This window comes from Camelus ferus, chromosome 14 (assembly GCF_009834535.1).
Source record: "Camelus ferus isolate YT-003-E chromosome 14, BCGSAC_Cfer_1.0, whole genome shotgun sequence".
NCBI lineage: Eukaryota > Metazoa > Chordata > Mammalia > Artiodactyla > Camelidae > Camelus > Camelus ferus.
Window position 1 is genome coordinate 34,188,580 of NC_045709.1, and position 72,089 is coordinate 34,260,668.

At 36.2% G+C, this 72,089-nt stretch overlaps 1 protein-coding gene and 1 pseudogene across 1 annotated transcript; one reads left to right on the forward strand and one right to left on the reverse strand.

Moving 5' to 3' along the window:
* Positions 1–351: 351 nt before the first annotated feature.
* LOC116668777 lies at positions 352–467 on the forward strand (annotated as a pseudogene).
* Positions 468–3,149: 2,682 nt separating this feature from the next.
* TM9SF2 (transmembrane 9 superfamily member 2) lies at positions 3,150–55,605 on the reverse strand. The gene is made up of 17 exons (XM_006195200.2): positions 55,263–55,605; positions 41,706–41,773; positions 39,862–39,955; positions 35,006–35,133; positions 30,285–30,414; positions 27,494–27,618; positions 26,469–26,580; positions 25,213–25,292; positions 24,318–24,426; positions 20,198–20,330; positions 17,766–17,885; positions 15,541–15,598; positions 13,232–13,391; positions 11,348–11,499; positions 10,145–10,256; positions 6,849–7,020; positions 3,150–3,841 (listed from the first exon to the last, which is right to left on the reverse strand). The coding sequence occupies exons 1-17, from the start codon at positions 55,431–55,433 to the stop codon at positions 3,774–3,776; spliced, it is 1,992 nt and encodes a 663-aa protein (XP_006195262.2). The 5' UTR covers positions 55,434–55,605; the 3' UTR covers positions 3,150–3,773.
* Between the last annotated feature and the right edge of the window lie 16,484 nt (positions 55,606–72,089).

Genomic DNA, 72,089 nt, shown 5'->3' on the forward strand with positions numbered 1-72,089 from the left:
ACATGAGACAGCCCCAGTCAACACACTGCAACACAACTTGTCTGCCTGAAGCATCAGCCAGAAAATCCTAATTCACACTACTGACTCACCCGCCTATGACTTTCTTTGATAATAATGCTAACCCCAAATCACCCAGCTTACATTTAGGAAGAAAATCAAGACTTGAATTCTATGTATACAATGCCATAGATCTTAAGGTTATCAATAAAAACTAGCTTTTAAAAAGGGAGTGCTAATCCTCCAATCTATCACTTTTAGACAAATTTTCAACACTTTTCAGGGAAATTAAAGACGAGTGATTATAGTGCTTTTTATTTACCATGGTCAAGACCATTCATGTGGCCTAGACTGCTTTTTGCTAAAAATATCCAAAGGACATGCTCCACTTTGGCAGCACATATACAGAGAAGATCAGCATGGCTCCCGCCAAGGATGACACACAAATTCACAAGGTGCTCCATATTACAAACAAAAACCCAAAGGAAAGAATAGCACTTTAAGGAGCATGTGTTTTCTTCTTTATAAAATAATTCATTATTAATGAGAATGTCAACTGTATCAGTGGGTCAAAGAATGAAAGGGAAAAAAGATAATCAAATGTAAGAACAAAGACATGAAGCTCAAATGAGCAGGCTGAAGGAATCCAGAATTTCAAAAGGTAGAAGAATGTGCAGAAACAATGATTTCTAGTATTTAGACTGCAGATTACATAGTTAAGGAGATAAAAAATCAGTGGAAGGAAACAAGTTTGATTCTATCAAAGCATAAATATCTGAGAAAGCGTATCTTCTACATATGGGTCTCACTGTAGGTCATTATATATAGGAGAAAAATACAAATACAGAAAATACTTTCTTAATGATCTAAATTTACATATTAATGACATACCAGAATGTCCTGCTAGCCGTAGGAGGTAAGAAATTCATTCTGTTAACAGCAGTTACTTATTCTGTTCATTGAAAACAAAAAGCAGGCCTTTACAAAGCCTTCTAAAATGAATCACTTAAAGAACATCTTCAAGACCTGTAATGCTTTATAATTTTTAAAGTGGTTCATGACTCATGGCATTACATAATTTTAGCTAGGATATGTAAAAATATGAGGTATTGATACCACAAATTTAAGGTACTGGTAATTTTCAAGTTAAACATCAAATAGAACAAAGTAACCAGATGCTCATTTATGACCACATAGCAACTTCACAGAAGCTTCGTACCTCATATAGTATGATGCACACAGAAAGGTCTACATTCACAATTCCCCAGTCACTCCTTCCAACTAAAGCACTGCTTATATAGCACAAAGCTTAAAGTGCAAATGTTAAATAAATAGCATTATTAACCAAGATTACATATTGGCATTGCTTAGATATCACATCAGCCAAGCACAGGGACACTTAGAAAATGACATAACTAGGTAAATTCTGAAGTGACAAGAAAAGGAAAAAGGATTCAGAAGACCAGTGACTGCATTCCGTGTTTGTGGCACCATGGCAACCAAGATGAGTAAGACAGAGCCCCTGTCCCCAAAGGGCTTGTTCATAATCTTAGTCGGGGGAGGGGGCACAGACACCTGATAAATAACTGTGCATTGTGAAGTACGAAGGAAGATCTTTATTAATGAGGGTTCTTAAAAACCTTTCCAAACAGCTGAGCTTCTTTGGTTGTTTGAGCAACTGCGGTTATTTCAGAAGCAGGACTTCTACAAAGCTAGACCAGAAAAAGCCCTTTATCCTCCGTGAGCTGTAATTCACAATAGCTCAGAGAAGCCCAGTCACAGCGCTCAGACCACAGTGCAGCCCAAATGTTCTTTTCCCGGGGTGCACTCAAACTAAGGGAAAACGCCTCAGATCCTAACCACTCACCTCACAGGCTGTAACCAGGATGCTTTTTTCCTGGAGAACTCCCTGAACAAATCACGGCAGGTGACTCTTCGAGAAGTCATGATCAAAGCCTCAGAGAAGAGTCCGGCTCTTCCACTGCCCTTCTTACCTCTGGTCTTGCCATCCGTTTCACTGTCTCCTTCCTCATCCTTCCTCCCTCCTAAAGTCTTTTAATACTTTCAGTTTATTTTTCCAATTGCCTTTCCACAGCTTAAGTGTGAAATATGGTAAAAGTATAAAGAAAAAGAAAAGTTGTATCAAAAGAGTAAGTTAACTGTTTTGGAAACCACTAAGCTAATTGTTCACTGAAGGAAAAGAAAAATTGAAACTTAACTCTGACCAACAAAACTGGCCTAGTATCTAAATCCAGAGTTTTTTTAAACAAAATCTTTTCTTTGTTTAGTCAACCAGCCTATCTCATTGGTACTTTAATAGTATTATATATAAAAAACTAATATACTGCAAGAGACAGATAAATTTGAAAGGAGCTTTTCTATCTTAAACCATCTATGTAAGAAGTTAACTAGAGCTTGTTCACTCTTCAGAACGGATAGGCCAGTTTTTTTTTTTTTTTAATGTATAGCAACATAAAATCATTAAGAGCCCACCAACATCATATGAGTAACAGCTAGTAATTTTATAAGTTCTGCAAGTTTAATGACATTATCTGATTTCCTCTTGTAAGCTGCGAGCACTGAGCCCCTAAAATACAAGACATATATTCTCATACATATAAGCAGACTGTTTCTGAAATCATCCCAAACTTTTCTATTCCACATAAATGGATTTCAATTAGAGGAATGTGAAAGTTATTTCTTAACTCTAAGAAATAAAATTGTGCAATCCAAATTAAGACAGCATAATCATAAAGAGGAAGACTTGCTAGTCTTTGTCAATGTATATAGGTCATAAAAACCGATTTTTTTTTAAAAAAATCAAAAATACTGTATTTTGAAAAACAGGTCAAAAATATGAAATCCTTAGTGGCAGTGCAGTAAGGCTCATATTAACTACTATATTTACATCACTTATCTGGCTAGATATACAAGACTGAAATTTCTGTTACTGCCTAATAGGGAATAATATAGTTTTGTTACAAAGCCCAGGAGATTGGAATTTCATTTAGATCAAAACTCATAAAAGTATTACACTAATAAAAATCAGTAAAACCTGATAAAATAGTATAAATCATTTTAAAACTCCATTGGTAAATAGACTTGTATTTACAGAATCTTTGTGAATATACAACAGGTAATGATGCAAAGAAGACATTTTTACAGTATTTATTAAGATAACAAATTTATAAATTGAAAGACTCAGAGGCACATAGTTTAAAAGGCCAATACCATGGGAATAATGAAGTCAACACAGAAAAGAAGATATGAACAGTTGCAACCTATACAAGATTTTTTTTAAAAGCCACATACCCCCAATACACATCATACGAATCATCCTTCAAAATTACCATGATAAAAAGTTATTTCCTTCAAAGAAAAATAATTCTTTCCACCTACCGAGCCTAGAAAATCCTATTTACAATGAACTGTCCTGTATTTATTTCATCAGTATTGTTTATCATGGCCTCCTCTATTTTGCCATTAGAAGTATTGAAAATTTTATAGCTACTGTATTTACAAATGCACATAGTATTTTAATTTGCTCTTCACTGAGGACAACTGAATACATACTTAATCAAATCACAATACAAATGTTTTAGTGTTGAGAACACATTTTGTGGGGACAGGTGTATTTGAAGAGGTGTGTTTAGAATTATACTGTTCTGAAAGATTACTAGGCCAATAAGTCTGATAAAACTCAAGGTAGTCACAAAAACAGGTCTTTGTTGATGAATTTAATTTATTTCTGTTTTAACTGGACACACTGGGCTTCTTCAGTCAACCTTCACCACACTGTATATTTTGGTGACAAACCAGAAGCATGCAAAGAAGCCAATCGTTCCTATGAAAGAAAAAAACAAAAATAAACTCCTTTTCAAAGGAAGCTTCACGATTTACACAAAAAATAGAGACTTAAAATGATTGGTTCCCTAAAAAAGTCACTAAACTATAAATTATTACCTACCAGGAATATACCACAGACCCATAAACTTTTTTGAAATATAGAGTACTACTACTACCAATCAAATTTCTTACAGAAATAGAAAAAACTTTACATACTGTAAGAACACCTAAGCTTTCTACAATACATACTCTTTTTCTTTATTACAGGGAAGTGACTAAAATTAATAGATGAAAAGGATGCCAATTTTTCTTTCCTATTTAAGAATATTTTCTTACCACAAAATGGGAAACTACTATTTAATTAATTCAACATATGATATGACTAGTTTAAATATCATAATATCAGATTCATAGAGTAACTACATGGGGGATGTCTTCTAAGTATCATAATAGAGAATAATCAGTTTTCAAAGAATTATAATCAAATAACTCAAAAAGATTTCACCAAGTATTAAAAGCCATACGATTGCGATAACAAAGATACACCTCCTCTGAAATGAGAGGTGGTGTGGTGCCAGAGGACACAGCATCTCTGTCATGAGCTGTCTATCATCTTTGGATTAGTCAACTTGGAATCTCCAAGCCCATTTCTTTATCTTAAACAGAGATAATTTTATTTGCCCTAGATGCTTCCACAGACTATAGAGTAAATGAGATGATTCATGAAAAAAATATATATCTTGATTTTCAGGCATTTTCATCACTCTAGATTCCAAAAAATCTGAACGCTAGACAGTTGACAAAAATGAGGCTCCAAGGGGTTAAGTAACTGGTAAGAAAAGACAAGAACTCAAAATCACTTTTTCTTTAAGTGTAAGATTCTTTTAAACTGTACCATGCTTAGATTTACCAAACATAAATTCAGAGACTGTTTTGCAAGAGGATATATACTGAATTGTGAAACAGCTTAACACATTTTTAAAACCTCAGGCATACCATTTTTCTTCAGGATTACCCCCTGAGAAATAGTCAATAGGTAGGGGTACAGAAAATACAGAAGGGAGATTTTACATACCCCTTGAGGAAGATTTTAAACCTCATATATTTAGAGTTTCAATGGTTTTCATTACTGTTTTTAATGTAATACAAAGTATTAAAGGAGATTTTCTAAGTCAAGAGACTAAACATGAGATACTACTATGGAGTTATACATGTTATTACACTCACTCTTAAACCATACATGTATACACAAAGGACCTGTATTTGCAGGACACACAAATATACCTTTTGGATAGTCAAAGGTTCATTACTAAGGCTTGGGAAGAGCTTGGGGTTAATTTCAGAAAAGTAATGGTGAAAACATAAATATATTTAAACATCCTTACACTAAGCAAGAACTTCAAGATACTAGGAAAAGGTATTTTCAGATGAGAAAAAAAATGTACCATCATACTGGCAACATCAAGAAAGTTTATTTTGTCCTTAACAAAATACTTTTATTATTTTATTTTGTTCTTAATATGGAATAGATATAATGTACATACTAAACGTGGCATCTTTCCTTATGTGACAGAATAATTCTTTTGTTTTATAAAATAGATTGACTTGAATAAAGTGGTGTCAGTTTGGAGTCCTGAAATAAATGGACGTACCCCACTTTAGAAAAATGCGAGACACTGAACAGGCTCAGCACTCCCATGTAGAGAACCTTTTCCACAAAGTGAAATTCACTAAAAGTTACTGGCTTCACTGCTTGATTCAATTTAATGTCATTCCAAAATTTAGGTTATAAAATTTATTTTACTGTAAACAAATGAAAATATGACACTTTAAAAATCAAGAACAATAAAGTTCAGATAATGGTTACATCATCATTATATCATATGCCTGGAAAAACTATAGACATTCACCAAGATCATTATTTTGTGTGTAGCAAGGAAGAAATTATTCTATATATGCATTTATGGACACAGATGCAGATGCATAAAAACAGTAACTCCTTGTTTCATAGACTATGAGTGTTTTACAGACCATTTATTAAGATTTCTGGCTATGGAACTAAAGTTATCACACAGCACCAAAATATGTCTCCCCACTCCACCCTGCACACACACCCACCCCACTATGTCTGACCAAGGATCTAGAATACAGAACTGACCTGAGTGCCTGGAGCTCGTTACACACTGATATAGCCACAGGGGCACTTTAAAACCCTACCTAATTCTCTTAAATATTAACAGATCAGTAAAAAGTAGAAAAGCTCTAATTTTTAAAAAAGTTTTCTTCCTATTTGGCTCCTATATTCCCTCACACAGCATGCAACACAATCTTAGATAAAATTTTAGATGTACATTTTTGTGACAAAGGTTCCCTGATTTTCCTTTTTAGTTTAGCCATTCTGCAAATGCCAACCCATCACCCACAAGGCTCTGAGATACAGAAAACTTATCTAGGTGGACAGAGAAGATACGCATGTAAAAATACCAATATAAATCATACTATATCCCATTAGGTACTTGGATTTTAAAGTGGAGATATAAACTTGCAGTTTAAAACTCCTAGAATAAGGGATGTCCTATGATTATCTTTTCTTGATATCCTTTATTCCCTGTCTCATCTTGACTTCAACTGTCCAATTTCTACTTATTCCTACACTTAGGTACCTAGAGCTTTTTACTCTATTTCTGAAATGAGCAAAAAAAAGGCTGTTCTATTAAGAGATTAACAGGGGAAAACCCTGAGATGTACTGGTCCAGGTGCTCCTGTACGTTTAGCACAATAATGAACCCTGTTTTGTTTTCTTCCCTTCGGTTCTGTTTTCTCACCTTCGGTTTACTGACACTCACCTCATTGCGGGGACAGACCAAACTACGCTTAGCTGCGCTGAGAAATAAATACGGGCTCACTGAGGAGCAGAAGCCTTCGTGGATTTTACAAAAGCAAAATAATTATAATTAATTTGCCTGAAAACTTATTAACTAAAAATAAATCATTCTAATTCTTACCTGTAAAAAGAAAGAAGATCAAAACCATTATCATGGTATAACCAAAGTACAGAATTGTACTTGCTGTTCCTGTTATTTGCAGTTTTGAAAAGAAGTAGTGTATTGCATATATTAAGAAATAAACTGCAGTAAAGCCACTAGTAAGGAATGAACGCCACTGCCAATGATAATCCTGGTGGAAAAGAAAAAATTAAAGATCAAGACTTACTTTCCAATTAATAGATAATATGTAGCAGAATAAAGTTATAAAGGAAACACAACTAAGTGAAATAGTCTACAAACCTAATTTTCACTATTGATTGCAGTCTCTTTCTCATACAGAACTTTGCCCACTTCCTTCCTCACTAAAGGTGCTGAAAAGTACCCCCTATCTTTGATGAAGCTAAAGACTGGCTGAAAATGTATGGAAAAATCTTAGGCAGTCAATGAATAATCAAGCATTAGGCTATATTTAAAATGTATGCTTCCCAAAAAGAAAAGAAATAAACAGCTTAGTTACATAATTCAAAATTACTACTACTTATCTCATGTTCTAGTCAACTCTATATATTAGGAAGAAGATTATTCTATTAAGACCTGGCTGAAACCCATTTTTAGCTATTACTAACATAATTTAAATAAGGTACATTTTATTTTTTTCTATTTTATTTTATTTATTTAATTTTATTTTGAGTTATAATCAGTTTACAATGTTGTGTCAATTTCCAGTGTAGAGCACAATTTTTCAGTTATACATAAACATACATATATTCATTGTCGTATTTTTCACCATGAGCTGCCACCAGATCTTGTATGTATTTCCCTGTGCTATATAAATAAGGTACATTTTAAAAACAGCTTTTCTTACTTTTACAGAGTGACTTATAGCTTAGTAGGAGATTTTACAAAAGAAAATATTTCACTATCTTGTCTACCCTTTGGAATATGTGAAAAATAAATATATTTTAAAAGCTATTAAGATTAGAAAATCCTAAAGAATCCACACACAAAACTACTATAGCTAATAGATGAATTCAGCAAAGTTGTAGGGTATAAGGTCAATATGAAAATCAGTGTTTTCACACACTGGCAATGAATGATCCAGAATAGGAAGTTTAAAAAATTATTCCATTTATAACAGCATCCAAAAGAGTAAAATGTCTAGGAATAAACTTAACCAAGGAGGTGAAAGACTTGTACACTGAAAACTATAAAACACTGCTAAAAGAAATTAAAGAAGATTTAAATAAACAGAAAGACATCTGTTTTCATGGATTAGACTTAATATTATTAAAATGGCAAAACCCTCCAAAGTGATCTGCAGATTCAATTCAATCCCTATCAAAATTCCAACAGCTTTTTTTTTTTTTTGCAAAAATGGAAAAGCTAATACTCAAATTTATATGAAATTGCAAGGACCCCTGAGGAGCCAAAATAATCTTCAAAAAGAAGAATAAAGTGGGAAAACTTACTCTTCCTAGTTTCAAAATTTACTACAAAGCCATGGTAATCAAAACAGTGTGGCACTGGCAGAACAGCATATATACCACTGGAATAGAAATGAGAATCCAGAGATAAACCCATACATCTATGGCCAATGGATTTTCAACAAGGTTGCAGAGACCATTCAATGAGGAAAGAATAGTCTCTTCAACTAAAAGTGTTGGGAAAACTGGATATGCACATGCAAAAGAATAAAGCTGGACCTCTAACTAATACCACATATAAATATTAATTTAAAATGGATCAATGATCTGAAATTACACACTTAGGAGAAAACATGAAGCTAAATCTTCATGACATTGGATTTAAGCAATGAATTCTTATCTACGGCAACAAAAGAAAAAAATCAGACTTCATCAAAATTAAAACCTTTTGTCCAAAAGACAGCACCAAGGAAGTGAAAAAATAACCTATAGAATGGGAGAAAAGATATGCAAATCATGTATCTGATAAAGGTCTAGTAAGGAGAATACATAAAGAAATCTTATAGTTCAACAAAAAGATAAACAACCCTACTTATAAATGGGCAAAGGAATCAAATGGCTATTTCACCAAACAAGATACACAAGAAGAGATGCTCATCATCATTAGTCACTGGGGAAACAAAAATCAAAACCATTTAACATCTACTAGGATGGCTATAATTTAAAACAACAGAAAATAGCAAGTATTGACAAGGATGTGGAGAAATTGGAGCCCTTGTTCATTGCTGGTAGGAATGTAAAATGGCACAATCACTGTGGAAAACAATTTGATGGTTCTCCAAAAAGTTAAACAAAGAATTACTATATGACTCGGCAATTCCACTCTCACATATATACACAAAAGAACTGAAAACAGGTACTCAAACAAATATTTGTACATGAATGTTTATAGCAGAACTATTCACAACAGCTAGGAGATAGAAACAAAACTGATGTCCATCAATGAACGAATAGATAGACAAACTGGTGTATATCTATGCAATGGAATATTATTCAGCTATAAAAAGGAACGAAGCGCTGACACGTGTTCCAATGTGATGAATCTTAAAATATTCTGCTAAGTGAAGAAAGTCAGGCACAAAAGGCTACACATATCATATAAATCCATTTATATGAAATATCCAGAATAGATAAATCTGTAGCAGATTGATAGTTGTTTGGGTCTGGAGGGGAGAGAGGAATGGGAAGTAACTGCTTGATGGGTATGGGATTTTTTAAAGGGGTGATGATAATATTTTGGAGGAGATGGTGGTTGCACAACACTGTACATGTAGCAAGTGCCACTGAACTGTTCACTTTAAACTGGCTGATTTTATGCTATGTGACTGTAATCTCAAATTTTTAAAAAAGTATCTCAAATTTAACAAAGTTAGATTTTATCTTCTATACAGAAGATAACTATAAAAGAATTATTTAACACAATGTAAATCTTTAAAAGTCAATTCTACCTATCACCGAAGGACCCCATCATTTTGCCATGTTGCCATGAATATAACTCATTACAATGTAATCACTGAAATGTTTTAATAAGATTTTCCACTTAAAATTTTAAAGTTAGTTAAAAACTAAAAAATGAAAATTCAGCATAATATGCTATTCTCAGGAAATTAACATTTTGAAGTTAAGCTCTAAATAAATATACTGAACTGGAATACTACCTTAAATCAATCTTAAAGAAGGTTAAATTTGGTTTAGGAATACAGGTCAATTTTTACCTTAATAGCACATATTTACAGGAATTACTTCAATTAACAGTATTCAAAGTTGCCTTATGCCAAAATTATAAATACTGTCTATGAATTAACATAAGTGAATATTGTTAATACATACCTCTGCACATAGGTGGAAATAGCAAAGAAGTATAGTTGCCTCAGAACAGGTAATAACTAAGATGATAAATACCAGGAACAAGAAACCAAACATGTAATACATCTGGTGTGACCTATAATCAAACATGTCAAGGTAAGCTATAAATATTTTCTCTTTTGACACAGCAAATGACACATTTTCACATTTTTCTTAAACTGAAAATGTCTGCTTTTCCCCCCCAATGAATCAAAGACAAATTCTCATAGGTTTAGAGAGTGACGGGGTGGGGGTGGAGCAAGGGGAGTAGGGGTACATCAATGTCATTGGACTTTGTCTTCCTATTCAGGTAGAACCTGAAACTCTTCATTCAAATGTGCTTAGTCTGCCTGTCTACTAGTGACTCCGACAAATTTGATTAAAAAATTAGCAGAAAGGCAGAGCCAAATTAAGAAAAGATTACATCTGGTACATATTGTTTCTTCTCATATATAATAAAATCATTTGAATTTGGAAAATATGCTAATAATCAGGAAGGAAACATAGGTTCTAATCACTACAAGGCTCAAATTTAGTTCTGACTTTATGCTACCTGGAACCTCGGTACTTTCTGTAACATATGTCAGTGTGATTAAATAAATATAATATACCGCAGTGTATAGACCCTAACAGAGTGGCTCAAAATTACCACTAGGAGTTTCTCTGTGCGAACAAGAAATCAAAGAATGAAGGGATCTTGGGATAAGAAATGACTTTGAAGGTCATCAAGCTCAACCCTTCCTCCAATGCTTGCTTGGATTTCCACTATCAAGAGCTCAGAGCATCTTTTTTGAAGCAGTACAGATTACTTATTTAAAAACATAGCTTTGGAGAGACTTGGGTTTATTTTTTGTCACACGGTAGCTGTGTGACACAGGCAAATTACTTAAAATCCAACACTTCATTTTTCACCTCTGTAAAATGGGGTAATACCCACCTCACAGAGGTCTGAGAATCAGGTGAGAATTAAGTAAGAGTAAGAAATAATAAGCCCTTGATTAATAGTAACTTATCACAATTATTCTTTCCCACATGGAAAAGATAAAATAACCTTTCGTCTCTTAAGATTTCTGATTATTGGAAAACAGCTTACATTTATAAGATATAAATAGTAATCCATATAAACAAAAAGAGAAAGCCAGTACATGGAATGGTAATGGGAATAAGAGGACGTAGTCCTCAGCTTACCAAATACTATTCAGAATGAAGAAAAGCTGTATAAAGATGCATCCGAAGGGCAAAATCCCTCCCATGATAATACCAGGCAACGGCTTTGTGTAGAAGGACTGTTCAGGAATCTGACGTGGAATCTGATTGGTTCGAACTGGGTGTTCAATGGCCTTCATTAAAAAACGAAAGAAAGGATTCATAACTACGTACCTATTTTAAAAATTCTTCTCTGTACTAGATTAGTTGCCAGCTTTCTCTCAGCTTCCATGCTGACAATAACGGCAATAAAAATCTACTTAAGTCATCAAAGTGAGATTTGTAATTAGAAGCAACAAACCAGATACCATCAGGTATAATATTCAGTCTGTCTACAGGAATGAGCTACCACTGTGTCCCGCAGTGATCCGATGACTAATGGCGCTAGACAAAGTGAGAAACACACAGGAGGTAATATAGTGCTCAGAAAATAGTAGTTGATAAAAAGGAAGAATTAGGTTTTTTCTTTTAATTATATACTTACTGTAAGAAATCAGGTGGTTCTGAAATTGTCAATGTATTTTTTTTTGGAGATGGACGTCATCTTTATTAAAATTGCTCAATTTTACTAAGACTTTAGAACACAAAGAAGATAATGAATGGCTATATGAAGGCTGATGACCATAAGTTATTGGTGATGTTCTCAATTATTCTCAATTTCATAACACATGAACATGGTGGTATAAAAACAACTGGAACCTAAAGTACCTAAACACCATTATATGAAGGGAAAAAAAGAGTACATATGTAGCAATTCATCTTCTTGCAAAAAAAGTTCAAAAATATACTTCTATAGTTTTTGTAATGATATATCAAAATTTGAAACATGGTATTCTGAGATTTTACTTCTGTGGACTAGATTATTTTACATGTGTATATATATATGTGTGTGTACACAGGCAGAGAATCATATTGATCTTCAATTTTTATATTTTTAGAGTTTTAAGTCCTTATCTAACCTTTGTAATCAAAAAAATTTCAAACCATGTCAGTGTACTATTATGCTATATAGATTTTTAACCATAAATTAAATAAAATGGCAAAGAACTGAAAACCCTTTCAGTGGCCTGCCATGGTAGGCGCACTGGAGACCATGAAGCCTTCTGAGTTTTTTCCAGGGTACTGCAGGTCCCCTCACAAACTGTACCAGAACACATAATTTCTTTTAACCTTGTGGACTGGATATTTTCAGAGAAGAGCAAAGATAGAGAAGTGGAGTGACAGAAGGACAATGGAGAATAAATTCCCATTTTCCTCTTAGCCTGAAGGCAGAAGGCGGCAGCAGAGGTGGAGACAGACAGATGAGAGGGAGGGAAGGCGCCTTAATTATAATCTTTCTTAAAATCAAGTATTAGCAGGAAAGCATATGAAATTTATTCTAAAGCTATGTTTTAAAAAAATTGTTACTCTCACTGTACAGTCACTTTTCTTACAGCTTCACTTCCTAACCCATACTCTGTTTTATCCTGGTTACTCAGTTTAAGTAATATAGACTAGGAACTCTTTTACTCATAAGAAAAAAAAATGTACTTTGTAGGTTAAAAAAAAGTAGTATTTTATTTTTAATGTAAAAAACTCAAAGTTTTCATTAGTTTAAATTATCATTTAATTTCCTATTAATCTATTTTGATTCCCATTTACTTAGAAAACTTTGAAATCTAAGTTTGTATCCATAACCTCTCTCTACCAGTCTTCTGAGTACTATTTTAAGAATGACTACAATGAAACTAAGAAGTCATCAATTTTCTGTGAAATCCAGATCCCAAAGGCACAGCTTATATCTTTTAGACACATATCTTTTAAGGTGGCATATGCTAACTACCACAGTTGAAATTCATTTAAATAAGTTAACACCCCAAAACTCACATTCTTCTTAAAACCAAAGTATGCACCAATAAATGTCAGAGGTACAGATATGCAGAACCAGAGAGCCAATATGGCAACCAACGTCCCAAAAGGAATGGCTGCTGAAGATCCTTCTCCCCAGAGAATCAGATTCATTATAAAGAAGTCAGCAAACACAATCCTGAAAGACACAATAGGCTTTTGGGTAAAACCTGAGGAAGAAGTAAAATAACACAGTAGCAATCATACGTAGTTAATATCACAATTTCTGTGTTATGCACAAGGGAAGTGGAACTGCTGAGTCATAGGGTATGTGAATTAAAAACCTTAGTAGAAACGGCCAAATTGCTCTTCAGATTGGTTTTGCCTGACTTAAAACTCCTACCACCAGCTTATGAAATTTACCTTTTCACATATTTTCCTCATGCTTAGGATTGTCAAATGTGTTGTTTTAATTTGCATTTCCTCTTGACAACTGCAGCTGAGCATCCTGTGTTTGCTGGCTTTTTAGGTTTTACCTTCGGTGACTTGCTGGTTACATCCACTTCTCATTTTTCATTTGGGTTGCAGGATTTTTGCAAAATCACATATGTGAGCTATTTATATACTCCAGCAACTAATTGTTAAATATTTTTCTTTTAGTTTATGGCTTTTTATGAACTCAAATATCCAAATGTGTGTACTTAGTTCCTTTCAGTCTTTTTCCTATGAGTACATTTTTAAAAACATGGCTGTAATAATACTATAATCACTTCTAGAGACCCCACAGTTTTAATGTTATCAGAGTCATCACTAAAATATTATATTTTCTATTGGTGATATTCATGATCTTTAAATGTCTCTAGTGCTTCATCACTGAATGACATTGGTTTTGAATTAGAGAAAGATTTTTATTAATATAAGGAAGCATTTCTCTCTGCATTAAATTCTTTTCAAATCTGGAAACAATCAAATGCCATTGTGTCTACTACAATAATTATATGCAGGTGCTCATTTATAAAAAATTATATGCAGGTGGTTATTTATTTATTTATAAAAATGGTATGAGCCGATTTCACATTACCAAATGATCCTTTTTGTCCTAGGAGGACACCAATACCCTTTGCCCTGGGGAACTGGGTTCTTGGCTCTTCTCTCTCTCTCTCTACTTACCCCACCATCCCACTGGTGAGCACCTATTTTTAAGGGTGGGATGAAGGTGATAAATCAGGTTTGATCAGAGATGTAAAAGAACTAGCACAGGAAAATTTCTATAAAGCCAAAAAAGGAAGGAGTTTCAAGGAGAGGGTATCCCAACATTAGACAATCTAAAGAGGTAAAGACAGAGAAAATGGTTTCCAGATTTGAAAATGGGAACATCATTGGTAACCTTAGAGAGAAGTTCACAAAAGTAATGGGGGAAAAAGAGTATTTGTAGGAATGAGATGAAACACTTGAACAGAACACAGAGAAAGGGAGAAATGGAGTATGTCACAGAGTAGTGGGGGATGTTTGAAAGGCAAGATTCCTAAGGAAATCATGGCTGACAGGCTTGGTAAGGAGGGACACTTCTTGAATTGACAGTAGAGGGAAAGAAGACAATGGATATCGCTTGAGAAAAGCATAAAACTTTGAATACAACATGAATGGCTGAGAGGCCTATGAATCTTCAATGGAGGTGAAAAATCTGAGACTATTTATCCTAATTATGTATAAAAATCCCAGCTATTGTCATTCTTTCATTTCTAGCCTGCAAATGGAACAGTCTTGGCTTCTGGATTTAACACTTGGCTGTCTTTATTGCTGTTCATTGTTCAGAGGCCAGTTCTTGCCCACCAGAAATCTGTGAGCTGGGGTTAAACTGGGTTCTAGTTCCGAGACCAGACACACATCAGATACTTAATATCAGAAGCTATCTTCCAAAGAGTCACGGTTGTTTTGTTTTTGTAATGTAGTGGCTGCTTTTTTTCTTTTTGGTACATGTTACTCTACTTACTGGAATACTCAAAAAAATCTGAAAATGTATGCTTGCCTCAACTATCTTTAGGTGAGGATTCTTCTCTGTGATTAGGTCAAAAGCTTTCTATGCAGCCTTACATGACAACATGCCAGACTAAGAAACAGGCTTTTAAGGAAAGGAATATAAAAAATTATCGTGTCTAAAAGTACTTCTTCCAGATGAGGCATGCAGTAGTCATTCTGCAAATGTTTATTAAATATTCAGCTTTTTAAAATTAAATTCATTTTTTTGGGTACAGGGTTTAGAGACAGAAAAGATTACACTTACGGAATAGAAAATTTGGGAACTAAATAGGACTGTTAAGAAAGCTATTAATGAAAAATTCACTTACCCAGGACAAAGAAATGATGTTAATAAAACGTTTGTTTTCCACTTCTCACCTCCAAAGGCTGTAGAAGAAAACAGAAGTGGCATAACATAGACTTTTCTTCAAAGCAAACTAAATATCCAAACTCAAAGTCTGATATTGGACAAACTGACAGCACTGGGTGCCAACTCCTAAATACGACACTAGCAAATGTCCTAATATTCCCTAATCAAATGATCCAACTCAGACATGCACACCACAGGACTGCCTTGGATAAGTCCTGCTCTAGAGATTTTTGCTTCAGCATAAAATAAATCTAGTATCAAAGGAAAGTTACCCAGACCAGTTCTTCTTTTCTAATCTTTTTTTTTTTTAACTTCAAAACAAAATAAACCCTTAAATTCTAACCCAGTTTCAATTAATGTGCCTAGGTGGGAAAAGGGCACACTGGAGATTCTCGTTTATCTTGAGGTCAATTTCAGAATTTGTTATAAAACTAGAAATCCTCATGCCTGACATGCACACATTTAAATGTTCATAGTAAGTCTGAATCTCCAGGAGGCCTCCAGCATTACAGTTTCTGGTGGGGCGTCGGTGGGGCTGGGGCGCTTAGTGTGTAGGACCAGGTGACTAAGAAGAATAGAAGAGTTACTGGCGGCCGCTTGACAAAACAAATTTATTTAAGAATTTTTTACTCTCTTTTGCCTCTCTCTAATTTTCCTTCGCACTTTAAAAAACAATTAAAAACTTAAGTGCATAGAGTAAAAAACAGAAGTACTTTTCTGCTCCAGTTTAAAAGTTGGAGATAAAACTGGCTGAGATCTGAAAGCAGCTTTGATTTTTAAAAAAAAGTTTTAACATAATTTATAAGCAAGTTTAAGTACCACTTGCCATAAAAGAAAACACTAAATTATTTATATATGATTTGAATCCACGGAATTATTGATAAACAGACTATTGTAAAATTATGACTTTGGGTTTAATACAATTTCAATCAAAATCCAAATAATATTTTTTGAAACATTAAAAATGATTCTATGAAATAAATAAAGCATTTATGACTAGGACCACGTGATGGTACTTCTCAAAATGTTCTGCCTGATTAATATGCCACTTAATCCGCAGCTAGGAGATCTGAAGGATGGAGAGGAGATACAGTGAGAGAGGTACATTTGCTGGGGTGGGAGGATGGATCAGAACTCAGCAGAGGAAACAGCATGTGGGAAGGTCCTCAGGCAGGTGTGAAGGTACATAGCTTCACTGAGGAACTGAAAGAAAGCCAAAGCCAGTGTAGCAGAAAGAGTGAGAAGGGGAAGCATGGTCAGGCAGGTGGGGTTGAACCGTATTTCATATGTGTTAGAATATATATGACCACCCTAATCCTATGTCCTTTAGTAAAGAAAGAAAAAAAGAACTTTTGACAAAATTCACAGAAATTAAACACTCAAACACACACACATGCATAAAGAACTTCACATACTCTGTATCTCTGGCAAAGTCTAACTAATATTTCTATTTGGGGTTGAGTCTAGCCAACCACACCCTAAAGCCCCCTACGTAACTGTACTATGTTTTAGCTCAAACCCTATTCCTATCAGAAGACCTTGGGAAACCTAGCCCTGTGTCATCATCCCCTTGGCATTTTAAATCAGATTACCTATGGTACTGTCTCAACTGGACTACAGGATTCCTAAGCAGGGCAAACTTTGGCATTCACTGACCCTGGCAAAGCTGCTTTCGAAGTCACCTAGCATATTCCATCCTTTCTGTGGCCCTGATGCTTTTTTTCACGGAACATTATTTTACTTTTGGAAGAGAATGCAATTAATCATGCTACAAAAGTAAAATAGTCAGAAATATTTTATAATATTAAATTGATATAAATACAACCTCTCTTACATAAGGTATTCGTGTACACACTACTTGTTTTAGTGAATAAATCAGTGATATTAATTCGTATACTTTCTTCCTTTATTAGTCTGTTTTTTTATTAGTATGTGTGTTTAGTCAAAACTTAAGGAGAGAGGGGATGATGGATAAGCAGCCTCTGTATTTGCTTATCCCACTGCTGAAGCATGTGTGAACATGCAATCCTAGGGGTCGTCATCCACTTCACAAGCACCTTTAATGAGGACGCACACCTATAATGCATATTGTTTAAAGAGCACCAACTATGGGACACAAAGGCTTAGACACCTGACGCAGATCAGATTCCGGATCTGACACCCAGCAGGGTGGCTTTCACTTACACTTATAGAATCTGGCGGCGACATAGCCTGCAGGAGTGCCCAGCAGCACCCATAAGACGACAGCACAAGTCATCAGTGCTCCTCTGTTGGCAGGTGACAGAAAGCCCAGGCAAGCGAAAACTGAAAAGCAAGTAATTTAAAGTTACAAATTTTATTACTGTTTCCTTTGACATGAAGTGATAGAAGACCCTTCTCATTTTTAACAGTAAACTAAATACAACTTCATGAAAATACACAATTTTACCAGCAGCCACACTGAGTCTTAGTAATATTCAAGGCCCTGCGTCCACAGGATCCCACATAAGACATGCTCCAATTTGGAACTTTCTTGTCAGGAGCCACAAGACCTCACCTTTCCTGTTACTGGGGAGACTGACTCGATGCTCGTGTGCTTTCAGCTCTTCCGAGATTTAAGTACAGTTTTAAAAAATTAACATCAATTAAAATTTTCCCATTATAAAATATTCTCACTTTCTATTCCTTTTAAAAACAATACTGAGTCCTCTGGGGTACAAAAAAAAATCTTACAACATTCAAACATAAGAGACAAGACAGAATCTAATCAAACAACAAAATAGGGCAAAAAAGATTTCATAGAACCACTAGCTTTCTGAACACACGTTACTGAAGGATTTGGTCAATGACTTGAGAAAATTCTGGCTCCTACCCCTTATTCAGCTAGTTAGTTTTATTTGTTCTTCCCTATATAACCCTCCCAACTAACAAGAAGAAAAATGCTATATTTATAACAATTTCTAGCTTTAAACTAGAAGTCAGAAGTTATGACTTTCTCAGAAAGAAATCCAAGAACAGATGCAGATGACTTTCTAATCCCAGGAGCACCAAGTTTCCAGTGTTTCCTCCTGGGTGTACATAACCAAGCACCCTTATACACCTGTGCACACCTTCTGATTAGCACCGACTGAAGAGCCAGAGGAGAAACTCATGATCATAGGAAACTGATCAGGGTAACTTTAGAAGATTAATCAGAATTTCAGCTAAGATGTGCCCTCTACCCCACTGCTTCCCAGGCCTGAGAAATTGACTGTTCTTAAGTTTTTCCTTTCATATTCAAGCATTTAAAGAAAATAATCCCTATCATTTTCTAACCTAGGTTCTCTGAAACCTTCCTTCCTTACAAGTTCACTTGCTGCTGATCCCAATAAAGTGGCAGAAGGCAGCTTTCAGTAAAATTTTAAAGCAGAACTTCACCCTCAAGCATCCATTCTGCTCTACTCCTCCTTGGCTCTCTGGGTATGCAATCATCTGTGTCCAAACCTCTTTCATGATACTTTCTTCCAACCTACCCTCTTCAGTATAATATACTTACAAATTCTAACCTATAACAGCAGCATCTCCTTATCTAAGTTGTTAGTTGATAAATACATTCTAGTTAGTCTTCAAACTGAGCCTGAGGGTGTAAACCAGGAATCTCCAAACTTCCTCAGGTACCAGTCATCTGGAATTGATCATTCTCTTTCCAAACATTTACCTGGTTACTTGCATCATAAAAACTTGGAACAATTTTACTAACAGAAAATGATTATAGCATTATGTATTTAATATGCAGTCAAACATAAGAACAACTGCTGCTAAAAAAAAATTACTGAAAGATCAGTGGTTTCTGAATTCCTCCAGTAACATTCATGGGTTACTGTTGATTAGTAGCAGGCAACAAAAAAGGAAACAGGGGAAATAAATGTAAACTTTAGAAAATTCTTTTCATAAACATTTTCTTCTCTTATAAATAGGAAAACTAGAAGACCATGGAATTAACATATCTCCAGAGAGTAGTCTCAAGAGTTACACCTGCAGCTGATCAATGCCTCTAAGGGAGTTCTATTTAAAAGGAAAAGAAAAGAAATTAAAAAATTGTCTTAATTGAAAAAAACTTAAGTAACAAAATTTCTGAAGATTTTCAGGTGGCACAAGGAAGAGATTTTTTTGTGTAGGAAGATCTTCCCTGAACATTGTGAGAGAAATAGGTCTTGCTTCCTAAATCCTGCCACGATAGAAAGGTCTACAAAAAGCTTCCTGCCTCATCCCCTTCTCCTTTCAGTCTCAGTGGAACCCAAGAATGTCTTGGAATACTAATCATATGTTCCTGGTTGGGCAGAATAGTCAACCTGAATGACCCCGCTTCCAGGCTGCCCAGACTCAGATCCAGCTGGTCTTTAAGGTTCTAGTCATCTGTAGTTCCAGGGCTACCATGACAAAGGCCTGCTCTCTATGCAGCTGAAAGGGAGACATGAAGAGTCAACTTCTGGCACAGCCAACCCTGCCCCAGGTCACTTATAGCCAAAGCACACAGATTCTGAGAACCAAAAGAACTCTTGGAAATAATCTAGCTTAGCTACAACTTAGGAAAACTGAATTTCAAATAATATTTAGAAAAAGTATTTTCTATTTTAAAATTTTCACTTAATACTTACACAGAGTCACAAAAGTCATAATCAAAATCTGTGTCCCTGATCCTAGAAAGACGGATAGCAGCATCCCTTTTCTTGGAGGACGGAATATATCACCATGAACTAACTTCCAGCCGAATTCTTCCTGGGCATCCTCCTAAAAAGGGAATTAAATCGTTTAATTGTCATGTGGTATCACCAAGAAAACTAGACAGCTTGTTCACTGTTGAATATGCAGATAGAGAATTTTTTTTAATTATAAATACTAATATTTATTTGTTTTGAAGTACAAAGCTTGACTCATGGACCTAATATAGCTTTCTTGAATTGTTTTTAAAGGAATGTTATATGTTAAGGTATATAAATATAGTTACTGAGAAACTTTAAAAAGAAATACAAAGACAACGTGATACTCACCTATTCTACTCTAAGTCAAGCTTCATAATCCAATCTGATGACAATTTTTAATCATATTCTATCCTTTTTAACCTACAATTACTAATCTCCAAAATAAGCAAATGGTATTAGGTCTCACAGCTACTCTGCTTATACAGTAGGCTTGGCTGTAAAAATATTAGTAAGCTTGTGTCACCAGCCCAAACTGCTCCCCTGACCTCCAGATAGACAGATATATATACATACACACACACACATATATACAATACACCTGCCTGATCAACAGCTCCACTCAGCTGTTTAAATGGACACCTTAAACAGAATTATCCGTAACATGGACTGATTCTCTCTCGTGCCCCTACTTGCTCCACCTGCAGTCTCCCCAAGTAGATAAAAACTCTATCCTTCCTGTTGCTCAGTTCCCAAAACCCTGAAGTCATCTTTGATGCCTCCTCCTCCCACCCCCACACTTCACATACAATCCTTCAACAATTCCTATAGCTCTAGCTTCAAAATATATCCACAGGATCCACCAGCAGCCCCTGGTTCAAGCCATTACCTCTCACTTGTCTATCACAGTATTCACTAAACTGGTCTCTATTTCTGCCCTCATGTCCATTCAGCTGATTCTCAATACAGAACCAAAAAGATGCTTTTAATTAATCAGGTGGTTCAGACCAGAAGCACGGGGTCATTCACTGACTTTTCTCCCTCTTCCACACTCTCCACAGTCAACTGGTCAATCAGTATTTTATCCCAACTCCTGAACACCCTCTGTATCAATCTGTCCACCTCCCTATTTCTTCCCTGCTACCATCCCCTGTCTCGGGGAACTCTGTAACAGCCTTTTAACTGGTCTCTGTGCCTCTAATCCTGCCTGGCTCCAAAGGATTCTCCACATAATGTTCAAAGTGATTTTCCTACAGCGTGAATCTGGCCATGTCACTGCTGTTGAATACCCTTCAAGACCTTCTCAATGACCTTCAGACTGCACAGCTTAGAAGGCCTTCAAAATTTGGCCCCTGATATATTTTCAGCCTCCTCTCTTAACATTTCCTTCAGCATACATCTTTATCTCTCCCCCAAATTCCCAAATTTCTATCTTTGCAAGCAGGTAGACAAGATTTAAAACAAACTTCCCATGTGTTCTTCTAGTATTTTATACTTTCACATTTTCATTTAGATCATTAATCATTTCAATATAAGGAATAAGGTTGGAATCTACCTTATTTTTTTTCCAAATGGCCACCCACTTTGTCCAATACTATTCATCAAATCTGTTTTTTCCCTTGTTCATACACTTTGTTAACTTCCAAATTTAGACTCATTATTATTATACACAGAAAATGTTTACTTGGAATTTCTTTGTTCACCAATTCTAAATCTCCCCTTAGAATTGTTTTTTATTTATTTTACTTTCTACTAATTTATTTCTATAGAAATTCCTTCAGGTCTGATAGATCAATTCACTGCTAAAGTATTTCTACAAAAATTCCTTCAGGTCTGTTTGTGGTGAACTGTTTTTGTTAATATGAAAAAGGTTTTTCACCTTCATTCTTGAAAGATAGTGTCTCTGGCTACATAATTCTATGTAAATGGTTTATTTCTCTCACCACCAATTTAAAGATACTACTTTTTGAGCTTCTACCGCCAATTTAATTGTTTTTCCTTTGTGGATGCTCAGTCTTTTTTCCCTCTGGCTGATTCCAAGATCTTCTCCTTTCTCTGGTGTTCTGTGGTTTTTCCCAGTTGATCTAGGTGTGGATTTCATTTTATTTATTCCACTTGGGATATAATGTGTGTCCTTTATCTATGGATTCTTATCTTTTATCTGTGCTTGAAAATCCTAGTTGTTTTTCAGATATCTTATACTCTGTAACTAATAGTCCTAATATCTGAAATCTTTGGGACCAGGACTAAATTTGTAGTTCATTGTAAAATTTTGTAAATTTCTGATTAATATACCATTTTTTACTGACCGTAAATGGGGTGAATTCTGCTAACCCAAATTTGGGAAACTTTGCTTCAAAGGATTTCTACTTGATTCTGCAGAGAATCAGAAGGCATTTACCAACCTAGAATGATTTTTCCCCCCTTCAGAATTCCCCTTAAGAATTCCCCCTCCAGGCTTAATATAGGAGAGACTGAGGTTCACCACTGACTCAAAGTTTAACCTCCCACTTGGTTAAAGACCTGATATAAGAACTGACCCAAAGAAGAACTGCCTCTTGTGCTTGCATTGCTTCCTACTCTGGCCTCAGCTCACTTTTAGGGGGATGGGGTTGGAGTTGGGGGAGTCCCTGAATACCCTTTTTACCTATCATAAACCCAGCAATGCATCAAGCCTGGTTCATCAAGGACTAATTTATTTATTCATTCATTCAGCAAGTATTTGTCGAATACCAACTACATGCTTGGCACTGTTTAAAACACCAGAGATACCACAGTGAGTATAACAGAAAAATTCCTCTTCTCATAAGCACATGTTCTCACTGGAAAGGGGCACAATAAATAAAATAAGTAAAATAAATAGTATATTAGATGGTGACAAGTGCTATAGAGAAAAATTAGGAAGTATGGATGTGGGGTGTGGGATGGGGTGGGGAGGATGTAATTTTAATGGGATGGTGAGGAAGGTCTCACTGGGAAGACCATATCTCAGTAAAGACCAGAAGGTCATGAGGGAGCCATCTGAAGGACAAAAGACTGCAGGAAAAGAAGAAAGCAAGTGTGAAGGCTGGGAGTAGGAACCTGCTCGATGTGTCAGCATGGCTGGAGCAGAGCTCGAAGTGCCACCGCAGAGCCTTACTGGCCACTGTAAAGACTCTGGCTTTCACTGAGTATTATGGAACTCACTGAGGGGCTGTGACCGGGAGTGAAATGACCTGACGCGTCTGAACAGATCTCTTGAATGCTATGGTGAGACTGGCAGGAGGAAAAGAACGGGAGCAAGATTGGAAATAAGGCTGCCCTGCCCCGACTCCCAAGGCACCTGTGTACAAATTAAGAAAAAAATTCCATTAATTCAGCAATGATTCGGAATCGCCAATTATGAAGAGTATTATGAAAAGAAACTGTAGGGTGTAATTGCTAAAAAGTTTCTAAACATTAATATGTTCTTTTTTCTAATTTGAACAGGACAGAAAGATTGGGGGGGGAATGCTAAGAAGCTGGGGAAGAGAAAACAATGAAAATCTCAGTTTTAAGTATTCATTACAAGTCACTGATTCTTGGGGAAATTCTGTTAAAGAACTGCTATAAAATGAAAAAGTATAAAGTATATAACATTATGCAACTTAAAATGAGAATAAATGAAGTTGAGACATTAAATTACCTTGAATACACCAGAAGGCTGAAAGAAATTCAGTTAAAATTAATTTGAAAAAATTAAACATAGACACAAATAAAAATTGCTTTGGAGTTTCCATTCATCTTTGCTGCTTCACAAACTGAGTGTATGCTGGAAACAGAGACTGAGAGAGTTGATGGCACATACGTGAAAAGAGCAGACAGAGCTGGAGCTGTGCACCTGCACCCATTCCACAGATGAGGCTGTGAACAGTTCAGCTCTGAAAGGTGGGGTCACTAAATTTCTCCAGAATACCAATTCTTAAGGATCATTTTCTTATATGAAAATGTGAATTCAGGGTAACTTTTGAGAAGAATGTTTTAAAATTTAAATTTTTTCCAAAGAAAAAATAAAGACTACCCTTGGTAGACCAAAGAATAGTTCAGATGTTTCACTCACCGTAGAATCCATCTGATTGTATCTGGCAATATCTTTGTGCAGCGTCCGTAGCATAATCATAGCCACCATTCCAGACAAGAAGAGGACAATGACCAGGGAATTCATGATGCTATAGAAATAAGTATGTCAGGATTAATCTGCAGTAGCTTAACCTTCAGAACAGCATAAGTCTTTTTTAAAAACTGTTTATTGAATAACATTGAAACATTAACCAAATTAAAAAATCTGACCTGAAATGCAACAAATTCAATGAACTGTGTTCTGCTATGTGGCTTTATAGAGGATACATAACTTTATATACTCATAATTTTGTGATCTGTTGAGAACTAGAATTCTCTCTGTCCATGGTCAACATTATTAAACAACCACTGTGCCTGAATCAGGGCAACATAAGCTGCCAAGGATCAACAATGGACTGGCCTGTGCCTTCAAGAAATCTACTGAAAAACAAAGTTACTTAGGAGTTAAATGAGTGTCAAAAAGATTAGTCAGCAAAGTAGGAAAAGGAGAGTGATAGCACCATGAACAGCTTTCTAAATAAAAGCCTTGGGTCATGATTTGAAGAGAGAGTAAGAATAATAAACATCGTAAATGCCACAGCAGCTTCCATGCCAGGTAAGGAGCTCAAATGCTCTGTTTCATTACCTCCTTGAAGCTTCAGAACAGTCCCATGAGACAAGTTATTTCTGGATAAAGAAATGGACTCTGAGAAACTGGGTGTACAGCCTGACTCACAACCAGTGCCTGAAAGCCAGGACTGAACCCAAGTCTATCCAATTTAAGAGCTCAGCCTTTTGAATACCTGGAGAAAACTAGAGAGTGAATGAAATATTCAAAGGGACAGAGAAGAGAGTAAGAACAGAGCATAAAGGAGATTAACTCTATATACTCTTACCTAAACCACTGAATGTGGGTATGAGGCATAGATTCCAGGATGTAGTCCCATCTAGATGCCCACCTGATATGTTTATCTTCCTAGAGGGATTAAAAAAAACTCTTTAAAGAAGAATTTGCTAACAAAGTGTACTAAGAGTCCAGAACTTCCATTCACAGCTTAACGTTCTAGTCAGTCAAGAAATGCAATTCCTTGGGGGTAGGGGATAGCTTAGTGGTAGAGCATGTGCTTAGCATGCATGAGGTCCTGGGTTCGATCCCTAGTGTCTCCATTAAAAATAAGTAAATAAACTTAATCACCCCCCCAAAAGAAATGTAATTTCTCATTATAACTTGGGTTAGTCATGGGATTCATGGAGCTAGATTTACTCAAGTCTCAGGAAAATCAAGATGAACCTAAACAGTAAATAAAAATAGTAACAGTCCTTTAAAGCACACAGTTACTTGTATTTTTAAAGGTCTTTTCCTTTAAATGTTAAATTAGCAAAGGCTCATTCTAAATGTCAATATTTAGAGTTGTATTTAATTTTTTCAGAAAATCAAATGGAATAGTTTATTCTTTATTCTCTTTGATGCTACCTGTTTATACCTATGAGACACACCTAACCAGACCAGAGTCATAACCTAGGTACCCTGAGCATCTTGCAGGCGTCACCCACACTGAGCTCTTAATATCTAGAAAGAAATATGTACTATTTACTGTGCTAGGCTTGCAAAATTACACACTATATGGGGATAGTAAATGTTACAACTACACTGAATTGCCAAGATAGTTTATTAAAAATAGAGGTGGAATATTGCCCAAGATTCTCATAAAATGAACTTTTACTTTCCTCCTTAGAAAACTCTCCCTTGAATTCCCTAAGAACCTATACAGATAATCTACCATCAGGAAATTCTCCATTTAAGCTTATATTCAAATTCTGATTTTAAAAGTGGTGTTTTTTTCCCAAATTCCTGTTGTACATCTTTGACATTTTCATACCCTATGCCTATTTTCTATCTTCTGTCTTGTTTGTATCTCTTATGGCTTAACACTTAATGAGGCTCAGTTCTCTAATTCCCTAAACTTATTTAAATGAAGACTTAGTTTTGAGTATGATCATGTTGTCTGGTACACTGATAAACTATTCCAAAAATCAGCTCATTAAAAGCTTATCTATTTGACAAGTTTAATCATTAACATGTTTAATTAGTTTAAGTAATATGAATTTAAAATCAGTTTCTGAGTTATACTAAAGATAAAAACACACTCACCTGGAAGCTAACAGAGTAAGTATAGGCAATTTTGATCTCCCCAGAAGCCTTGTTACTTATATCCATGGGGGGTCCAGAGCAGTCTGGTTTATCTATATGGGTATGTTTGAAGCTGTGGGAAGAAACATTTTGGTAAGATGCTGATACATTAGTTTTTCAAAATGGGGTAAAGTAAAGGTTAGAGATTTTGTACATATTTCACAATGCTGCTAACAGTCAAAAGTGATTCATGTCCCAATGAATAGTACAAATATTTACTTCATATAAATAAAGGGCTTAGTTATAAGTATGTGTACAAAATTTTTAAACAAAATTAGAAACAAACTTGAAAATATTACTTGAAGAGTATTAAATAATCTTCAAAGAAATCAAAACAAAACAAACACTGAGGCAGTTTAAATTAGCCACCGTCTTACTATGGCATGCATTTCTTTACCACTAGAGGCAAGAGAAAATGGCTAAAGCAATTGAGGGGTGAGAAAGTCATGGAAAAAAAATAATCAAAAAAGGATCTCACAAATCACTGATAGGTACTTCACACTAAAAAAGCTGACACTTTGAAGAGATGCCTTTTCAAGAAACGACTTGTCACATACTGGAATTTAACACTGCATGGAGACTTTTGAAATAACACACTAATCAGCTCATTTGGGCCTCTGATGAGAGGTCAAGTTGCAAATATCTGAGGCAATGCTTTTTCACTATAAAAGGGGACACTGTCCTAACCACTCATGTTCTCCACTCCAAGCTGACATGAAAAAGCTGTCAAAAACTGACTGAAAAACAAAACAAAAAGTCACCTTAGTCTGATTCCTTATTGTGACAGGAAAATTGTATGGTTTCTCTGGACAACCCATAACTCAATAACAAGTCATACTAAAGGGAGTTTTAGTAAAATCAATTAAAATATCTAATTATATGCCAGAATACTAATTAAGGAAAAACTTAATTTGGCCCCAAATATTTATTCTTTGGGTCTAAGTTTCACTTGCTGTTACATTTATTTTTATCTATTGTATAGTTACCTTTTTGGTTCAAGTTTAGCAGCCACTAATCTTGCTCCCATGGACCCGGTTTCAACAACATGATAGTATATTTTGATGTCAACATGGTTGAAGATGTAAAATGTATCTCTTTCGTGGAATTCTGACTGTGGAATAGAACTTAAAGTTAAATGGTAGAAAACTGGCTATAAAAGAGTCAAAACATAAAACTTTAAGCCACAACAAGTAGGAAAATTTGAACTTGGACAGAATTTTAATCCTTTCCCATAAAAATGTGTAAGTTTAGAGCTTAAATTCTTTTTTTTTTTTAAATTGAAGTATAGTTGATTTACAACATTGTTAGTTTCTGGTGTACAGCAAAGTGATTCAGTTATACAAATATATACATACAGTCTCTTTCATATTCTTTTTTGTTATAGGTTATTACAAGATACTGAATATAGTTTCCTGTGCTATACAGCAGGACCTTATTGTTTATATGTTTTGTAAATAGTAGTTTGTATCTGCAAATCCCAAACTCCTAATATATCCCTTTCCCCCACCACCCACCTTTCCCCTTTGGTAACCATAAGTTTGTTTTCTATGTCTGTGAGTCTGTTTCTGTTTTATAAATAAGCTCATCTGTATCATTTTTTAGATTCCATGTATAAGTGATAGCATGTATTTGTTCTTCTGTATGACTGACTTTATTTAGTATGATAATCTCTAGGTTCATCCATGTTGCTGCAAAGGCACTGTTTCATTCTTTTTTTATGGCTGAGTAGTATTCCATCGTGTGTGTGTGTGTGTGTGTGTGTGTGTGTGTGTGTGTGTGTGTGTGTGTGTGTGTACACACCCCACAACTTCTTTATCCATTCATCTGCTGTTGCACATTTAGGTTGCTTCCATGTCTTGGCTATTGGAAACAGTGCTGCTAAGAACAGTGAGGTGCACATATCTTTCTGAATTAAGTTTTCATCTTTTCCAGATATATGTGCTGGAGTAGCACTGCTGGATCATATGGTAACTCAATGTTTAGTTTTTTAAGGAAACTTTATACTGTTTTCCATAGTGGCTGCACCAAGTTACATTCTGACTAACAATGTAGGTGGATTCCCTTTTCTCCACACTCTCTCCAGCATTATTTGTAGATTTTTTGATGATGGCTGTTCTGACCAGTGTGAGATGATACCTCACTGTAGTTTTGATTTGCATTTCTCTAATAATTAGTTTTTTATGCTGAGTACCTTTTCATGTGCCTATTGGCCATTTGTATGTCTTCTTTGGAGAAACGTCTGTTGAGGTCTTCTGCCTATTTTTTGACTGGGTTGTTTGTTTTTTTGTTATTCAGCTATATGAGCTGTTTGTGTATTTTGGAAATTAATCCCTTGTTGGTTGCATCATTTGCAAATATCTTCTCCTAGTCCATAAGTTGTCTTTTTGTTTTGTCTAGGGTTTCCTTTGTTGTGCAAAAACTAAGTTTGATTAAGTCCCATTTGTTTATTTTTGCTTTTATTTCTATTGCCTTGGGAGACTGACTTAAGAAAACACCGCTACAATTTATGTCAGAGAATTGTTTTGCCTATGTTCTCTTCTAGGAGTTTTATGGTATCATACCCTACATTTAAGTCTTTAAGCCATTTTGAGTTTGTGTATGGTGTGAGAGAGTGTTCTAACTTCACTGATTTATATGTGGCTGTCCAGCTTTCCCAACACCACTTGCCGAAGAGACTGTCTTTTCTCCATTGTATACTCTTGCCTCCTTTGTCGAAGATTAATTGACTGTAGGCATGTGGGTTTATTTCTGGGCTCTATTCTGTTCCATTGATTCATATGCCTGTTTCTGTGCCAAAACCATGCTGTTTTGATGACTGTAGCTTTGCAGTACTGCCTGAAGTCTGGGAGGGTTTTGTCTCCATAAGCTTAAACTCTTTATAAGCCAAAACTAACTGGTAGAGTTACAAATTCTACTTCTTCAATGTTTTAATTCTTCCATAAAACTGTAAAAGTACCTGAGAACACATCTAGTATTGTCTAGCTTTTCCTTTATGATAAAAGTAACACATTTAAAAATATTACATGTTATGAGCATGCTAAATGCTATACACTTGAATACTTTTTTTCCATGGAAGTTTAAAACTTTAGAATAAACCAATAACCTAAATTATTCAAGAGTCAGTGGTCAACTCTCAGAAAAGTATTAACCAATATAGCCAGTTTCATGATTGAGTTCATGCTAACTTCTACCATTCATTAAGAGATTAAATCAGGTTGACCTAATTATACAAAATGTAATATATATACCAATAATTTAAATTACTTTCTAAACGAATATCTTCACTTTATTTTGTTTAATTATAAAAGAATGGCCTCAAAGATTGATACCTTTTGGAAAAGGTATAACGCCAAACTTTTGCAATACAATAATTTATGAACTAATTTTGAAATTCACAATACACTTTTCATGGACTTACAATGAGGTCTTTTTGGCAGTCCACTATGAACATTTTTTTAGTATGTTAAGATTTATGAATCTAACTTTTAAATAGAGTCAGAACATACAAGTCCTAGCCCAAAGCATAGTGTTTAGCATAAAAGAGATACTGCCAGTAAATGTTGAATTCATTCTCAATTATTTTAGCTCTAGACTTATAAATTGTTAATCTGGCTTAAGTTTAAAGATCTAAGTAGTTGTCCTTCAGAATATCTGAATAGTATGCATTCAATGAATTAACAATTTTTGTCCACATTTATTTGTCCAGATTTAGACTGACTCCTTCTACCAAAAAGCTGTATTTTTAAAAGTAGCAGAGTTAGTTTATCACGAACTTACATTAATAACACAAGCATCTTTTGCATGGCCTTTATCTGTAATGTAACAGCCAATAGGAAATCCAGGATTACAAAATCTCTGACCATCTTCAACATCGTAACACCATGTTACAGGCATATTATCCACAATCCTACACACAGAAATAAAAGTAAAGTTAGAAATCACCAAACACAGCTAAGAATTACTCTGCAAATCTGTGTCATCACTTTGTAAAATTTAAATGCCTCAAAATGTCAAACCTATTATCAAAGAATTTTGATAAAATGTGGTTACTTCATAAGTAATAGTATTATGTCAACACCTGCCACCCTGTTGTGAGGAAAAAAAACTTTATAGCTTCTTTGAAAGAGAGTTTTATAAATTAATTTATTGCAATTGTTAATTTAACAATATCATTATCTAGATACCTAAGCACAATTTACCAGTGGAACACTTAAAAGCACCAAATAGGTGTGAAGCAATATATTTAGTTACTTGGGAACAGTTCATGGAAGAGCATAAAAACAAATGCCTTTTATTACTCAGGTAATGCAATAAAAAGGAGACGAATATAACTTCAAGATATGGGACAGTATTCAACTTAAGGGACAGGTGAAGAAGTGAAAATTATAGTATCATCTATTAAAACTGTAAATTCAACCTATGTCTAAAAGAAATGCTGTTACAAAGTCACAGAAAGAAATCTTTCAAGTTCTATAATGAAAAGAAACTTTTTTTTTTAAAAGATAAAAGTAAAGAATAAAGTTCTGTAGTGCTGTATAACTACATTAAAATCTGAGCATGGGGTCCCTTATGCCCAGAACACACCACAGGATACAAAAAAAAAAAAATCACTAAAAATATACTAGCTGTATTACAGTCATAAGACAACACTCCAGGGTATGTTTTATTTGTTAATTAATGTATGCCTTAGGAAGTAAAATTATGATTCTATATTCACCCAAGGCATACATTAACGACCTAATAAAACATGTCTCGTCACACTTAAATGCTATTTAATAGTACCCAATGTACTAAATTTTAGAATCACCAACACTTACATTGTTTATTATTATAACCAACAGGCTAGTAGTTCACAAGAAGACTATAAAATATTAGAAGCATGAAAACCGTGCTATACAATATAAATAATGTGGATTTTCTGGAGACATCAAGAATCAGTTAATTGCTTTTCTAGATAGACAATGACGTTCAATCAATGAACATAAACTAGCAATTAATTATAATATCTTTATGCTATCATAGAGAAAGTACTACATAAAATTATAGTGTTAGTTATAAAATGAGAAATTAAGGGGTAATTTAGGTTTTTTTTAAGGTGAACACCCAAAATTTATCATTTATATAATGCCTTAACATAATAACCTTTTCCTGGTGAGTAACATCGAAAAAAAAAAAAAATACTAACCCTTGGAAATAAAAGTAAAAAAAATTAAAGAATGTAATTTTCAATTACTGTCTTGCTAAGCTGGGGAGGAACAGTTATTGGAATTCAAAATACCAAAAACATTAAAAATCCTATTTTCAATCTGATACAGTGAAAAAAATGTTAAGAAGAGGACTCAAAGGTTAAAGGTCAAATGACTGGCCCCAATTTTTTTTTTCAACATTAAGGACTCCCAATTATTTCCCTCTACCTCCATGGGCGCCATCTGAAACACTTCTATCAATCAAGCTTCATTTATTAATAACTCATTTTCTCAATAAATTAATTTCTAGAGTCTCTGATCAGAATGGAATAACCCATGTTGCTCCAATACACTCAAAAAATTGTAGCCAAAAGAAAAGAAACTTGGCATTTAGTTTATTTTATGTACTTTTAACATAAGTTAATTTTTAATATCCATTAGGATTTTGAATTTTTGAAAACAGCACATCATTCCCCTATGCTAGCGTAGTGGGATCCAGGATTGGAACTCACTAGACTAAAATATCTTCAAAGACCCCTTTCTGTCCAAAAAGCTAGAGTCCAGTGGTTCTGTGATACTCAAAAAACTTGAGTACTTTGATAACTAGATAGATAAATTTTACTTTTATAAATAAAATGTCACAAAGACTTGGAAACTTAGGCAAACAGTATAATCACAAACCATGCAGAGTATAGGGAATTCAAGTGTCTCGTCCTGGTATCAAAACATTAGTCAGTCTCAAGGATCAAGAAGTAGCTTAGGTTATTGACAGAGTAAGCCAAGATCATCCTCAAATTACATTCTGAAGTCCCAAATAAGAATTAAAAGTATTCAACAATTTAGATATGCAAATTAACTACAGCTAATTAACTGACTTCTCTATAAGGAGAATAATGAGTTGGTATACTAATAATCAGTTTTTTTAATCATTCAAAAGGTAGTATAGTTAAAATGTTAAGGGGAGAAAAATTACACTTCATTTATGCCACGGAATGCTAGCTAATTACGAAAAGAATGAGGTAGATGTGGATCTACAGATGTGCTTTACATGGAAAAGTGCCCCTATTTTCTTAAACAAAATGATCAATTTGCAGAATAATGTGTACAATATTTCAGTTGTTATTTTAAAAGGTACTCTTTTATATACCTGCATATGCATGGAAAATTGAGAAATATACCTGAGAAATAATAGTGCTACCTTTGGGGACCAATATTAAAGAAGCTAAGGGTAGTAGAAAACTCTTATTTTATTTAGTATTTTCCTTCACTGCTTTTTTTTTTTCCACAGTTGTGTAATTCGTAATTTAGAAAACAATGAAGTTCTCTCCAAAATGTCTTATCACAAAGGTTAATAAGATGTGCTACATTCACAATAAAATTCCGTAACAGAATACTATTATTTTTTAAAGATCTTTCAGATTTCTAAAGATTTATGCTATTTTATCTCTGTCAACTCTGCTATCTATACTTAAAATCAAGTTTCACAGTAAAAATTTCTGAAGTAAGTCATGGACAGAAATATACTCAACTAGTGGTTCACATAAATTCTTCAACAGGAATCAACATTTTCCAAATGTGTAATAAACTGATTTAAGGACTAAAGCCCATTGCTTAGAATTACAAGATTGTATATCTGTAGATATGGCTTAGATTTTTTGTTAATGGATTCAGACTTGAGATCATAAACTTCTCTGATTCAACAAAAAAAAATCACTATTCACCAGCACTCTTCCAGTTTACTTTTTTAGGCAGAACAGTTTTAAGTTGGCAACTGATACACCTATCACAAACTGTTTAGTAAGTTTTACTATCAAATGCTTTCTCACTTTGTAAACTATTTTAAATTATTTATTCTTCTTGTTATTAAGCATCTTGGGATCAAAACAATACCTATGTTAATTGCATCGTAAATCAGTTATAATTTCTTTAAGTACTATATACACTGTCTGGAAGCTACTGAAGAAGAGCTGCTTCTATTACCTTTAGGAGCAAGACTCTAAACAGTATTCTAAGAGCAGAGGGTAGAAGAGAGAGCTAAAAATCACCCATAGGCCTTGAGAGTCATTTCTTTCATTCAGTCAACAAAAAAGCAGCTGTCAGAGTAAACAGAGGTTGTCAGGGCGAATATGAAAATTTAAGGACTGAGCCTTAAATATGGTTCTGAAGGCTGGAAACAACAATTTGATGCAAAGAGAAAACACCAAGGGAAACTTTTCAATTACTTATGAATAAGCAAATATATCCCAAGCTACATTAACTCAGCAATTAAGTAGTATTCTCACAGTAGCTTAGAGGAAAAAAGCTCTTGGCTTACCAAAAACCAAAGAAATGAGGAGATGAAGGAGACTTTCAAGTTCCTGTTTGCACTGAGGGTCAGATGAGAAAGACGCTGACACAAGTGTAATGGGAAGTTCCTTTCCTTCTCACCTTTCTATGTGGTTCAGGGGTATACCACCCAGGTCTGGCCAATCAGAGTGAATCCCCCTAATGGCAGACTAGTTCACGAATAGGCATGTGACCCAAGGCTGTCCCTCTCTAGGACTTTTTGTTCTGTGTGTATAGAGGGGAGGATGGGGAAGATCTAAGGAGGCAAGAGGGTATGAGATGTTCTAACCATACTATCTGAGCCACAGGATCTGGTCATGTCCAAATGAGGTCTGAGATCAATGGCTCCTAACCTCCCTGAGTGAGGGCAAATGGGTCAGTCTGACACAGTGACATGACAGACACTCAAGAGGAAGTATATGAAGACAGTCTTCCTGTTCACCACCTCCAGCACCTTACAGTTTTGGAAGAGGTAAAGCATATGTAAACCATGACCACCACAGAATACAGGCATTTGTAGGCAAAATTAACAGATCACAAAATACAAGTATTTTTATATGAAGTACATGCTATTTCTCAAACACCAAACTAAAGTTAAATTTTGTTTTCCTATGGTCTTTTCATGGCCTACAAGTATAAAATAGTGGCATTTTCTAGAAGACTGATCCAGGTGCTTTCCCCAAAGCATAAATATGCTCCTTTTAAACACATATGAATAAAATTAGTGCTCTAGGTACCAAGTCCATGTACCAAAACAGGTACCAGACATCACAGTAGTCTAAATAAGCACCGTTAAACAATAGTCCTTTAACCTGTCAACCTACCTTGGTAATCCTCTGGCAAGTAAGTCACTACTTCATATTATTACTAATAACAAAAATAGGGAATAAATTAACTTGTTATATTTTATAGTCAATTTATGCATTCAATGAAACAGGTTTCATCCTGAAAAGGAAAAGCCCCAAATCCCAAATCTCCATTTCTCACCAGTGATGTTGATAATTCAGTAACATGCTTTTTTTCAAGAATTCTAACTTCTGTTTGTCTTCAGCTTTCTCTGTATGGTATGTTTTTGTACAAACAAGCTTACAGGTCTCCTCTTTATTAAATGAAAACTGTATTAAAATAAAGTAGAAAGAAAATTAAGAAAAAACATCCAGGTCCTTTACATATATGACATAAATACAGTAAAATCACTGGTCTCATTAAATTACTTAAATGCATTAATACTGATAATAAACATTTTTAAATTCCTCAAAGCTCAATGAGATTTTAATTTCAATATTATTCTGTTTCTCTAAAAACTTAAAGTCATCAGTTTTTCTTTTGATAAGTAACAGTTTTTATTTTTATTTTTGATAATTTCATTCTACACATCTTTTAAGTATAAATGAGTCCTAGGAGGGAAAAAAACCTACATGTAGAATAAAACAACATCAGTCTTCCCACAGTAATGTCCCCTCACAATGTTTTGGAAATTACAGATTTGAAGGCACTCTAGTAATAAACAGACAAGTTTTTAAGTCTATATAGTCATTCAGTGGATATTTGTTAAGTGTCCCCTATGCAGGCGATGGAGATTCAGCAGTGAATAACAGACTGTGATGACAAGCAAAAGTCAAATCTGGATGTCTAGAATCAGAATAAACATTGATTCTTTTTACTCACATTTGAAAAGACTGTCAATTTTCAGGATGTTATGTAATAATAAAGTTGAAACAAATGGTAAAGTTGAACAAAATTTGATAATTTTTAAACAAAAGTTTAAAAACTACAGAAATTTATTAACTATATATACAGTTCATAATATAATTATATATAGTCCAATACATCATTTAATAAATTCAAACTTTATTACAGGGAGTACAAAAACCAACTTGTGTATATTTCACTTCAAAGTAATCCATTCTTTTATACATTACTCATTAAAATCCCTAAACCAGTTTCTATGCATCAGCTGACAAACCAATGTACCAAGCGTAGCCCACTGCTGCCACCTGTCAGCCAACAGTTTCATTTTGGCCACGTTGCTACTTCTGTAAATATAGCAGTATCTGTGTAAATATTTAATATTTTAAATCTTATATGAAACTTACAGGTTCCATTTTAAAAAGCAGGAAATGAAAAAGAAAAAGTATACATACTAAGGAATAAGTGTCAAACTCAATGCAGAGAAAGACATTTTTAGTTACATCAAAAGTGGCAAATCTTACACCTCAATCCAGTGCTTATTGGGTTTAGGCAAGTCAACTGTGTGTTCAATTGTGAAGGAAAAGAGCAAACCTAAAGATGACATCTAATCATGACAATAAACACTTATTTATTACCTCATGTAACCCTCCCAGTAACCCTATGAAGGAGTCTCCTTTGCTGGCTCCTCTATGTCTACCTGACCGATTAACATCAATTGCGCAAAGGCTCAGTCCTCGGAATTCTTCTGTTCACTATTTGTACCACGCCCTTGGGGATCTCATCAATTCCTGGCTTTAAATATCACCTACACACTAATGATTCTCAAATACACATTTCTAGGCTGAACCCCCTCTCCACACTCCATACACACCTTCGACTGTCAACTTAACATCCCCACTTGGATGTCTAGTGAACAACACACATTATGTCAAAACTAACTCTGCCCTGTTCTCTCCAAACATGCTCTTCTCTCAGACTTTCCATCTTAGAAAACAAGCTCCACACCCCAGTTCTCACCCCTCAGCAAACTCTGTTGGCCCCACCTTCAAAATACAGCCAGTTTCTAAGATTCTGACCACTTCACAACCCCTACCCCTTACCCTAATGGTCTGAGTCACCATCAAGTGATACATATTTTCATGACTGATCACAAGAGCCCCCCTAAACGGTCTCCTAGCTTCCCTCCTTGTTCTCCCAGGGTTCATTCACAACACAGCAGCCCTGGTGATCCTGTTAAAATCTAAGCATACCCAAATCCCCTTGATGCTAACCACCTTGTCCAGATATACAGGTCAAAGTCTTTAAAATGGCCTGTCAGTCACTATATGATGTGGTCCCAATACTTCTTTGCCCTCATTTCCTACTATTCTCTATCTTGCTCACCTGCTTGAATCACAGCAGTTTTTTCTGTATCCTGAATACATCTCAGGACCCTTGCTTTTGCTGCTCTCTTCCCCTAGAACACCCTCCCCCCACCCCCAGATACTCTCATGGCTCACTCCCCTACTTGCTTCAGGTCTTTTGCTCAAATGTCACCTTCTCAGATGAGACTTTCTCTGACCTATTTAAAACTGCAAATTCTCCATCCATCTTCCCTGATTTATCTTCAGTAGTTATTTCAGTAGCAACTGACACACTATATATTTCAGTAATTCATTTTGTTTCCTTGTCCCCATTAGAATACAAGTTGCACTAGGACAGAGATTTCTGTCTGTTCACTGCTGTATCCCACACCTGCCACAGTGCCTAGCATGTGAAAGGCATTCGGTAGTTGTGTTAACTGAGTGAATGAATAAATGAATATGAGTGGTTAGACTTGAGATTTTATGATATGTGGCTCCAGCTTCACATAATGCACACACTGTCTTGCATTGCTTTTTCCTGACCCCAACAAAAGTCATAGATAAAAGATGGCAAAGCAGATCTGGGGTTTTGTTTTGTTGCTGGTTGTTACCAGTTGTTTACTGCAGATCTAAACAATGGCAAATTTCTTTGAAAATAAACAACAAAGAATCAATACTGAAAAATATGTCAATACATTCAAGGCTGGCTTGGGAAAAGAAATCTGATATCTTAGCCCCGTGTTTCTATTAACCTATGCTTTGGTCTTAAGAAATGCTTGCTCTGTCTCTTTAAGCTTGGGGCTTAAAGAATTTGTTTTAGCACAAATCTTGATCCTAAGAAATTCTAGAAAATTCATGGTAAGTATTAGGTGCACATTCTTTCTCCATTTTAAAACAGTCCACTGTTCTTCTATTTTGCCTCAACTCCTAGAACAAAATTAAATCTGAAAAGCACTACGCCTAAAAGAAAGGTCTTTTGCATAAGCATAGTTATATATAAACAAATGTACCCTGAATGAGATCCTACTAAAGAATTAATTAGCCTTTAAAGTCTGCATCAAAGTGACACAGCTTCTCCATGGATTTGAATATTTTGCTGTTTACTGCTAGAGGATCCTGCTGTCTCTCAAGTTCACTGGAGGTGTTACTGATGCTCTTCTCACCGTCCATTATTTCATAAGGCCAAAGCATAAACAAACAGAAAGATGGGGCTGAGACACCACAGGACAATTTCAAGGTAGTTATATAATTTAATAAATATGCCTGAAAATAACCCCCTGCTATAAAAGAATGCAGTAATTTCCAAAGGAATCTTTCACAATACACATCATGGAGACATTACACAATATTCTTGCCCTGCTCAACATCACTCATATCCATAGCCTCTGAGCTTCTTCTTTCCCAGTGACTTAATCTCATTACTCCTCCAAATCTACTACTTTTGAAAAATTTCTTAAATTTCTGGTATCTTTAGGGTAGAAAATCTCAAATTAAAATATTCTAAGAGGACATACTTATGGCTGAAAACTATAAACTTGTAGTGAATTAAATTTATACATTTACACGTCTTCCCCCCAGTGCTTCACAGTATAGATATAGTTTTGGAGTAAAAGTGTTAGTGGGACTAATCTAGGATTGGGGATTTGCTGGACAGATGCTCAGTGTAATAAGTGCCAAGGGAGATAGATGGTGGTGCTTAGTGAGAAAGCAGGGAAGGCGGCTAATCACAAGGTCACAGAAGAGAAGGATGTGACACCAGGAGAAGGAGCTGTAAGGCTAGGGAATAAAACTTGGGGTCAAGTTAAAGTCATTAAGTGTTCAAAATAGATAGATAGATAGATAGATAGATAGATAGATAGATAGATAAAGTGAATGTGCTCACATGGACAGATGCCCAAGGCAGAGTTAAAGAAAAATGCACAGTGCAGAATACGTTAAATCATAAATATGCACATTTAATTCTATTTTTATATGCTTGTAAGTACATGGAAAATTTCAGGAAAGATTAACAAGAAACTAATTTGGAACAGGGAGGAAGAGAAACTTACTTTTCATTTTATATTCTTCTGTACCATTTATTTTTATATATATTATTGATACATTATTATTGTAAGAAACTAGTTTAATTTTTCTAAAAGAGATGCCCAATATTCTTTGCGTAGCAGGAGAGCAGATATAAAATGAACAGGAGACTATGAAATTCAGAAGGATAACAGGCTTAAAATATAATAGATTTAAAAGGCAGAGTAATTCTGGGTGATGATCAAGTGCATATATTGAAGAGAGTACCTTACACTGTGCTTAGCTTGGTTTAAGTGATGTCCTAAAAATGTATCAAAGATGTTCCAAATATACTTTCAGTGGTCAAACCAGAAATGTTAGCTTCCGCAAAACACAATGGGAAAGCCGAAGTTCTGCTGTACTGGCTAACTGAGAAAATCTAGGGATACCGCTCCTAGAGAGGGAGGAGCAATGGAGCAGCTGGGGCAACTCTTCACGCCTGAAGGCTGGGTTCCAGGCCCCCCTGTAAGGTGAGGCTGGAGGCCTAAGCACTATCCTTTTGGCCACCACCTCATTACTTGTGATACTGACTATATGAATTAACATAAACTTATCCATGACACATTGTGAAAAGGGGAGGGATCCTCCTAAATAGTGACTTTAAGAATCAAATTATTCCAGGGTGCAAAAGAGAAGTGAATTCCTTCTTATCTATGAGAACTAAGTTATTTCAGGCTTTTCTGTAAGGTGGGGGGAAAAAGAAAAAAGATGTAACTAAATAACTTTTATATAACACTGAATACAAACCTTATATGGTGATGGTTCAATTCTTTCCCCGAACAATACCTGACCAAGATTTTCAGATGGGCGTTTTCCTTCTGATGCCTGGCAAAAATCAAACCTGGGGGCAAGAATATTTAAGTTTTTAAGCATAAAAGGAAACAAGGAGATATCACACCCCTAGCCAATCTAGAGGACAGATCAGGTGCTGATCATGCCAACAGCTCTTGCAGCTAGGTAAGAAATACATTTGTACTTCAAGTTCCATGTACCACATCTCTTCAAAACAAAAAAAAAAAATCTGAAAATTATGCCTTAGAATGCTTCCATTTTTAAATAATTTTATTAAGATGTAAATTATAGGATTTTTAAACTGACACATTATTTTTGTTCGTTCCAATGATAAATTTATATCCTATTCTTTAAAGTAATTCTGCATAACTTATCTTTTGTTATAACTTTCTAATCCAAACATTTACTTAATAATGACACTTCAAGAAGATATGCCAAATTTACATGGGTTTCTGCCTCACCCTGATACACTGGCCAACACATCCCAACATGAAAAGCATGGCTAGACAGGCTCTCTGAGAGCAGGGAGTTGTGGAGAAGCCATAACCAGTCGACTGTAAGCTTCTCTCTGTTATAATTCCCTTGAACTGCTAACCAGAGTTTCACGAAGTTTTGTTTGAACATTACAGCCTAATTTCAGCTTTGCTATAGAATATTAAAGGGCAATTCTGTGTTTACCACAGAATGATATGGGAGTACTTAAGACCAGCAAGGTGATGACTACAGATTAGTTAGATTCCTAACAGGAAGATGAATCGTGGGTGATAAAAAACTGGGGCTGAGAAGTTCCTAAATGAAGACTCTCCAACTACTGGATGTAAGAGATCCATTTCCCAGGAATACCCACAAAGATTTAAGGAAAGATGTTTGTTTATTTAACAAAACAAAAACTAGAAAAAGCATTTAAGTGTCCAGTAGTTATATAAATTATGCTCCAACCATTCATGAAAGTTGTATTCTCTTCTCACACATGTTTAGATACATGGATTCTTGTTGGATAGTCTAAAACTGTTTTTCTGTGTTTTTTTCCAAAGTAAACACGTATTTTCTTTCAAAACTCCTAGGTAACAGAGAAATTTAGATGCCAACTAAAATTTAGGAATTTTATTTTACACCCAATATGGTAGATAGAACTCAAATGAACAAAGGATATTATATATTTTTAATAATATCAAAAAATGGAAATGATCAAACGTTCATAAATAGAGGATTAGTGCAGCAAATCATACACAGACTCTATAAAATCTCTACAAAGGAATAATAAACAGCTACTAAAAAGACTGAGGTAGCTGTGTATTAACAGAGAAAGATATGCACATAGAGTCAGTGAGAAAAACAAGGTACAAATAAAATGTATAAACCTACTTTTATTTAAGACAAAATGTGTAAATGGTTATGTACATTAGAATACACAAAGAAAAATGCAGGGGGTGCAAATAAAGCCATTACTTCTGGAGACTGATAATGTGGGACATAAAAATTTTGTTTAAAACTGTATGGGTTTTTTAATAATCAAAAAAATTAAATAAAACAAAACGGCTATTTGTCCAGTCAGATAAAAAAGGAAATTCATTATTTTAGTTGATGATTCTGTTTTATTGCAAAGTGACATAAAAAAATCACATCTCACATTTTTAACCCTACCTTGGAAATAAATACCCCTTTAAAAATGTTTTCAGGCCCTCTACACTTCTTAAATGCATATGAATTTATTCATAATTGTGGAGAAGATAAAGTTCTAAATGTACCAAATTCTGATGTCATTTAATTTTATATAAAAACCAAGCTGAAAAACTTACGCTGTATATTCATAAGGAAGAACAGATTCCACTGAGTCAAGCCTGTTCACAAACAGTTCAATTTCAGCCTGAAAATGAGGAAACACAGAATCAGAATATAAACAGCTGGAGACCAAAACTTAAGTCATGCTTAGAGTTAAAAAGGAATTTGACATGTTTAAAATGAGAAATGTTATGATATCTAACTCACTTTAAAGAATTCCCTTATAAATCCATTCACCAAGTAGATTTATATGTATCTAAATTACAATAAAATAAATTTCAGAGTTGCAAATGTCTCCAATATTTTCTAAATCCTTGTTAAGTAAAAATTGTTTAAAAATTAGACAGGTTAAATAATTCATCACATCAATATACATGCTCTTTAAAAAAATCTGGTTTTCAAATGCAGTATTTCATTCTGCAGCACAAAAATAATTTTTATTTTTAAACACTTTTTTAAAACATTCTCACAGCATTCAAGAAATGCTGCCAGTGAAAAGAATAAGAGAAATGGAGGCATCCAAGAAATATTTTAAGAATGACTCTGATAGGAGTTTGATGGGTTTTATGTGAAGGTAAAGATGAAAGATGCCTTAAGTTTCTGATGTGGACAAGTAAACAAAACAGACAGTGGAAGAGAATTAGGTTTGGGGGAAGAGATCATGAGTTCGTCTTCAGACATGTTTTGTCTGAAGTGACTCTGAGATATCTAAGTGTAGAAGGATAAACAATCATAGCACTCAGAAAGAAAAATCTGGAGATATAAATTTGAGACATATCTGCAATTAAAGTGAATATGAGACACCACTAAACTTGGCCAAAAATTTGCAAAGGCTGTAACACCTGTGGCTATTTGAAATGTGAAGTGGCTACAGTCTTCTGGAAAGCAATCCAACAGCATCTTCTTAAATTAAAAATACATATATTTTTCCACCCAGCAATCCTACTTGTGAGAACTTATCCCCTAGAAATACAATCAACTGTGCACAGAAGACCATGTACAAGAATGTATACTGCACTGCAGACTTGTTCATTTTAACAAAAAACTAGAAACATATTGCAGTATGCCTGTTGACAGTAAATTAGCTATTAAAATAAACGCCATGGGACCATTAAAAAAAATGTTGCCAAATAGGTAAGAAATTTCTAGATCATCTGTAATAGAAATACAATCTCATGCTCTTAAACAAACAGGAGAAGGACAATGACAACATGGTTTAACTTTAGAGGACTGCTTTGATCAATTTGAGAATGCTGAACTACAAAGGTAGTGACCGTGAAGAAATTCACAAAGACCAAATCAAATTCAGCAATGGGGTACAAAGAGAAAAGCTGTATCAACTCTGTAGGAAATATGCATTAATTTAAAGCCACACCTTCCTATTGAAGCTCCCAAAATTTCTCCAAGGTATATCTGAAGTTCCAAATGGCCCATGTACCCACTTTCCCAATAGAGGCTTAATCCTATTCAAGACAGAAATCTTTAGTTGAAAAAGTCAGCAAGTAATTTGTGCTCTGAAGTGCTTTTGGTGCTAACCAGAAACAATTACACAGGAGCTGTTTACCTGGGCCAAGTATTTTCATAGGGTTAGATCACTACAGCTGCCTCTGGACGCTGATTGTGAGGCTACCCGGAATGGCATAAAGCCACATTTTCCATTTTGATCTCATTTACTAGAGCTGTCAGCAGTCCTTTATGCCTGGTTTATACCCTGAATGTGAGACCATATATTTGATGTACAAAAACACTGTCACTGGAAAAACAGCAAAACCCAGCAGGCAAGAGTAGACTCTGGGCCAGTCTGCCTGGGTTCAAGTCCCATTTCTACCATTTATATACTTGGTCAAACTATTTAACATCTCGGTTCCCTCATGAGTGCTTCAGTCTCTTTATCTGGGAATAACAGTATTTATCTCACTGAAGTATGAGAATTAAATGAGTTAACATTTGTAAAGTACTTCAAACACTGCCTAGTACATGAAGTGCTATGTATTTGTTAATAAATAAATAATACACAAATAAAGCCAAGTAAAGTTAATGATATTAAGATTAGGGAATACCTAAACTACACTGCTCATCCACTAAAATGCTCATCTAATATTCATGTTATACAAGGAAGACATTAGTCTTTGCATATAGCACTGTAAACAGTATTATACAAAATCCCTAAGGGTGTACTCAAATAAAAACATAACTCAGTGGCGACACTGTCTCAAATACACACAAAAAATTTAACTGTGTCTCCTTGTATAAAATATCCAAGACCGTATCATTGGTCATTTTAGCTAAAAGGATAATGAAACATGACATTTAAGCTTACAGAATGCTTGAGTAACTTAACAAAAATATGTATAACTTGTGAAGGCAAAATTCCCAGCTGATAGCCTACTCTGCCAAAATAATTCTCACTAATTATAAGGGGTCAACACTGCTACAAAGATACACCAGAATCCAAGTGTTCTATTTAATATAGCTTAATGAAGACTAAAAGTTCCTAAAAAGCTAATCCAGTTTACATTTTTAGATCACTTTCTAAGAAAAAGGTAGCTATTATACACATAGAAAGTTCTACACAATTCTCTATGTTTTGAATTTCAAAATCCATAAAGCCACACTTTCAGCACATAAGCTAACTCTCTTGTGCTGCAATTAAACATATTCTTTACTCTCAACCTCATTCAATACAAAGTGATTAAGAACACAGACTGAAGCTGGGCAGCACGGGTTTAAATCCTGGCTCTGACATTTACTAGTTGTGTGATCTTGGGCAAGTTTCTTCACTTCCCTGTGCCTTGGTTTTCACATCTGTAGAATGGAAGTAAGAATAATAATTCCTGCTTTAGTCATTTTTGAGAAGATTCAAGAACAGTGCCTGTCACAAAGTACTATGTAAGTATTTACTATTATGCAGCAGTGTCCAATAGAACTTTAAGCAATGATGAAAATATTCATTATCTGCACTGTCAAATACTGTAGCCACTAGCCATATGGGGCCATTGGTCACTTGAAATGTGGTCAGTGTGGCTGAGAAACTGAATTTAAATTTTTACTTAATTTTAATTACATTTAAGAAGTTACAGGAGGCTAATGGCTTCTGTATGGGACAGCACAGTAATGGAAAAGAATAAAATGCTGCTTAGGACCATTTATATACTCTCTTCATATAATTAATATTTTTACTCTAGTCTCTATAATCTTTACCTGGAAAAATAACTCTAATGTTAGTCTACCTCAGAGGTCAGCAAATTCTTTTCTTCAAGGGTCAGAGAGCAAATATTTTAAGCTTTGTTGGACACACAGTCTCTGCAACTGCAGTGCAAAAGCAGCCACAGATATTATGAAAATGAAGGAGCCCAGCTGCAGCCCAATAAAACTTTATTTATGGGCACTGAAACTTGATCTTCATGTAATTTTCACTCACCACTAAATATTATTCTTCTTTTGATTTTTTTCCCAATCACTCAAAAATGTGAACACAATTCTTAGATGGAGGACCCTACAAAAACAGGCAGCAAGCTGAACTGGACTCCTAGTTAGTTCATCCTTGGGCTCTGGTTTCTAGGTATTTTTCAATGTTCTTTAAATTCACATCTTAGGGAACCCAGAACAGGGCAAAGAGTTCAGAGATCTGATGCCATGTAAAAAATTTAGGACAATGTTCAAGAGTATATAAATTTAGGGGAAAAGTTTCTTCCATTTCTATGCAATGGATGAGGCAAGAATTTTTGCTTAGCCTATGATGTTCTCTCTGAAGTTTCACGGTACATCTCTTGGCTGTAGGATTATAAGATTGAGGGAAAACCCTACTCTCATTTTCTGACTTCTCTCATCTCTCCTTTGAGTCTTAATATTTCAAAACGGAAAGGTCTTAATCTTTTGAATTGTCTATCTCCTTGATCATGCCAGCTGCTTTTCGGGGGATCTTGCCCTACTCTCATATCTTTCTAAAAAGATATTATCATTGAGAATTACAGGCAGAATTTAAGACACAGACTTCAAAGTTTCATATATGTATAAAATGATAGTTACTTTTCATTAGCCTTTTTGGCAAAAAGCATATTCTTCAATGACACTCTTCATCTCTTTCCAGTGTTCTGTAATAGCTTAGAGCTCATCACCTCAAAAATATAACTGTTAATTGTTTTTCTTCAAATATACTTTCTTAATTTGTCCATGATCAAATTAATTTACTACTTTTTGTTCTCTTACATAACCTAAAGAGAGCTTCCGGAGTATATTCCCATTGGCTTCATATCATGTTACACATAAGAGCTTAATTAAAACTATCAGCGAATTAAAACATTTCACATTAATCCTCTTTGCTAAATTTAAGATCTAAATTAGTCTCAGGGACTTGTTCTGGAAGTCTGTCTCCACTTTTATTATTCCCCATGGTTTATTCCCTACTCAACTCCACCCTTAAGCTAACCCACACCACTTTAAATTCCAATTTAATCTTTTTAACAAACAGTCTTGTTGGGGCGAGGGTATAGCTCAATGGTAGAGCGCACGTCTAGCATGCAGGCAGGTCCTGTGTTCAATCCCCAGTAACTCCATTAAAGATAAAAAAACAAAATAAAAAAAAAATGTAATTACTTCCCCCACAAAATAAAAATAAATAATTTTTTAAAAGAAAAAGAAAAAAAAATCTTGTCAAAACTTTAGAAATCAAATTCACTGGCTCCCTCTAAGTCCACTATAAGTCTCTGAATCAAACTCTAGAAGCCAGGAAAACTCCTCTACTAGACACCATGCTAGTCTTCTGTTTATATAATTTAATATCATTTAATTATATAAACAGTAGATTGATTATTACCACACTTATTCCATTTCAGTCTATAGCCCAAAAACCCAAACACCTTCCCTCCCTGTTTTCTTATTTCCAAAGTATTAGTTTTTATCCATCGTACACTTAAAGCATCATTTTGTCTACTATCAAATCCCCATTATATTCACCCTGTCAACTTTTCCTGACCCAGCTTCAAATTCTATTCCTAATAACAAAAACGTTAACAAGTATGTTTCAGCCTTGCTTTGTGATTTATAAGGATGTCTACAATTATCAACGGCTGTCCACAAAAATCTTCCAAAGTAGTAAAATCCAAAAAAACAATTCTTCTCACAAATCTTTCACCTAAAAATAACTTTTAACACACAGCATATAAATAGGGAACATGACTTCAGTTTGGAGGCATTAGCATCAGACTGCTGGGTTCATTTCAAATCCTAGGTCTACTGTTAATAAATACGTGCTCATGAGCAAGTAACTTTGTATGTGAAGAATGAATGATACAATAATAAAACAGAAAACAACAGAGAAGCTGGTCCACAGTTGGCACACAACAACTGTAAGTTAAATGTTTAACTATAAGCTAGATAAACAGTATTATTACCTATTATTTTACAGAAACTGGACATTCATGAATCTGAATATGCATTAAAGTATTAGGATAACCTTGAGGGTTTCTGTGGGAGGCCCACCCACATCCCTCCCGTTAAAGGACACTAAGAACAGTAGCTTCTGATCTACTGTTTATGCCTATTCACTGATTACTCTCTTCCTGACTCTTAGATTAGGGAAGGGGAAAACAATAATTGTCAACACAATTCTTATAAGGTTAGTTAAGGATTACCTGTTCTACTTTAAGACAAAGAAGTAAGTTCAAAAACTGGACTGCTGACTAAAAAAAAGTGAGTAAACTCAACTGCTACTACCACTTTTAATTTCTGCTGCTCTCAGTCCTCCACTTTTCTTTCTTCTTGTCTCTTCTGACACTTTTTCACACTTTTATAGGAAAGTTAGTCCATCATAGATAATACCACTAAATCATGGACCTTTTTCTGATGCTGGGTGAACTAATCAAAACACACCTTGAGTATTCAGCTCATCTTGGCTATTTTTGTAACAGTTTCATTCATTCTCCTTTTTTTAAACTGTGAGAACTTGCAAATTTAAGATTTATCCCATTTAAAACATGCTAAAAAAAGTAAATTAAAATAATGACAGTTTTAACACAGAACAGAGCAATTTACAACATATTTGTAAATATGCTACATTTACAACACTATTTTAAATATTGATCCTAATAGTAAAACAAAGAAATTTCAGAAGTATTATAATATGCTCAACATTGCTAATTATTAATGAAATGCAAATGAAAATCACACAGGTCAGAATGACCATCATCAAAAAGTCTACAAATAATAAATGTTGGAGACGGTGTGAAGAAAAGGGAACCCTCTTACACTGATAGTGGGAATATAAACTGGTGCAGCCACTATGGAGAACAGTATGGAAGATCCTTAAAAAACTAAACAGAGTTACACCATATGATCCAGCAATCCCACTCTGGGGCATATATCCGGAAAAGATGAAAACTCTTAATTCAAAAAGATACATACACCTCAATGTTCATGGCAGCACTACTTATAATAGCCAAGACATGGAAGCAGCCTAAATGTCCATCAACAGGTGAATGGATAAAGAAGATGTAGTACATGTGCGCGTGCGCGCGCACACACACACACACACACACACACACACACACACACACACACAGTGGAATATTACTCAGTCATAAAAAAGAAACAGTGCCATTTGCAGCAACATGGATGGACCTAGAGATTATTATACTAAGTGAAATTAGTCAGACAGAGAAAGATGAATATCATATGCTATCACTTATATGAGGAATCTAAAAAATGATACAAATGAACTTATTTATAAAACAGACAGACTCACAGAAATAGAAAATAAAGCTATGGTTACAAAAGGCGAAGAGGGGGAGGGATAAATTAGGAGTCCGGGGTTAACAGATACAAACTAATATACATGAAATTAATGATTAACAAGGTCCTACTGTATAGCACAGGGAACTATACTCAGTATCTTGTAATAAACTACAGAGGAAAAGAATCTGGAAAAAAAACTATATATATATGAATCACTTTGCTGTACACCAAAAGTAACACAACATTGTAAATCAACTATACTTCAATTTTTAAAAAGTATTGTAAGAATAATGAGATCATAATAGGGCAGATGTTAAAAACTGCAAGGAGAAAGGAAATGAAACTGCTAATGAGCTAATGTGGTTTCATGAAGGACAAAAGAATATTACAAATATCACAACATATATCCCTAAAAATATATAAATATACACACAGATAAAACAAAACAAATAGGGAAAAATGTAAACACTGTTGCCTCTATGGATCTAGGTGGATATCCAGGTGATCATTACACTATTCTTTCAACTTTTTTGTATTTCGAAAACTGTCACAATTAAAAATTGGAAAAAGAAAAGGCTTTAAAGTTCAGAGTAGACTTTATTCATATTATGAAGTGATGAAAGCCAAATCAAAGCAATAAGAAATGAAAGTAATAGTAAAACTTAGCATGGAAAGATGTTTGGAGCAGGAGAGATGATTTCAAAAGAAGTAATAAATAGGGGGAAACAGTAGAATTTGTAATAAATGTGAAAACCGAAGAACATTCATAACAACAAATCCCCAAAAAACTATGAGAAATTCATTCAATCATCACATTTATTTAATGCCCACAATGTCCTGTACTACACACTGTGAATGCTATAATACAAAATACATGAATGCTTGCCTTTCAAAGAATTTATAATCCAGATGTGAACACAGGGTACACATTCAAGGAAGCAAAAGAAAAAAGTGACAAAGATATTTATATGTTCTTAGGATAGCTACTGAAACTCTATGGGATTTAGTTTTTTTTTTTAATTAAAATAGCAATGTGCTATAAGAGGGCAATATTTGATTAATTTTAAGGTCATTTCCCACTATAAGTATCTTTATTTCCCATCCAAATGTTAATTAAGTGCATCTCCTTCCGTAAATTTGCCTTAGAGACAGCCAACTCCAAAATAGCACTGACATGACTTGAAAGATCCTTAAAGGTTACTTTCTTCACATTCCCACTTTCAAACTGTCCCAAAATGAGTTATCACAAGTATGAAAAGTTGTGACAACATTAAGCATTTTAAGGAAGTTACAGATTAATCCCAAAGCAAGACTATAAATTCCAAAGGAAGACTTAGACAAAGCAAGACTGATCCCACTCTAAGAAATTCCACTCAAAGAAATCTTTTATGGAAATGGTTTTATTTAATTCAGAGTTTAATCATCTCCCTTCTAAATCCTTTTCCTCGGAAACGTACAATTTTATTTCTAGCCCCCATCTGCCCATTCTACATCTCATCCCAACTTTGGTCACAACCACACCCTATTTAATTGCTTCAAGGCATGCCATGTTTAGTATTGCATTTCCCCTCTATTTCCTTGTTCCTTTGTTTTGGTTCTTGCTTTTACAACTGCCATCACATATGTCCCTCCTAACACCTACAAATGTTTTTCAAGGTAGAAAGAAATTCCAGTGAAGTAATGTGACTTTGTATAATGATCAAAGCAAGTGACTAGTCACAAAAGGGTCTGAGATACCAAGGTACAGTCATACAAAAGGTGAACTATGGAAGTTTCAACTGCTTTAATATTGGAGAAGTCCATAGTGGGAAAAATTCTGAAGAAGGAAAACCTTTACTCAGATATAATTTAAAAATCCCAGTAGAAATGCTGGAACTCACAAATGGAAGTTCATGACATTTGAGTTATCTGACCATCAATGCCCAGAAGCTGATCTAGATACTAAGGTTCTTCCTCCACTCCCTCATCACAAAACAGAATTTCAACTTTAGACTGTATCAAAAAAAAGGGATAAATACGAAATCAGACTTAAAAATTTATTACATAGTACACAGTTTTTTGTTGCTAACTGCAATAATTGTGGAAGTCCAGGATTATAAGCAACCAGGGATCTCCAGGGCAGGGCAGGAGAAGAAGCAGAGAGTGCACAGCAGGGAAGATACAGCAGTATCCTAATGTGAAGAGCCCAGACTTCAGACTTGGACACTCCTGAGCATCTTAGCTTTACTACTTACTAGGTGTGTACACTTGAGAGGGTACTGCATCTTACCAAGCTTCAGTTTCCCCTTCTAAAAATCACAGGATTGTTTTGAGGATTAACTAAGGTTAAGATATATCTGGCACACATAAAGTACACAAATTATAGTCTTTATCATTATTATTGGCAAAGGGCACTAAAAATGTTTGAAAGGTGAGAACAACAACAAAGAAAAAAATATTTCACAAATACCTTACAAACCCTTTCATAGATAATTTTCATGGCAACAGAGAATGACCTTGTAGAGCACGTTCAAAGTAGCTACAATTAACTACAATACTTACTAAGAGGACAGTGATGGAAAACTGCAGGGAAGAATAGGAAGTAGCGGTTTCTGGAACTGGGCTCCGAGGCTGACTGAGCTCAGACCAGTCTCTATAACTTAACGTGCACCTGTGTGGAGCACATGTCTGTGGTGTTGTTTCAGATGTTCAAATACACACTCTGGAAGGGATTCCCTTACAGCAGGACAGTATTTTATGTATATTGACCCTGACTGCTTTCCTGATCCTAGCTCCCAGATCCACTATAATGAACAATCACAGCTTTAAAATAATTTTTTTCAAAAATTTAATTTCTGAACAGAAACCTTCTAACTCAATTCCACGTACTTTTACAGAGGAACAAAGAACAATCCTTGGAATGTGAATACCACAAAGTCATTCTTTCCAAAGCCAGATTTCATATTTGAAACAGTATCAGTAACTCTCACACACTGATTAGTTTTCAGAAGCTAAAAATCAATCTCTTACTCCAGAAAAAAAATTTTTTTGAAAATATGAAACTAAGTATCAATCAATTATGTTATTTTTCCTTAAATATTTCAAAATCTTCAAATTATTTCTATGGCCAAGTTAAAACAGGTAGATAGATATACATTCATTCCTGTGTTTGTTCGGAGCACATTTAGAAGTTTCTTAAATTTGACTTGATCATATATAGGCAACTGCTCCCAAAATAACAGACAGAACTTATTAAAAGCTTCTAAAGTAACTACCAAGAAAGTACATTAAAAAGTATGATTCTGATTTTTTTATTAAAAAAATTATTAAACTAACTCATTTAAACTTTTTTTAAACCACCAGGGGGTACCTCAGGTCACTTTTCCTTACTAGACAGGAAGAAAATCTTCATCTTTCATCTGAGAATGCGATCTATACATCCAACAGTAAAAAAAAGTGGCAGATGTTTTCTAGAGTTTAGTTGTTCATGGTGACAAGCCAATAATTGCTCAAAAGATAAATGCTGCAAGGGTGAACTGGTCACTAATCTTTAGCTACTAGCCATCAGAATACCATTCAGCACACTTAAGACTCCATCTAAAGCTAACTGAAATAGTCAAAAACTTGTACAGAGTAGATTAGAACTGCACTTTTATGCTGTGAAGATCTATTTACTTCCAATTAGGGCTCATTCTACTTATTGCAGTCAACATATTACAATGTATTATCCCCTGATTTTAAGAAAGTAAAATGGATTCTACAAAAAAAGGAGTATCGTATTCAATCCTTTAATACTGTGGTTTCAAAAACTAACAAAACAAGAGAAAAAAAATTAAAAGACAGAGAAACCTCAAAAGCAACAAAAGTAATGCAGCATCAAAAAATGTTTTTGCTACCATCATATAATTATCAAATCGATAAATAAAAACTATAAAATATTGTGGAGACACAGGGAATCATTTAGCTAATGGCACTGTAAATCAAACCTATCTTTCTTCAAAGAAACCTGGTGATATTAAACAGCTACAAAATTGCTCCGTGCCTATAACTTAGTAATTTGTGAATATGCAAGTAATTCCTGCTAAATACATTTTAGCAAAGCTATTTATAATAGAGAAAAGTTGGGACCAATCTAAATGCCCTACAAGCAAGAAATAGTTAAGCAAACCATACTGAAGTAATAGAGATGAAATAATACATAGTCAATAAGAAAAAATGAAAACATGCACTATGTTGATATTCAAATGTATGTGTAATAATAGCAAGTTAAAACAAAAAGCCAAAGAACACAATCACATTATTTATAAAGGCCAATAAGATCATAAATCAGAAGTTAGTGGAATATGAATAGAATTTTATGTTCACTGGACTCCCGTTTCTATGCCAGTAAACTAAAAACAAAATAATTTTGGAGGAGAAAATGACCAAATCCTCACGGTTCTTTTGATTGTCTCTCAACATACATAGTGAGCTAAATGTAGCATCTGGACTTTACAGGACATATAAACACTGTACTCCAGAAATTACACTTATGCTGAAGATAAACTTGTCTCATCTCTACACTTACGAGTATTTTATAATATCACAATAATGATATATGTTGAATTTCTCCTTTAAGAAATACAAAGTATCTTTCAAGAAGAATATATAATAAGTAAATATTATCTCTATTTTAGTGATGGTAACAGCATCAATGACCTGCCTTATTCACCCAACTCCTGATTCCCAACCCTAACAGCATCTTCTAGAAATAATTATACCCATTTCACAACTCCCATTTTTAACTTAAAAAATAAGTCCCTTCAGCTTTTCTGACAGTGTACACAAGACTGTCCTCCTTAACAAATACACAATAGATGACAAAAAAATTACTGGTAATACCCTGACTGAAGCAACAAAAAATTAAATTGTTTACCGTTTTTCTCCTTTGAGAGGCAAAGAGAAGAAATATTAAAGAGTACTTTAAATTCCCTATACCAGTTAGCAAAATTCTAGGGAAAAACTGCTAAAGGTACATCTTTCTGCTGATCTAAGATTTGTTTCCACTGACCAAGATGTGAAAGCAGCTGGCAACAAAGATGAAACCCAAACATCCAGAAAAATGATGTGTCTTGACTGTTTTAGTCCTATATCTCTGAAAATTAGAAATCCAAAAGGACTCCCTGAAATTAATCAAAAGTTAACTAAAAAGTAGCTACGTAAAGAAAGACCTGTTGAGGAAACAAAAATTATCTAACTGGCAGACCTCCCATAAATTTCACTCATACTCATGTCTGAAGTCCATCTCAGATTATCACTTCCTCTCTATAAGTTTCCCTGAAAACTCCAACCTGCTAGGTATTTTCTGCAGACGTTTGTTTAGAGCACTTTGGACATACATCTTTTATAACATATCTGATTTTGATAGTCTGTCATAAGCTTATGACCTTTACTTTGAGGTTCCTAGGAGACAGGGATACATTTTTTTGTCTCTAAGGCACCAGGAATACAATATATAATTGCTGTTAAATTTGAATTTAAAAACCAAATACTAAGTTTTAAAGGCTGGTTACTAAAATATTTAATGGAAAAACTAGTGTGCTTGCAAGACTAGCTCTCTTTTCCACTTGGAAGCACTATTTTCTTTCAGTCAGAACTCTCAAAGAGTGAACGCTTTTTGCACTGCAAGGTATGAGAGTTACAGTATTCAAGTGCTAACCATCGACTTGAGTAAACCTTAAAGATTCTTTGACGTTTTCAGAGAATCAAGTTTTTAAACAGAAACTGTAAAATGCCATGAAGAACTTAACAGCTTCTTTAGTGCCCTAAAATAAGCTCAAAATTCACAACTATAGTAAAGCTAGAAGTAATAAAATAAACACCAGCTTAAAAAAATCAAACTTAGTAAATAAACCTATTTATAGATTGTAAAAGTTTGCTGAACGATTATTTGAATTGTTAAAATTATTAATGGTTTCAAAGAGATTCTCCCACCCCAAATGGTTAAGTTTTAACATCCTAATTGTGTATGTATATTGCCCTGCCGTATACCGAATAACCTAAAAGCAGGTTACTTATGTGTTTTACTAGTAGTTAAACTGAAAGTCTTGAGTTTAAGGTCGTAAGAGATCAAAGTTTTCAAGAGTTGCCCTAGGAAGAAAACGCCAGTTTCCCCTGTCGTCTGCTCCTTTTAATTGTTTAAAACAATCTCAGAGAAACCTAAATAGTGGGATGTTATATTTCTTTTGCATATTAAAAAATAGAAAGGTTTTTTTTACACATAAAAGGTAGAAATTAACTGTCTCAACCATCACAACTACTCTTTATTAACGCAGTGTACGCGGTGTTGGGTGTTATATTTCACACATAAGAAAGCAACTACTAATCGTGAGATTAAAATGTCAAAGTCCTATAAAGAATAAGCTCTCATAACTAACCAGGACTTTTAGAAAAGTAGAATAAAACAGGAAGCAATGAAATTAAAAGTTACTGGAAGCCCTGGCCGTCCCCTTCCTTGGAGTGCGTGACACACGGCTGTGAGTGAACACTCACTCGTGGAACTCTCGCTGACCCTCACGCATCCTCCTCTAAGCAAGTGCTGTTCAAGTACAGTCCTTGTTTCTGAAAAACTAAACCCACCTGCTGGTGCTACCTGGCCCGCCAGAAGGGAGGCGAGCCTGAGGCCCACCGAGTCCGCCAGAACCCACCCACCTCCTAAGGCCGTTCCGCAGCCTCCAACCCACAGCGAGCCAACCCCAAACGCTTCTGGGGACACCCGACCGCACCTACCGCTACGCCCCCTTCCCCTAGGGCCCCGGCTTCCCAGGCGAGGGGAGGCTTCTCCTTCCGACAGCGCACCCGGGGGTCTGCCAGGCCGCACCCACCTTGCACTCGTCGCTCTTTTTTTCCTCTTCGCAGAAGTTGACGGGCGCCAGGCCGGGAAGGTAGAAAGCGGCGCCCCGACGCGTGCCCGGGGCCGCCACCAGCAGGAGCAGCGACAGCAGCAACAGCCGCGGCCACCGAGGTGGAGACGACGCCAGCACCCTGGCGCTCATGATGGCTGTTTCGGGGAAAGGGCAGCCGAGCCGCGGGGGGGTGAAGAGGGAAGGAGGGAAGGGGAGGCTCGGAGACGACAACAAGGCCGCCGGGGCTGAGGAGGCCAGCCTTGCGACGGGTAGTTCCGGTTGCGCTAGGAGACACCGCGGGTTCCGCAACAGAAACCGAACCGGACCTCGACGGAGCATGCGCAACGCCTCCCGCACATGCTCAGTGAGAGCGGCCGCAAGCGCCCCGAGGAGTTTCCGGAAGGAAGAGGGGAGGAAATCCACTTTCCAGGTTTTCAGCGGGCCGGCCGGGGTGGTTGCTGCGAGAGTGGTACCAGCGCTCACATTATGTTGCAAATTCCGATCTAAGAGTCCCTCGCGGGGCGTCGTATAGCGTCTCACTTGCCCAGCGCCCCAGGCTTGCGGCTTTGCCCCAATTTCCCGCAGTTTCCTCACCACACCCCCAAGGCACACCAACCCTTACTACACAGTTGGTGCTCCAAAAAAGTACTTGCTGCTGGAAGTGGAGTTGGTGGAGGGAAGAAGTTCGGGAGACGGTTGGGTGCAGGATAAGGAAACAAATGGGGAGGATCTAGCCATAAACTTTCACGTAGGCAGCTACTCAGAGGTATTTGCACCGACAGGTTCCCAGCATTGGATGCGGCAGCTCACTCTTGGTGGGACAGAGATTGCGTGGAATAAACAAGACTTCTTTAGGGTGAGAGGAAATGAGGTGGCCGGGGGATGGGAGTAGGTGAATAAAAGGCAGTGTTGACATTTCTTTGCAAAGGAAGACCTGGGCACACCTGAGAGCCCAGTGAGAAAAGTATTTCCAGACAAATAGAAGTCTGGTATGACCATCCTTAAGCAAGTTTCTGTCATATTTCTTATTGAAGTGACGCAGTGTCCCTGTTTGTATATGCACAGACGTATTTGTGTGTTTGTGGGGTGCACTTTCTGAGGATATTTCAAGGAGAAACTTGCTTTTGGTGACTGAAAGAAAAAATGCACAACATAAAAGGTGAGAGTTAAGTCTTATTCGTGGACTTACTGAGAGTTATAGCCCATGAGCCGGCCGTTCAGGTAGCTCTGAGGAACTGCTCTGAAGAGGTAAGGGAAGAGCCAGGATATATATGAGGTTTTTTTGTTAGAAGAAAACATGTAGTTGAACATCAGAAGATTACTGCTAATCACAAAGAACAGACATAGGAAGTTAAAATTTTTAGTGCTTTTGTATGTAGGAAAAGATGCAAAAATCTGGGTTCATTATTCCTTAGATATGCATCTCAACTCTCTAGAGCCAGTATACAAAGCACAGAATGTTCCTGTTTTTCTCCATCCTGAATTTTCCACAGGGTGTATTGTCAGTGGGCGACTACAATAGCAAATGGCTTAGTCCTTGCAGAACTGGAATGATGGGCAACAGTCTGTTTACATTCCGCTGAGATTTAGCGAGGAATCATAATCTAGAAGCACCTCTAGCTCAGAACTCAAGAATGGGCAAGTTTGCAAAGTGGACAATTCAGAAAAGCATAGAGCCCCGTGCAATCCTACCTAAATTCTTGTGAGTATTTGCATGTTTTCCCTCTGGAAAGTTTATAATATTTATTAAATTTTCAGAGGAATCTATGATCCTGCAAAAAGGCTAAGGACCACTGTTCTATGCTATGGAGTAACCAGAACAATGAAAGATAGAATTCTTGCTTGCAAAGTTAGTTCTCACTAAGAACTCCAGCTTTGGAACACTACTTTCTAGTTATGTGGACCTTAAGCAAGTTAATTCATCAAGTCCCGGGCAGCAGAGATAACTGGGAAGTAGAGAGAAAAGGATGTCCATTTTCTTAATGTTGTTGTGAAGATTAAGTGGGAAAAAATATATATACAAGCACTGGGCACTTTGCTCTGTTTGCACAGAGGGATGGCACCCATTTTTCTAACAAAAGAGGGGGCCTGAGCACTAGAAACATGTCTAGGGAAGTTCTCCCTGGTGCAAATCAATTAACATATTTGTTGAACGTATTTGGGCTAGGGAAAAGAACTGATAATACTCTATACTTGAAGTCATAGAGATTTCCAATATAGTAAGAGGAAACAGATGTTCTGTCCATTTACAAAGGAAAGGGGAAGAAAATTAATCTTTGTTAACTATCTTCTGTTTATCCGGTGCCACTAAATACTTGATCTTCACTATCTCAGTGCCCCCCTACCCCAACTTTTCTTTTCGTCCCCCCGTTTTCTACATCGCAGAAAATAGCACTGCTTCTCAGGTCCCAAACCTGGGAAAGAACCTCAATTCCTCGTTCCCTGACTCTCCACATACTGTCCTTCAACAAGTTGTGTTCGCTGGGCGACTGAACTAGATTAAATCCTTTTCAATGCTTTCCATGTCCACAGCTACACTCTAGACGAAGCCAAAAATTTTAGTTCCCCTAGACTAGTACTTACTGCAGTAGCATCTCAGCCTCTACTCTTGACAAGAGCGAACTTATAAAATCTTTAAACCCCCCATTCCACTCTTCTGCTTAACCCCCAGCACTCCACACTACTTATCACTATCTGGAATCAACGTGGTTGTCTCTTGTCTCACGCCCCGTTTGTATGTAAACTCCCTGGGAATAAGGACTTCGTCTCTGCATCCCATAACTCTACATCCCCAGAGCTTAGAGCAGCGTCTGGAGCATAAACGAGACTGGAGGAGCAAGTAACCAGAAAGCACTACAGGACTTGTACTGGTCAGACCACAGAAATTTTATATCTAAATGTAGAATCGCAGACTTTCTGAGGTTTTTTCCAGACGCGTTTAACCTCCTCCATTCACAGAGGAAAGAAAGGGGAGTGACAGCTACTCTCTGAGGCCGAGCCTGCTGCGGCTAGGAAGTCCAAAGGGCATCCCTAACCTTCCTTCCAAACCACACCGCCACCTCTATCCGCACAGCTCAGCATCAGCAAAAACCCGGAGAAGTGGAGTCTTCCTCAATAAAAACGGTCCCCGGACTACAGAGGCAAACCAGTCGGCCCAGAGCGCGCATCGCGCGTGCGCACGGCCAGCCAGCCGCACCTCGCCAACTCCCACCCCAGCAACCTCTACCCGGCTTCCGCCTCTAGAGTTCAGACACGTCGTCCCGCACAGCGCGGCCCGGTGGGCGGGGCCGGGGGCGGGGCCCGGCCACAGTGCGGAGGTGGCTCATTACTTCCGGATCCGGCCTCGCCCGGGGTTCTGTCGGTTACCTGGCGTGGTTATTTGCGCGGCGCCCGGGATTGGCGTTCGAACATCCCTCCGCACCTCACCCACGGCGCCAAAATGGAGTTCCTGCTTTGTGCGCGCTTCCTCCCTGGGCGCTGTCATGCAGACAGGCTGAGTGGGGTTTTCAGTTCCAAACTGGGAAGAAATGAAGTTTTCCTTCCATCCTTCCCTTGACTGTAACGCTCCCTTTCTCTAACTAGTAATACTTCTGATAAGATTTTCTCCTTTCTGCTGCAGGTAGCATTTGCCGACTCCGATGTAAGGCTCTTAATAATCTAGCGTTTGTTTTTTCCTCTCCTTTGTGCCAACGTTCATTTGAACAGCGTGGTGGGGTTTTTTGTTTGGTTGGTTGGTTTTTGTTTTTGTTTTTGTTTTTGTTTTTTGGCATTTCCCAGGGCTTCCATTTATTTACTCGGAAACGAAATCACAAGATGCCCAGTTAAATTTTAATTCCAGAAGAACAGTGAATCATTTTTCAGTCTACGGACGTCCCAGGTATTCCATGAGGGCATGCATGTATTTTATCTGGCAACCCTTCTGTGTCACGTTGCAGGAAGGGGAACTATTCTGCTAGTTTTATGCCTGTAAATGAATGGGCTTTCAAGATTTTCTAGAAGATAAAAATCACCTCATTGCCCTTTTATTTCTGATATAAAATTGTGACTCTCTAAGGGACAAAAGCCACCCACAGCCCTCTTCCCTCCCAGTGTAACAACTGCAGCTTGGAAATAAAATTGGCCCTGAGGCTCTAAATACAATTCATGGTAGTTCAGAGCCAAGGCATCTTAAGTTCTAAGGTGAAAAATGGTTCCCAGGACAACATTACTTGATTATAGGGTAAAAGTAGGAATTGTAACCAGAGAGACTATTTGGCCAGCAGAACCTGGAAAAATGAAAGCCACAGAGGCAAACACTAAAGTATAAAGACTGCACATCTGCAGTGGTTTTATTTCTGTGAGGTAAATGGAGCTCTTCTGGTCATAAAGCCAATTCTTGCTCTGAATTTATGCAACGTTCTGCTTACAATGTAGCTGGTCATGTAGTTTGCTTATAGAGAGAGGAAGTTTGCTGGATTCACGTAGCTGGTCTCTGAAATTGTTGTTTCAACAACTTCATTGAGGTATAATTCACATAACATGCGATTCACTCACATTAATCATACAATTCATTGGGCTTTAGCAAATTTACTGAGTTACTTGCAGGTTTAGAACATCACCCCAATAAGAGGACCTTTAACGTTTAATCCCCCTCTCCACAAACAGCCCCTGGCCACCACTATTCTTCTTTCAGTCTCTATAGATTTGCCTTTTCTGACTCCTCTGGGTTTTTTAAAAATTATTAATTAACAATTTTAGTTATCCATCAGTTTCAGTGTCTGTGGCTAATGTAAATTTACCCTAGAGATGGGTCTATTTTCAGTGTCTTGACAAGTAAATAGTTTCAGGCTGTTGGATTATCCTGGATTCCTTAATGTCAGTGCCCTCCAACCAAAGACCACCAGGAAAAGACCAGTGGTTAAGTCTATTACTCATCAAGTTTATTGCTCGATACAGTGAGGGAGGATGCACACTATGGGGAACCACAGATTGAGTGTCTCACAAGAGGGTGTTAGAAAGGGACTCATAGGATTCAGGGCTTGTGTTGGATGATTTGGGGGAGAGTTAAAGAAGTGGAGCTTTGCTCTGGGTTGGATGGTGCCAGGAAGCAGGGATAATTCTTAAAACTGGATATTTTAATAAGTCTTATCTAGAAAGAGGGCAGACTAGACTGAGGTTAAAGCTATATAATTGGTAAAGAAACAGCAGGCACTATTCTTAGCCAGAGTAGGGGGATGTTTGGTCATTTTATGGTTTGGACAATGTTCAGCGTTTGCCAGTTGTTTAAACATAATTACTCAAGGGTCCTGTTTTGTCTCGATCATGGTCAGAGTGGCCCTGCTGGTGTTCATGTTGTGTGAAATTGTTTATATTTAACAAGGCCTAGCTGTGAGTACCAGGTCCTTCTCATGTCAGGGGCTGCTTTTTGCTTTTTCACCAAGATGATGCCATCTGGTAGGCACTTTGGATAACTGGCTAGCCATTCATTCCTCTGTATTGCTAGATATGTTTGCCCTTTTCCTGAAACTTCTGCAAAAAATATTAGGCCACTGGGTAAACCCCAACCCTCAAACTCAGATTGTGATAATTTTTACAGATTTTTTTAATGATTCACCTTCATCTCACAAGTGAGTCAGTGAATAATATTAATACTCCATTTATTTGCTTTTTTTCATGGCCTTGCATCTTTTAAATGCAGTTTAGCAATATTTGGTGTATATAACCAACCAAAGGTTCCTATCCAGGATACAAGAACTCTTATAAACTCTTATAAAAGGCAAGGAGAAAAATGGGCAAGAGGTAGAACAGACACCTCAGAAGAGTAGATGGCCAAAGGTCAACAAAAATGAAAACGTGTTAAACCGCATTAATCATGAGGAAATTACAAAATAAAACTTCCATGAGATACAGCTACACACACACCAGAAGAGCTAAAATTTAAAAATGGACAATACCAAGTATTGACAGGGATGTGGAACAATTGTAACAGTCAGACACTGCCAGTGGGCATGTAAGTCGGTGGAAAATTGTTTTGCACACATACTCTATAGCTCAGAAATTTCACTCCTGGATCTAAATGCCTACTTACATTCACCAAAAAGATGTGTTCACCAAGATAGAACTCTATTGCCTGTCTGCAGTAGAATGGATAAATTATAGTGAAGTTCTACTATGGAATACTGCACAGCAGTGAAAACAAGTTACTGTTAAACACAACAATGTGTATTAACCCTCACAAGCTTGATATTAAGTAAAGAAAGACAATGAGTACACTTGTATGATTCCATTTATATAGAGTTCAAAAACAGGCAAAACGAATCTATGTTGTTAAAAGAGTACTGGTTAGCTTTTGGGAGCTAGAAAGAGGTAATGATTAGGAGGGCACGTGGTGGGAGCTGCTGCAGTGCTGGTAATGTTCTATAGCTTGATCTGGGTGGTGGTTACCTGGGTGCAGTCACTTTGCAGTAGTTCACAGGACTGTATATTTAGCATCTGTGCACTTCTCTGTATGAATGCTATGCCTCAGAAAAAGCTTATTAAAATATATAATTATTGTGAATAATGTCATTATTGTGAATATTATTATTGTGAAAAAGTTGGTAATCATTGAAGTTAGGTGTTGGGTACAGGAGGGTACCCTTCTCTCTACTTTTGAGCATTTGAAGTTTTCCATGATAAAAAGTGACCTAGGTGTATACATTTGTGTGTATGTATATATATGTACATATATATTTATGTGTGTATGTGTATTTATTTGTAAATATTTGAATTGCACCTTGACTTGCCAGTATCTTTAAAAGTGAACAAGCTTTCCAGAAACCATAGCAATATGACTAGAATCATGTAATTCTTTTATACCATGTTGGATCTGGAAATTAGCATGTAAGAAGGTCAGCATATTTCGACAATATTAACCAACAAAAGCAATATATCTCATATGTGAAATAGTAACCTGAGTGAACATATTTATACATGTACTAATGTAAATATGTTGAACATGTATGTATATTATAAATATACATATATAGATATTGAAAAGAATACAGTGCCACAGTGTCTTTTCCTACAGGCTGGATCCTACTAAAATGAACTTTGGCAAGGATTATACATTTTTTACTTCATTGGAATGTTTTAAATATGCTAGAAATAAGTGAGATTTGAATGTTATTCATGAAGTGTGTTTGAGAGAAATGCATACATAATTCTGTACATTTTGCTCTGGACTCCTGATTAATGACTGATTTGAAACTTCTAAGTATCACTAGGTATATTTCACCGAAATAAAATTTGGGGCAAAGTTTTTAGAAGAATGTCAAGAAGGAGAAAGAGAAAATGTGCATGAAACAGGACATGATTGCCCAACAAGCCACATGAGGCCTGTCACCATGATTACTCTTAAGTAGCTGCTGAATGCTCCAAAATATACAAGTTCCCCCAGAAGGAAAATATTTGAGTAATTTGGGGTTAGAATGTTTATTGAAAATAAAATGTGGACTGAGGGAGTTGGGGAGCTTGGATTGAAGGGTAACGGTTTAAAAACAATTCGGTGGAGTCACAGTGTGGTCACGTTTTTCTTGAGCACTAACTTTAGAACATAATACCCATGTCAGCTGAACTTCACTGTTGTAGCCTGTTGAACCACCACAGATTCCCCCCAATAAACATTTTAGAAGCTTGATATAAAACAGAAAAAGCTGGTAGGCAAACAGGAACACTTTGACGTCCTCCCCCTTTTCCTCCCCATACCTACTGACACAAGAGGGAGGTGGTTTGAATGACCAGGGACTTTTCTGCTACTCCCGAGAGGTTTTTAATTCAAGGAGTGTAAGAATTACCATGTAAGGTAGAAGGCAGTATTCCATGCATATTGAACTTTGAAAGCCACTTAAAGCTTTTAGCTTAAAGTTTTAAAAAAAACTTAAAGGACTTTTAAAGGCACTTCCAATTTTATGCAGTTTTTGCCAAATGTGCTGACTTTAGAACCCAATGCCCATTTCAGCCTGTTCCACGGCGGTTTTGACTCCTAACTCCTGTTGCAGATAAGATACAGGGTGCTCAGTTACCTTTACATTTCAGATAATTTTTTTAGTATCAGTATCTATGTCTTATGTCTTACTGGAGCATGATTATTTAAAAATTGTTGTTTATTTTTATCTGCTAAATCCAGCAACCCTGACACTGATGGAGCCTTGGTTTACAAGGATTCAAATAAGGACTCAAAAGGGGCCTGCACAATTAATGCACATTGAAATGAAACTGGGGGGGAAACACTTGCAGTAAAATAGAGTTCTTACAGAATAATAAGAAAAAGATGAACTACCCCTATATAAAAATGTACAGAGGACATGAAGAGACACTTCACACACACACAAAGATATACAAATGGCAAAAAGCATTTAAATAAATATTCAGCCTTACTGGTCATGAAAGAAGAGCATATTAGAAAAAAAAAGACTTTGTTTTTAAGTTACCAAGGAAGCAAAGTTAGAAAGCAATGTTAGGGCCCAATGTGACTTCATATCTCATCATGAGATTTAAATATCCTTTCTGGAGGACAGTTTGGCAAATTTTTGTATTTTTTTAACCCTTAAAAATGCATATAACCTGAAAGAACAATTCCACTTCTCAAGATCTGTCCTAGAGAAATATTTGAATGTGAAAATATTTAGCTGTAAGTATGTTCACCAATATAAATATTTTTAACAGTAAAAAATTTTTAAAATAACTTAAATGTTCAACAGAAGAGTTTGTTAAATAAATTATAGTACTACATCCATGCAAGGGAATACTCTGCAGCCATTAAAATTATGTTGAAAAGAAGTAATAACATGGAAAGATGTTTAAGATACGTTGCTAAATGAAAAAAGTATATTATAAAACAGCATGCACATTCTGATTTCAGTTTTGTTTTTTTTAAAAATGTATACACACTGTTAAGAGAATGAAAAGACAAACTACAGACTGGTAGAAAATATTTGTAAATCACCTAGCCAATAAAGGATTTGATTTTAGTATATAAGAAACATCCAAAACTCTACAGGAAGAAAACAAACAACCCAATTAAAAAATGGTGAAAGACTTGAACAGACACTATCATAGAGGATGTGTGGCTTTCAAATAAACACATGTGTTCAACATCATTAGCCAATAGGAAAATGCAAATTAAAACCATGATGTGAGACCACTATGTACCTATAAGAATGGCTAAAATTAAATACACTGACAATACCAAATGCTGGCAAGGATGCAGAACATCTGGAACTCTTACAAATTGCTACTGAATGTAAAATTGAATGCAAAATGGTACAACCACTCTGGAAAACAATTTGGCAGTTTCTTACAAAGTAAACACACACTTACCGTATGACCCAGTAATTCCACTGCTAAGTATTTAAAGCCTAGAGAAATGAGAGCTTATGTTCTCATAAAAATTTTTACACAAACATCTCTAACAACTCTACTCACAATCATCAGAATTAGAAACAACCCAAATGCCTTTCAATCTGTAAATGCATAGACAAATCATGGTACTTTCACACAATGGAATACTACTCAGCAATAAAAAGTAACAAGCTGTTGAATACACACAACATCTTGGATGAATCTCACACACACTGAGTGAAAGAAGCCAACCTCAAAAGGTTACAGGCCCTATGATTCCATTTATATGACATTTCCAAAAATGCAAAGCCATGAAAAGAAGTGTTCACCTGTGCCAGGCATTAGGGAAGAGGGAAGGTATGACTACAAAGGAACAAGGGAATTTGGGAGGCGATGGAACTGTTGTGTATGCTGATTTTGGTGGGGGTAATATGAGTCTATGCATGTGTTAAAACTCACAGAAACAGGTGCTAAAAAAAGGAAAAATGTATATACAAAAGGAAAAAAAGAATGGAAGGACACATGAAAATTCTTACAGTGGGTTATTTCTACACAGATGCAGACGATTTCCGCCCTCTTGATTCTGTAGTATGTCCATTTTTTAAAATAATGAACATAAGTTTCATTTGTAAAGAGATTTTATATTGATAGGTTATATATATGTATTTAAATATATAAAGATATATATTTACATATCTATGTAGATGGATTTTGCTATAGGAAAACTTGAGTGATGCCTGCCATTATTGCATATTAGTTCAGCCTTTGGGAGGGCAGGGAAGCTTCACCACGTTATTGGAAGAATATCTCTTAGTTGAGATGTTTCTTGTACTTACGAAAGCACTTGGCAGCACTATCATCTTCCCATAAATCTTGTGCTTTGTCATGGAACACAGCACAAAGTGTCTTGGCCTCTGCTGCACCATTAGGGTTGCCATTAGCATCCATTAACCGACAACTTCCACCTTGTGGCGTGCAGTCAGAATTCCTTCTGAAATGGAAAAATATAGACGTGATGATGCAGTCATGGACAGAGTATTTGTTTCCCTTTCTCATCAATTCTAGTGTGGCTTACACAACACAGCTAGATTGTCATCAAGCATTAAGCCTTAGGAAGCTGCCAGGAGTTCCAATAGCACTTGGCTTATTTGATTTTGCTTTACATAAAGTAACCAATGTTATGCTAGGTGAGACTTTTTTTAATGGTTTTACCCAAAAATCTAGTGCATGAGGTCTTCTTAGTCATTATTTGCTGCGTCCAGGACAGAAGCCTGACATTCTGACCACAGAATTGGCGCTGAGAAGCAGACCCCTGCTGGGTTGTGGCAATCAACATTTCTAACCACTCTGTGAGGGATCCAAGCTCCCCTGATCTATCCTGCCGTGGCCCCCAGCAGGAAGTGAAGCCACAGGCATCCCGCAGGCCGAATTATTTCTCAAAAATCCACAGCTATTATCAGCCATTATGCCTCCTTTTGGCAGTCTGACAGTGAGCAACTGACCATCTTGAGAGCATCACCAAGCAGGGCAAGGTTGCTACAGAAGCCTGGGACAGGCAGGTTATAATTTCTTAGTGGTCTTGACTTCCACTAATAGTTCTAGAACTCAAAACAAAACCAGAAATTCTATACATTTCCACAGCTAAGCAAACGTATAAATACATGTATAGAAAATGATCTGGAAGTGTACACACCAGCCAGTGATAGTACTAAAGATTGGATGCAGGGGAGGCCTTTAAATTTGTCTATAACTATCAAAGTTTTTACAGCTTATATTATCTGTGTAATTTAAAGTAATTTACAAACAAGTTTTTTTCTGCAGAGCACAGGGAACTATATTCAATATCTTGTAGTAACCTATAATGAGAAAGAATATGAAAAGGAATATATGTATGTATATGTATGACTGAAACGTTATGCCGTACACCAGAAACTGACACAATGTTGTAAACTGACTATACTTCAATTTAAAAAAGTAATATAAGTCCTAGAATCCTTTTGGGGGCCTGGGGTGGAGAAAGATGGATAACTTTACCATTTTGTCATTCTGTAAGAGCGGTTGCTCTGAAGGAGTTAAGGACAGGTGAATTTGAGAGAAGTGACGGTCTTCCAGTCTCTCCTTAACTATGGAAGTCTGGAAGAGTACACAGCATCCAAAGAAGGAATTAGGATTTGAACTACCTTCTGAATAGGGAAGGTGGTTTCATAGTTGGGGAAAGAACCTTGCAGAAATGATACAATAGGATTTGATGGTCTAGTGAGCAAACAGTTCTCAGACTGGATTATTTCTGTTCTAGCTGCTGAGTGGATGTGGAATGTCAGAAGACCCAGAGCAGAGAGTGACCAGTGACAGAAGGAAGGAGATGAGATCTGGAGGGTGGACACGTGCTGGACAGTCCATGGAGACAGGAAGGCAAGCTGGGAACAAGGGGTAGGGGATGGGTTCAGAACCAGGCACAACCACGAGTGTCTAGATTTCATGCAAAGACCATGAGAGCCAGGTGAGGCCTTTGAGAACTTCACGACATCTGTGCGTCAGCCTGAGAGAAAGGTGGCAGAAAGTGAAAAGTGGTGGAAAGAAAAGAAAAGTCCAAGTAAAACCATCAGGCTTTCACTAACTCTCTGCAGAGGGGAGACTTCAAAGTCCCTGTCCTTGAGGAGCTCACTGTTTAGGAAGGAAGTCCGACAATGATGGTAACTCAGTTTGACAAATTCCAAAAAAAAAAGAAGTGCAAAGTGAGGAGGGAACAGAGGGGAGGTTGTGACAAAATTGTCTGGACAGGTTTTTTAGAGGACTTGATCACTGGGCTGGTGCATGGAGGGTAAGCGGGACCATGGGGCACAGGGGATTCAGCCCGAGGAGGAGAACCAGGACCACCAGGACCAGGAGTTCAGACCTGGTAGCAGAGAAGGTTTTAGAGGTTCCAAGTAATAAAAAAATAACCGAGGTCTGCTTAGAGGAACATCATAAGAGGTATTGTATAAAATGTCAATAACTCCGCAGAAAAGAAGAGACTGAATTAAAGAATCAAGCTTACAAAAAAGCTGAAGAGTTGAGTCACTTTAGCTTTTTGAAAAGCTCACTTCTGAGCTGGTTCACTGATGCGAACAGCAGAAAGGCAGCAGGAATCTTCTTTCTTTCCTCCCTCCTTCCCTCCTTCCTTCCCACCCTTCCTTCATCCTTCTCTTCTTTCCTTCCTTATTCCTTCCCTCCTTCCTTCCTTCCATCATTAAGGAATTTTTTTTCAGGAGAATCAAGAATGAGAATATTTCAAAGGGACTATGACAGATAATACAAAAGAAATTACAGTCAGTGATTCAGTGCTGGAGGATGAGGTGCCATGTTAAGCTAAAAGCAATAGAAGTTCACGGAAGTACCAGGGGTGGCTGTTCCACCAGGGAAGGAACAAGTCACTAAAATAAAATACTATGGCTATTAAATTCATCCCACTTTTCAGTATTCAGAATTTCTAAGTAAGAAAATTAGACTCCTTGATGATACCCTTAAGTTCTATTATTATTCTTATTCTGGGTACAAGCTGACATGTTTAATAAGAAAAAAAGCAATGGAATAATTGATATGATCCTATTTTTATACACATAATTGTATTTTTCCCCATATTAAATTTTAAGATATTATCATTAAAGACATTCTAAAATCATATATATATATATATATATATATATATATATGATTTTATATATATATATACATACTCAGTCTCTCTCAGAAAATAGAGTTCCAAGAAGGGTGATGAGTCATTCTATATTTGAAAAAAAATCTGTTTTTAGAGAAAATTTTCTTCTCTAATGCATTTATTCATTTCAGTTCACTTGTTCTTTCAGGTTCTTTGCATGGTTCTCTTTAGTAATAAAATGAAGGATATTTACTCAAAGATGAGATTTTCTTGGTAGTTGCATTGGCATAATAATGCTAAATAGGGACCCAGAGCTTTCAGTGGAGCTGTGGGCACAGAGCTTAAGAGACAGCCTTACATGGTGGGCAACTAAGAGGAGAAGGCCAGCTCAGGAAAATTGCTTTCCTAGGATTCCCAAAATTTACTCTCTCCAGCTTCTTGAACTGCTTTCTGTCAATTTTAAGGGTTTCCATTCTGTTGAATGGCAAACAGGAACTGAGTGAGGTGTGCTGCTGGGAAGCTTTGGAGGACACCAAGTAACAGTACAGTCATTGTCCTCTGGGGGCCCACAATAAAATGGAGGAGAGACTTTTGATTAAGACCATCACTAGAGAGTCCGTTGTTCCCTGGGTTAGGGCCTTGTTCCCGTGGATACTCAACCATCAGCGTCTCCTCATCCAGTGCTCCTGCCACTCTTGATCAACCAACTCATTGAGCCTGTCATTCAACTCCCTGAGAGAGAAGCCTGAATTGGTTTAGCCATCACTGTCCACTAGAGGGCGCGTGTCATAGTCAAGAGTACTTGATTGCATGTAATAAACTTTTCTAGAGCAGCTGTGCAAAGTACTACAAACTGGGTGGCTTAAATAACAGAAATTTGTCATCTTAAAGTTCTAGAGACCAAAAGTGTGACATCAAGGTGTTGTCAGGTTTGGCTCCTTCTGAGGGCTGCCAGGGAAGGATCTGTTACGGGTCTCCTGGTCTTGTAGATGGCCGTCTTCATGTTCACGTGGCATTCTCCCTGTGTGTGTCTCGGTCTGAATTTTCCCCTAAGGACACCAGTCATACTGGATTAGGGCCCACCCTAATGCTCTCATCTTAGCTAATTACATGTGCAGTGAACTTATTAACAAATAAGTTCACATTCTGAGGTACGGGAGCCTAGGGCTTCAAAACATGAATTTTAGGTGGACACAATTCAACTGAAAAACACAAACCCAGATCAAAACAGCTAAAGTTAAAAGGAGATATTACTGCACATCTGCAAGAAGGATGGGGCGCTTAGGAACAGTGGGAACCAGAGCCTGGAAGACCACTTTGACTCTTGTGTTTACTTCTATGTAACAGCTTCATTTACTTCTCTTTCATACAGTTTACACCCACAGGGCAGGGAACATGGTGACTGACAGCTCCAGAGATCCACCTTTCCATTATCAGAGAAGAGCCGAAGCAGAGATTTTTTGGCCCCAAATTAAAACATTTCAGGAAAAGGGCTGTGATTGGTCCAATGTGGTTTCAGACCCAACTTTAGACTAACTGCTGTGGTCACTGTTCTTTCCAAATATATGCCACATGGTCAGATGGAATGTGTCTCAAAAGAAGGACGGTATTCCTCTTGGTATAGTAAATAAAAGATACCTATGTCTTGTTCCATGTGGGTAGAGCTCTCACGAAAGTTCACCTCCAAAGCTGCTTCCTGCCATTGGACCAGGACCCTAATAATCAGCTAATCAATGTGGCCATGGTATGGTGTGCTGTGAAATCACATGGTACCAAGCATGGCTCCTATATATAGGGAGCTCTTTAGTAGGGACATATGGACAAGGCAAGCATTCTAAGAGATCTTAAAATTGGACAACATAGCCAAAAACCCATCATATAGACAGATTTTATAAAGTCAGTTTATAATAGCTGGTTTTCTTATACATTTGCTCTCTCTACTTAAAGTCAAATGCAGAGGAGAATATCCTAATTAACTGAGCATTGCACAAGTAAAATTCTTTGGCTCATTCAGTTTTCACCATGTTTCATCTTACTTTATTCTGAAGTGTTCAAGTGACTTAAGATCGTATCAGGTGGAAAAACAAACTGAACACAACATTTCCGGAAAACTTCTGTCCACACAAACACCTGCACACCAATGTTTATAGCAGTTTTAGTCATAGTTGCCAGAACTTGGAAGCAGCCAAAATATCCTACAATAGGTGATGGATAAACAAACCATCGTCCATCCAGCCACTGGACTATCATTTAGTTATAAAACAAGATGAGCTGTCAGGCCATGAAAGGACATGGATTTACCTCAAACATATATTGCTAAGTGAAAGGAACCAATCTGAAAAGGCTACATACCATACATTCCAACTACATGACATTCTGGAAAAGGGAAAACTATGGCAATGGTAAAAAGATCAGGAATGTGTAAGATACACAAAGCCTGATGCTTGTTAAAGTGGTAAGGACAGATTTTAGTCAGTTGCAATAGGGAAAAGAATCCGATGTGGACTGAACTCAACCTTGAACTGTGCAGAGGAGACTGGGCCTTTAAAGGGAGAAGTGAGGCAGCAGGGAGAGGGGAAAGGCAGAGGTTTGAGAAGTCAGGAAAGAGAAAAATTACAAAAAGTGGGAAGGAGGTTGGTCCACATGAAATCACCTGGGTTTACTAACAGGCACTTGTCAAAGTTAGGCTCCTCCCCTCCCACAGAAGTTGGGAGAAGTCTCCCTCCCTCCATCTTCAGGCATTGGCTGGAACAGCCAATTTTTGGACAACCTTGAATTTTCTTAGATAGGCACTTTAAGAGGGGCTAAGGTTTATCCTAGGGATACGGACAGACTTGAGATGTCAGAAATAATGGTAGTGTTTTTTCAAGTCTTAATGAGCCCAGGTTGAGGCTTAGAGGAACCTGGCTAGAATTTGGAGAGAATTGTCAGTGGTTACCAGGGATTTGGTGGGGCACAGGGGACTTTTCGGGCAGTGAAATTATTCTGTATGATACTGTCATGGTGGATACACATTATTATATATTTGTCAAAACCCACAGAATGTACAACACCAAGAGTGAACCCTAGTGTAAACTGTAGGCTTTAATTAATAATGATGTATCTCATCCATTGTAACAAATGTACCACATTAATGCAGGATGTTAACAGGGGAAGGATGTATGGTGAGGGGGGTATATGTGGACTCCGTATTTTCTGCTAATTTTTCCTGTAAATCGAAAACTGCTCTAAAAATAGTCTATTTAAAAAGGGGATTTTTCAAGTTTTTTTTTTCACTTTTTATTAGGTTTGAGTGGAATCATTAAATTTGAAGTGAATAATACTAATTATTATCTTAAATGTTACAGACTTGGAGATACCTTGAGCGCGCTATGTATAAAGGAAAAATTACGACTGAAAAGTTGATTGCTTCAAATGTACTGCATAATGTGAAAAATGTCTAAAGTAAAAGACAGCTGCATACCCCACACAGGTGACTTCTCTTAGGAGTTTGAATTCTCCCCCAACTCCCCAACTCCCCTCAATAATTTGGTCCTCACAAAATCCTTTTTTATAATCTTTTTCAATCTCTTATAGCTCCTGCTCAGAGTCAGTGAGACAGTTTTCAGGGTGTGGTTGCCACGAGAAAACACCCAAAAGGCCCCTACTCAGCACCTGGCACAGAGGTCCTGAAGAAATAGTATCTTTCCTCTCTCCCCTGTAATGAATATTTGAAAATGTACCTCAAAATGTGCTCAAACAAAAAGATTGAGGCTCTAAAAGAAAAAAAAAAAAGTTTTTCCAAAAAAAAATGAGATAGCAAGCTGCAC

What these genes read in the sequence shown, in the direction of transcription:
- TM9SF2 (XM_006195200.2), bottom strand. Translation starts at nt 55,433, where the DNA reads ATGAGCGCCAGGGTGCTGGCGTCGTCTCCACCTCGGTGGCCGCGGCTG. An exon ending in CTTACTCTGTTAGCTTCCAG is followed by an intron (nt 25,293 to 26,468) that starts GTGAGTGTGTTT and finishes TAATCCCTCTAG; the next exon opens with GAAGATAAACATATCAGGTG. An exon ending in GATCTTCTTTCTTTTTACAG is followed by an intron (nt 3,842 to 6,848) that starts GTAAGAATTAGA and finishes TTTCTTTCATAG; the next exon opens with GAACGATTGGCTTCTTTGCA.